This window comes from Vigna umbellata, chromosome 7 (genome assembly GCF_029865625.1).
Source record: "Vigna umbellata cultivar VRB3 chromosome 7, Vumbellata_1.0, whole genome shotgun sequence".
Classification (NCBI taxonomy): Eukaryota; Viridiplantae; Streptophyta; class Magnoliopsida; order Fabales; family Fabaceae; genus Vigna; species Vigna umbellata.
In genome coordinates, this window is record NC_142171.1 from 4,557,908 (window position 1) to 4,629,996 (window position 72,089).

The 72,089-nt window shown below is 42.1% G+C and overlaps 1 protein-coding gene across 1 annotated transcript; it reads left to right on the top strand.

Annotated features, from left to right (window-relative positions):
• Positions 1 to 15,671: 15,671 nt before the first annotated feature.
• On the top strand, positions 15,672 to 33,635 carry LOC148194979 (uncharacterized). Its single transcript, XM_088095045.1, has 7 exons — positions 15,672 to 15,809; positions 32,282 to 32,541; positions 32,624 to 32,791; positions 32,870 to 32,974; positions 33,076 to 33,124; positions 33,205 to 33,300; positions 33,389 to 33,635. The coding sequence occupies exons 1-7, from the start codon at positions 15,672 to 15,674 to the stop codon at positions 33,476 to 33,478; spliced, it is 906 nt and encodes a 301-aa protein (XP_087951171.1). The 3' UTR covers positions 33,479 to 33,635.
• The last annotated feature ends 38,454 nt before the right edge of the window (positions 33,636 to 72,089 follow it).

The window sequence follows — 72,089 nt, forward strand, 5'->3', positions numbered from 1 at the left end:
AGGAAAACTGACAACCTGACCACAATCCAGAATTCACGAAAAGCATGCAAAACTGTACACAAGACACAACAAAAACTACCTAGAAAAGAAAAAAATTTAACACGGAAAACAAAAATTAACAAAGAAAAATCAGAATCTCCCCTAGTAGACCACACTTAAACTACACAATGTCCTCAATGTGTCATAAGCATAAGATCAGGAATCAAAACAGTCAACAGATCATGGACAAGTGCAATAAAAGTAGGGAAAGGGGGAGAAGAGAAAAGGAAAACTCCCCTGATCATGGTGGCAGTTGCCAATTTTGGACTTGCAGGGAGATGTCCTCCACCATTGGATCCAGCCAGGAAGTTTTGAGGAAAAATTGCTTCATCCTCCATATTTGATCAAGCAGGGAAATGTCTTCCACAGCTGGATCTAAGAAGAAGTGATTGTTGATGAGAGGGTTCAGCTGGTGCCTATTGATGTTGAAACTAGTGTGTATGTAAGCACCTTTTCCTTCCACTGTGGGTGCATGTTGGTCAAATTCATGTGTACCTCCTGCAACATGGTTAGTGCAATGTGGCTCCAAAGAAATGACATGCAGGGTTATAACACCCAATCCCAATTTATCAGACTGAACCTCAGATACATCCTCAGAACATGAATCAATTTCAAAATCACAAGCAATATCAACTACAGACTCAGATTCATGTTCAATGCATGAAGAATAAACATTCGGATGCGACAGCAAAAATTGGTTCTCATCATGCATAGAGGGAAAATTAAAATTAGACTCAACAACAATATAATCATCAGCATACCTCTCATCAACATAATCATCAATATAATCAAATTGAGGTATGCTTACCTCCTCTTCCTTGAAGATTGCTAAAGTGTGGGAAGATGAAGGTGGTCTACCTGGTTCAGGATTACTGCTTATTTCTGCCTGCTCCTCAAAATATTCATCACTCTCCTCAGGTGCAAGGGTAGGGACATAGGACGATGGGAAAGTAGGTGGCGCAACAGTAAGCTCATGACTCTTCTCCCCATCTTCTATGTTGATGCCACTATCATCATCATCTAGAATCTGAACAGTCTGAAATGGTAACTCTGAATCTTGAGACTGTTCCTGATTTAATTGAGTAGCCATCTGCCCTATCTGGTCATTCAAGCTCTGAATGGACGCTCTGGTCTCTTGCTGAAACTGCAGGTTCTGCATGGTCAACTGCTCCAACAACTCCTGCAATGTAGGCTCAGAAATAGAAGGCTGAGGAGCTGTTTCGGCAGAAGCATCATATTGTTGACTCTGATATTGCTGGACTGGTGGAGGCATGAAAGTACTCTGGAATGGTGGTTCTTGATATTGATGTTGTGGAGCATTGTACCATCCCAAGGTAGGGTCATTCCATCCAAGACCATTGTCGTATCCATCTTGCACATGGGAGAATTTGCTTAGAAATTTATGCTCAAGGTCTTCCCATCTGGTAATGGATCCTGGAGGAAGAGAGTCTTTCCAATCTTTTGCTGCTCTTTCTAATGAGTGCAGGAATGCCCTTAAGAAAACTAGATCGTCCGGGACATTTGGAAGTTTCATTAAAGAGCAGATTCGATAAAACCTATCCAAATGTTCATGTGGGCATTCATCTGCAAGACCATAAAACTTGGGCAACAAATTCATCAGTCCAATGGTGAGAACTAAATGATCACCATCCTCATTAGGTGGAACCGGCTCCCAAAGAGAGCTCTCAGAAGTTGGACGATGGGTCATATTGTTCTCAGCATAAAAATCAGCAGAATTAAAATCAGAGTAACATGCAGAAGGAGAATCATAATCAGAGGCACTAGCAAAATAAGCAGTATTCACAAAATCAAAATAGGTAGACATGGAAAAAGAAGAATACTAAAAATCACGAAACAAACAAAACACAACACATTTATACATGCACCACGCACACAGAAAACAGAACATCACATCACATCACAACACAAGACAAAACACAACACACACAAACACAACAAAAACCTAAGACTCAACCGTTGGTCCCCGGCAGCGGCGCCATTTTGTTGAGAGGGTCGCACCTCTCACAAAAGTTGTGCATAAAATTAATGCAGTATAAGCTAGGAAGTGACTCCTAGGTCGTCTCTCAAGGACCAAATTTGGTTCAAGTCTCAGGTCAAACACGCAGTGGGGGGGGGGGTTTGAAAATGTTTTTGTGGATGCAATTGAACTATTAAAATGCAACGAGTAAGCTAAACATTGAAAATAATTCATCACGGAAATTACACAAAAAGAACAAAAGTTAAATAGTAAACTAATTTGCTTAATAAGTAGAATTGATTTCAAAACATTTAAATGTATTAAATGATGCAATTGTTGTAACACGTAGACTATAAAATTCATCCTTGATCCACGCGTGAAAAAAAAAAGAAAATAAAACAAACCGTGTGGGCCTCTCCAATTTTATCATCACCGTGCACACTGATGGAGCTACTTCAAATAAAATCAACTCTTCATTAATCAACGCTTCTGCAGTTGCTCATTAATTGACAGACTAAAGCTTCAATAAAACAAATGCATGAATCGAACAAAATGAAAATGGCAATCGGTATTCAACAACATCAAATTAAAGTGAAGCTTCTTCATTCCACCGTAACAACATTCACACTTTTAATTTCTTTCTTTCAAAATGAAAATGTTCCCAACCAAAAAGAGAACTAAGCAAGTGTGGCTGGAGCTCTTTCTCTATCACTGTGTTTCATTCCAGCACCTATTATCTAAGAAAAGAGAACGAATCCAAACTGAGAGTTGCTTGTTGGAAGCTATAACCGAGAGAGACCCTAGAATATCCAGCCCTAGGCCGAGACCCCACTCTTCTAGCACACTCTCCCTCTAGCCGTAGCCCTCCATAGCTAAAAAAAATGTTCGTACTAGGTTGCGGCTGGAGCTTCAAATTAAAAGATGAATGACCCCTCCTGGACGCGCAAATGTTGGATGTGGAGGTTGCTGGGCTTTGCTTCCAAGCTGGACCGTGAAGGCCACCTCCTGCTAGATGTGTTGATTGCTGGATGCCACCCGTTTGCAAGAAATCTCTGGGCCACTTCTCTCCTGCCACCACGTGCTGCTCTCTCTTCATCCACTTACATTTTCCGTGCAGCTCTCTCCTTTTTCTAGACCGCGTGACCTCTTTCCTGTGGGCCGTGTGGCGTGGATTTCTCTCTGCTGGGAAATGAAGAAATGTGGCTGCTTCTCATGTGCTGTTGCCTTCTAGCTAGACACCCCCTTCTTGCTGTCCGCCACGCCTTTCTCCAATGTTGGATGGGCTACTCCTCACGTGCTGGACCTGCAACGTGACACCTCCCAAGCTGGATGCCTTGCTGCCATGGGCCGTGGTAGCTTCTTTCTCCAGCTCTTTCTTGAACTCTCTTCTTTGCTGGACATCATCCGTGTGCCTCCAATGCTTGCTTCCATGGGCCCATGTTGTTGCCGTGTGCTCACCAAAATGTGCTGGGAATGTGAAGCCATCATGTGTATGTGTTGCACATTCCAGCCAAGAAAAAATATGGTGGCTCCCACGGTAGCTCTCTCTCTTTTTTTTCTCCAAAGCTGGACTTCTTTTCACTCTGGACCGTGGGCGTTGCTGCTCACCGTGTGCACCTCTCCAAATGAATCCAGCTTCTCGATGTGCACCCCTAAAATTAAATCCATACCTCCTTTCTCTTTTTAGCTTAAAATAAAATGGATGTGGCATTTCTCTAAATCCCAAAATATTGTCCAAAAATTTCCCTACAATCAATAATGCAAATAATTAGTCTCAAACAACTCAAATTAATTAAAATAAGGATTTCTGATCAATTTGAGCACAATTAGGAAAAATGGGAAAATAGTGGACATTTAAGCAAAATTCCTTGATTAAATCCAGTACAATAAACTAAGTGAAATCAATAAAATATTGATTCATCAGTCCACTTCCTCCACTTCCTCCACTTCCTCCACTTCCTCAACATCATCCACTTCTTGCACTTCCTCCACTTCATTCACTTCCTGAACTTCATCCACTTCATCAACATCGTCCACTTCCTCCACTTCCTCCACTTCCTCCACTTCATCCACTTCGTCCATTTCGTCCACTTCGTGAAGTTCGTCCACTTCCTCCACTTTGTCCACTTTGTCCACTTCGTCCACTTCGTCCACTTCGTCAACTTCCTCCACTTCCTCCACTTCGCCCACTTTGTCCACCTCCTCCACTTCCTCCACTTCCTCCACTTCCTCCACTTCCTCCACTTCGTCAACGTCGTCAACTTCGTCCACTTCGTCAACTTCATCCACTTCCTCCACTTCGTCCAGTTCTTCCACTTCCTCCACTTCGTCCACATTCTCCACTTCCTCCACTTCGTCAACTTCGTCTACTTCATCCACTTCGTCCATTTCGTCCACTTCGTCAAGTTCGTCCACTTCCTCCAGTTCCTCCACTTCGTCAAGTTCGTCCACTTCCTCCATTTCGTCCACTTCCTCCTTTTCGTCCACTTTCTTCACTTCCTCAACATCGTCCATTTCGTCCACTTCCTCCACTTCGTCAACTTCTTGCACTTCGTCAACTTCATCCGCTTCCTCCACTTCTTCCACTTCCTCTACTTCGTCCACATTCTCCACTTACTCCACTTCGTCCACTTCCTCCACTTGCTCCACTTTGTCATGTTCGTCCACTTCCTCCACTTCGTCCACTTCCTGCGTTTCATCCACATCCTCCACTTTCTCAACATCGTCAATTTCCTCCACTTTCTCCACTTCATTAACTTCCTCCACTTCGTCCGCTTCGTCCACTTCGCCAACTTCGTCAACTTCGTCCATTTCGTCCAATTCGTCCACTTCGTCAAGTTCGTCCACTTCCTCCACTTCCTCCACTTCTTCCACTTTGTCCACTTAGTCCACTTCCTCCACTTCCTCCACTTCGTCCACCTTGTCCACTTCGTCCACTTAGTCCACGTCCTCAACTTCGTCCACTTCGGCCACTTCGTCCACTTCCACTATTTCCTCTACTTCGTCAACTTCCTCCACTTTGTCCACTTCCTCCACTTCCTCCACTTTGTCCACTTCCTCCACTTCCTCCACTACGTCAACTTCGTCAACTTTCTACACTTCATCCACTTCGTCCACTTCGTCAAGTTCGTCCACTTCGTCCACTTCCTTTATTTCCTCTACTTCGTCCACTTCGTCCATTTCCTCCACTTCGTCCACTTCGTCCGCTTCCTCCACTTCCTCGACTTCCTCCACTTCTTCCACTTCCTCCACTTCCTCCACTTCCTCCACTTCGTCCATTTCGTCCACTTCCTCAAGTTCGTCCATGATAACAGTTGAAAAACTGTTATTTTCATGCTTAAAGTTGATACTAAAAGCAACCTTTAGACTTAGAAACTAGCTTGAAATCATGCCTTTTGTTTATATTTTCAGAAATAAGAGAGCTGGACAGGTTTATGCTTGATTTAAGTGTTTTTGTGCAGGTTTTGAGGTGAATTTGGTGAAAGAAGTGAAGAATAAGAGAGAGGACATTAGAAAAGACAAGAAAGAGTGCAAAAAGGAGAAGTCGAAGGCACCGCTCAGCGGCAAACTACCGCTGAGCGGCACTCAAGAGGTGACGTTGGAACCGCTGAGGGGCAAAATGGCCGCTGAGGGGAAGAAAGAAGACGCGCAATCACCGCTGAGCGGTAAATACCGCTGAGCGGCACTTTTTGGGCTTGGACTTTTGTAATCTTTTGTAACTCTAGATTAGTATATAAGGGCTTGCACGTCCTATAGTTAGCATCTTTGGCAGAAACGAGGCAAACACTCTCTCTTTCACCCCTTTGAAGGAGGATCTTGGATGCTCAGGCTACCTCTTCACCTTTATTGGGTTTATTCTTTCATACTTTCATTGTAATTCATCTAGGTTCACCATGAATATGGTGAACTAAACCTTGTATGTTTGTTGGGGAGTCAAAGTAATCTCTTGAAGCTCTCATATATGGATTTGTTGAGTACATCTTTGAATTAAGACATATGCTTTCTTTCATCATTAGTTAGGGTTTTTCCTCTTTGCTCAATGCTTGCATTGTTTAACTCATTCTAATGCATGATTATTGGTTTTGTTGATACGGACACGTACGGGGAAATCTAGATCCGGGGAATTTCTCCCAATATTATACTGACAATATTATATTGGTTGCCTTAAGCTCCTGCGCAAAATAAACTAATCATTAGGAATGCTAGGAATTGTATGAACTATTTGATTAGGGAGAAGCCATCTAGAATGGTACTTTAGAGAGTGGCATTAACAATGATGATTTGAATGTTGAATTCCTAAAATGTATGAGAGTGGATGAGATGAAATTGACCCCCAACAACATATTCATTCATATATTCCATTGAAAGTGTTTATCTTTTGTCTTTGCCATTGATCAAAATTCATGCATACATGTTTATTTTCTGTCTTGCATTTTAAACCCAAATATTTCGTTTGTAAGTCTTAGTTAATCAAGAAACCACATAACTAAACTAGGCCGTGAGTCCTTTGGGAAGAACGATACTTGGTCTTACCAAGTTTTATTACTTGAACGATTCGGTCATACTTGCCGATTGTGAAACAAGTTTGTGACATCATATTTTGGTGCTTACAAATTTGTCCATCAAGTTTTTGGCGCCGCTGCCGGGGACTCGTGGTTTAACTGGTTAATTTGTGTGATTATTGATTATCTTTGACTTATTTTTTTTTTATTTTTAATTTAAATTTCGAATTTTTATTTTATCTTATTTTATTTTTCTGTTTATATTTTTCAGTTTGTATTTTATTTGATTTTATTTTTATTTTTTTTGTTTTTTGTTTTTCTGTTTTCTGTTTTTATTTTCTGTTTTTTATTTTTCGGTTTTTATTTGATTTTATTTTATCTTTTTAGATTAGATTTTATTTTATTTTATTAGATTTTATTTTTTTATCTTTTTAGGTTAGATTTTATTTTATTCTTATTCTATCTTTTAGGTTAGGTTAGATTTTATTTTATTTTATCTTTTAGATTAGATTTTATTTTTTAGATTAGGTTTTATTTTATTTTATTTGATTCTATCTTCTAAATCTTTTATCTTCTTATATCTTTTCAATCTTTATTTTCTTCTATATCTTTTTGTGCTAACAAATCTTTTCTAGGGTTTTGTTTTCTTGTGCATGCAGGAGGCAATTCGAACTAGAAGTAAGAAAACAACAGAACCACTACTTGAAGGGCTAGACGAGAGTAGAAGGAGGAGAAGAATCAGAACGTCCAGAGAACTTTTCCCTTCTCCTGAAACTCTCCTACAATCATCACCACAAGGTTCTGTTCATAGCACAGGGAGTATGGAGAACAATAATAATGCTAGAAGAACTCTTGCAGATTACACTAATCTTGCTGGACCTCAGCACTTCAATAGCATAGCTCGACCTAGAGTCAATGCAGCCAACATGGAGGTCAAACCAGCATTAATTCAACTGGTAAAGAGTAATCAATTTAATGGGTTATCACATGAAAGCCCATATGAGCACCTTACAACATTTAATGAGATCTGTAACACGGTCAAGATTAATGGGGTGCCAGACGAAGCTATCAAACTTAGCTTGTTTCCTTTCTCATTGGGAGGCAATGCTAAGCTTTGGTTGAACTCTTTTCCAGAAGAAAGTTTCACGGAGTGGGAAGCAGTGGTTGCAAAGTTTTTGAATAAATACTTCCCACAATCTAAAGTGACTAAGGGAAAGCAAGAGATATCTTCATTCAAGCAGGGCATGGAAGAATCACTTGGACATGCATGGGATAGGTATAAAAGCTTGTTACGTAAAACTCCCACGCATGGCTTTGAAGATCAAGAAGTAGTCCTAACTTTCCTTGGAGGGCTTGGTTCACAAACCAAGATGATGCTAGATGCCTCAGCTGGAGGAAATATCAAATGGAAGACTCCAGAGGAAGCAACTGAAATCATTGAAAATATGGCTACAAGTGATAATGAGCTGCACAATGAAAGAGGAGCTCCTATGCCACAGAAAGGGGTTCTACAATTACAAACGCATGATGCTCTGCTAGCACAGAATAAAATTCTAACTCAACAGCTAGAGACTCTGACAAAAACTTTGGCTCAATTACCTAAAGAGTTGAAGTCTGCTGCCCAGATACAAACCCAGTTGTGCGCACTATGTGGAGGTGATCACATAAATGGCCAGTGTGCTTTTCCAGTGGAGGCCGTGGAGGATGTTAACTTCATGGCTAATCAGTTTCCATACCGTCAAGGGAATTATAATCAGGGTTGGAAACCACATCCAAGCATTGGCCAAGGACAAACTGGGCAGGCTAATCAGTATAATAAGCAGCAGCAGCAGCAACCAACCTTGTGGCAACAATTATCTATGCTTAATGACAGATCAACAAGGTTGGAAGAAACTCTTCAGCAATTCATCCAGAAAACTGAATCTTCTCAAAAGAGCACTGAAGCTGCTATAAAGAATTTGGAGATTCAGATGGGTCAGATCACCAAGCAATTGGAAGAAAGACCCAACAGAAACTTTGGGGCTAATACTGAGGTTAACCCCAGAGAAGAGTGCAAAGTGGTCAAGAGTGTAAATGAAGAGATCATTGAGTTGGAAGAAGAAGAAACAGAAGAAAGAAGAGAAATAGAGAGTGAAAATAATTTTCCTTTTCCAATAAATCAAGAGAAACAAATGGATTTCACAGAATTATTTAATATGTTGGATAATGAAGCACCTTGGGAGCAGATTCTACAGAAAATCACAGTTTACACAAAATCTGATGAGAACATCTTTACAAAGAAAAGACGTAGAGATGAGGAAGCAAAGAAGTGTATAGCTGTTAAAAAAGAGCCATTCCCTCCTAAAGCATCTGATCCAGGCAGCTTTTCTATCCCTTGTACTATAGGGAAGAAAAAGGTAAAGAAAGCTCTCCTTGATTTAGGTTCAAGTGTTAACTTGATGCCTTATTCTTTACTGGAGCAAATTGGCAATGTTAAAATGAAACCTGCAAAGGTTAGAATAGTAATGGCCGATGGATCTTCAAAGGAGTCAAGTGGAATTGTAGAGGACATTATAGTTTGTGTTGGCAAACTTCAGTTCTTGGCAGACTTTGTGGTGATGAAGATGGAGACCGAGAAGATACCTATCATACTTGGAAGACCGTTTATGAAAACGGCCAGGGCTATTATAGATGTAAATGAAGGTATAGTGGTGCTCCAGGACAGAGAGGAGAGAGTGGTGGTAGATGTCTTCAAAGATGAAACACAAGCAAAGGAGGAAGAAGCCAGTTATAAAGCTGCATTTCGAGATGCACCCATAACTAGCCGTAAAGAAGAAAATCTTGAGGTTTCAGGTAACCATTGTTTGTTGTTTCAGGTACCCAAGGAAGAAGATATTGGAAGAGGAGAAGCAAGTCCTAGAGACTGGAAGAAAAGAGGACCCCAACTTGGCACACATGTGAGACTAAAGAACAAGTTGTGGGTTGTGAAGGGCTTTAAAGAGAAGGAGATGATAGAGATAGAGTCTCCTTATTCTAGAAGAACCAAAACAGTCCAAAGGAAGCAGTTGAGAAGTTGGTGGAAAGACATCATTAACTATACAGAAGATGGAACTTGAACTTTACTGGGTCAAGCTAATGACGTTAAAAGAGCGCTTGCTGGGAGGCAACCCAGTGGATTTAAAAACTTTTGATTTGGTTTTGTAACTTTTAAATTGTGGATATTATTCTGTAATTATTTTTTGTTGGATTTAGCATCTACTGAAGGATGCTAGGTGGTTAAGTATCTACTAAAGGATACTAAGTTTGTAACACCTACTGATGGGTGTTGGTGAGAAGATTTTGCACCTACTGATGGGTGCTGGTAAGTTTGAAACACCTACTGATGGGTGTTGGTGGATTTTGGGTCAGGCTCGTGACATTAAACAAGCGCTACCTGGGAGGCAACCCAGTTGATTGATTGTTTTCTGTTTGTTTATTTTTAGGATTTGCATAAGCATTTTTAACATTGAATTGCAGGGAACCTATGAGGGGTATGCTAGGAAGGCACGTAGGTCAAGAAAAGAAGGAGAAGGGCACATCAAGAAAGTGCCGCTGAGCGGCAATTACCGCTGAGCGGTACTATCGCAGATGGGCTTAAGTTCCCCTTAGCGGAACCCGAGCCCATTGGGGTAATTTTAAACCCTAAGCTGCGCGTTTTTACATTCTTTCAAGCTCTTCTCTGCACTAAGACTCCCACATATCTCCTCTTAGGTTTCCCACATCTTTTTACTCTTCCCTCTTTAGAAAATTTCTCTTCCACTCACTTTTACACTAGTGTGCTATCAAAGTTTGGGGTTGGAAGAGAGCATTCTAGTTTGGAAGCATTCTCATATCACCTAGCATCTCCACCCAAGTAAGTAAAATGCATTTTGTTCATTCTAGGGTTCTTGAAATTGACTGTGATTGTCAAAGCATGAATATTTAGGGGTTTTGATTTCTATGCATGATTTGATGATATATTTGATGTTTGAACCGATTAAACTGCTTGATTATGAACTGGAAAACTGAAAATTCCATTTGGGTGGAGTTAGGACAGTTTAAAAACGAGATTTGCAAAAATCTGCAGATCACCGCTGAGCGGCATTTACCGCTGAGCGGCACTCTGCCAGATTTGCTTTTTCTGGTTTGTTGCGTGTTTGAATGTGGCACTGGTGGCGCTGAGGGGAAATTCTGGCCCTCAGCGGTGGTTTAGCTTCAAAAGGAGTTTTGTTTTGTGTTTACTAATGATTAACATCATGTTCTGTGGTTTTGGATTTATGTTTGAATGCAGGAATGGCATCCTCTTCAGGAAAGAGATTGAAAACCATGGCAACCAAGAGAAAGGAAAAGGAACCAGAGCAGCCCCATAATGGCAGGTTCCTCTCTAGGAAACATGAGAAGCACTTTAGGGTGGTTCAGGACAGGAGACTTCTAATGGAGAGAAAGGTTGGAATGATACCTAACTTTGCTCCTCAATTTGGAGAGCAAGTGTTAGGGAATGATTGGGGAAAGCTAGCCACTTATCCATCACCTGCCAACATAGCTGTGGTGAAAGAATTTTACACCAATGCAAAGAAGATTGGTGATTATCCAGCTGAGAATTATTTGGGCTATGTTAGAGGCCATGCTATCAGGTATGATCCTGACTCCATCAATAACTTTCTGGATACTGTGTGGGCTGGTGAGCAATGCCAGTTTGCTCTTAGCATGGAGGAAGGTGCTGACTTTGAGGATGTTGAGAGAGTATTGTGCATATCTGGAGGACACTTCCAAAGGAATAGATCTGGCTCAGTGGTTAATATTAGGAGGACAGATTTGACTCCTCTTGCAAAGTATTGGATGGCATTTTCTCATGCCAACATTCAGCCATGTTCACATGTGTCAGATATTACTCTCAGCAGGGCACTCTTCATCTACTGTGCTATCAGAAACTTGAATGTTAATATTGGGCAGGTGATAGCTGATGAGATTAGTGTGTGTGCTAACACCTCAAACAACAAAGCACCACTGGGACATCCTTCTTTGATCACTCACCTTTGCAAGCTAGCTGGGGTGGACACTTCTGTTCCACCATTTGAGAGGCCAAGAAAAGCTATAGATGAGGCCTATTACAGACAGTACTGTGGAGGTGAGGAGGCAGCCCAGCCAGTGCCACCACGCCAGGCTCGTAGAGAGAGAAGGCCAGCACAGAGCAGGACTTCTGCTGATACTCATGAGGCAGAACCATTCCAGATGAGGGACATGTATATGTCTCTTATAGGTGCTCAGTTGCAGTCCATCCACAGAGGGCAGGTGGCCACGGCTGAGATGATAGTGGGGATGTATGATACCCCTCCAGCACACAGGTGGACTATGGATGAATTCCATAATGTGGTAGCTTGGCCAGAAGAACCATGGCATGGAGGAGCTGAAGCAGCTGAAGCTTCAGCCCGAGACATGGATGAAGATGAAGCTGAGGAGGAGGATGCGTTTGATGAAGATGATGATGAAGAGGAAGAGGAAGATACAGAGAGCTCGGACTGATGAGGAGCTGAGATAGCATTTACTGATGAATGTTATCATATGATTATGCTTTTGTGGTTTAAGTTTTCTGAACTTATTTGTTTTTGTTTTTAGATTAGGGTTTGATGTACTCTATTGAAACCTGGTTCCTTGTGATGGTTTGCTATTAACTGTGATTGTGTGATAAGTAATGCTGAATGATGCTTATGATTAATTGATGTTGAGATGATGTGCACATTAAAATGCTTATATAGGTGATTCACAAGTTTTGTGAACAAATGTGTAATATCATGATTGTGATTGTGAAATTAAGCAGGATGTGCATGTCAAATGTGAATGAGCTTATATGTGAGGTTTTGAGCTCCAGAGTTGTTATTGTTGAATGCTATTACTTTGAAAGCATGAATGACTTTGCCCAGGTTTTCTATGATTGAATCAATTGCTTGTTTTGCATCATATGATCAAAGGCCGTGTTTTTGAAACCCTTTTTATTGGCCAAATTCATAAAGTTAGCCTTCTAAAAGAGAACACGTTGTGTTCTATCCTTTGAACCCTTAGCCTTAAATATACACTGAACACCCTTGATTGAAAATCTTTACCTTGAGTTAAGTAGAAGATCTTGTGTGGTATTTTAAATGTTCAAGTTTGGGGTTATTGGGGAAACATGAAAAAGGAAAAAGCATTGAGCTAAGAGCTAAAAAGTAAGAATATGCAAAGAAAAGAAAAGAAAAAGAAGCAAAGCTCAATGCAAATGCAAAAGCAAAGGCAAAAGAAAGTTGGGAATGAATAAGAAGATTGTGTTGTTATGATTCACTTAACTCAAGGATTTTGTGATCCAGAAAAACCAATTTTCTTGTTAGCCCAGCCACATTATAAGCCATTGAAAAGTCCTTGTGATGATGCATGCTTGTGAATGTATTTGATTGTGGTTAAATGAAAGGCAAGGTTGATTCATGTGACATTGTGATAGTGGAGTGAATGAGTGAAACACTTTACCTCTTATACACTTGTGTGTTGAGTGAAACACTTTACCTAGTGAGGAAATATTCCATAAGCACATGAACATCCATGCTTAATTGATTGATCATTCATGAAAAATAGCATTTGTTGGAATTTAAATGACTTTGTGAACACTAAAGCATGTGCACATCTTGATTGAACTCTTGGTCTTAAGTTTGAGTGAAGTTATTACTTATCTTGAAAAGAGGATTTTGAATGAGTAAACCATCATATGAATTGGTTGGAGATGGAGTTACATTTTATTTGCTTGAGGACAAGCAAAGTTCTAAGTTTGGGGTTGTGATAACAGTTGAAAAACTGTTATTTTCATGCTTAAAGTTGATACTAAAAGCAACCTTTAGACTTAGAAACTAGCTTGAAATCATGCCTTTTGTTTATATTTTCAGAAATAAGAGAGCTGGACAGGTTTATGCTTGATTTAAGTGTTTTTGTGCAGGTTTTGAGGTGAATTTGGTGAAAGAAGTGAAGAATAAGAGAGAGGACATTAGAAAAGACAAGAAAGAGTGCAAAAAGGAGAAGTCGAAGGCACCGCTCAGCGGCAAACTACCGCTGAGCGGCACTCAAGAGGTGACGTTGGAACCGCTGAGGGGCAAAATGGCCGCTGAGGGGAAGAAAGAAGACGCGCAATCACCGCTGAGCGGTAAATACCGCTGAGCGGCACTTTTTGGGCTTGGACTTTTGTAATCTTTTGTAACTCTAGATTAGTATATAAGGGCTTGCACGTCCTATAGTTAGCATCTTTGGCAGAAACGAGGCAAACACTCTCTCTTTCACCCCTTTGAAGGAGGATCTTGGATGCTCAGGCTACCTCTTCACCTTTATTGGGTTTATTCTTTCATACTTTCATTGTAATTCATCTAGGTTCACCATGAATATGGTGAACTAAACCTTGTATGTTTGTTGGGGAGTCAAAGTAATCTCTTGAAGCTCTCATATATGGATTTGTTGAGTACATCTTTGAATTAAGACATATGCTTTCTTTCATCATTAGTTAGGGTTTTTCCTCTTTGCTCAATGCTTGCATTGTTTAACTCATTCTAATGCATGATTATTGGTTTTGTTGATACGGACACGTACGGGGAAATCTAGATCCGGGGAATTTCTCCCAATATTATACTGACAATATTATATTGGTTGCCTTAAGCTCCTGCGCAAAATAAACTAATCATTAGGAATGCTAGGAATTGTATGAACTATTTGATTAGGGAGAAGCCATCTAGAATGGTACTTTAGAGAGTGGCATTAACAATGATGATTTGAATGTTGAATTCCTAAAATATATGAGAGTGGATGAGATGAAATTGACCCCCAACAACATATTCATTCATATATTCCATTGAAAGTGTTTATCTTTTGTCTTTGCCATTGATCAAAATTCATGCATACATGTTTATTTTCTGTCTTGCATTTTAAACCCAAATATTTCGTTTGTAAGTCTTAGTTAATCAAGAAACCACATAACTAAACTAGGCCGTGAGTCCTTTGGGAAGAACGATACTTGGTCTTACCAAGTTTTATTACTTGAACGATTCGGTCATACTTGCCGATTGTGAAACAAGTTTGTGACATCATATTTTGGTGCTTACAAATTTGTCCATCAGTCCACTGCCCCCACTTCCTCCACTTCGTCAAGTTCGTCCACTTCCTCCACTTCGTCCATTTCCTCCATGATGAGTCGTTATTTCTGGAATTATATTTAGTTTATTGCACTTAAATCAACCAGGGAATTGTATTTAATTGTCTGGCATTTTCCCCGTTTTCCGAATTCTGCTTAATTTGGTCAGAAATTCGTAATTGTGCTAATTTGGGTTTTCTGAGCTGATTAAGTGAATTTCTGGTTGCAGGGCAGTTGTGGAAACATCATCTGGAGCATTGGGATATTGAGTGACACACTCAAAGGCTCAACATTTAGTCATTTAGATTCTAATTAAAGTTGTAATTTCGTTTTCTAGAAGCCCTTAATTAGAATTAGGTGTTTTGGACCCTTTTAGGGGTAATTTTGTAAAAATATTTTTTTGTAGGACATATGCCTTTTAGGTTAGGGTTTTCAATTTTGTGTGTGGACCCTACCCTTATTAAAGAGGGACACACTGCCCTTGTGCCCGGCCGCCACTTGCATTTTTTGGCCACACTCTTTTGCTGAGTTTTTGCTGGAACGTTGTTTGATGACATGGGATGAATTGGAGACAAGCACGTTGTTCTCGGCCAACTTATTTTCTTGGCATTGGTTCTTTATTTTCATTTTTTTTATTCCAGTGTTGGTGTGCACATGTTTTATTCTGCTACTGTTACATTGATTTTAAGTTTTCAATTCAAGACGATGCTTCGATTTCATTATCTTTGATGTTTGGTTTCTTTGAGAATGCTGAGCACAGGGAGGAGTGTGTGTCTCGGCCTGGGCAGAAGAGAGTTGCCACCTTGCACACGGGAATCAGCTTTTAGGATTTTCATTGTTTTTAGAGATTAGGATGCGTTTTTAATAATAGGGAGAAGTGGGAAGTCCAGCACACAAGTGAGTCATCTTCATTTTCTTTACTTTGGAGAAATGGATGCAGCGAGGAACGTGGAGCTCGTAAGAATATTCTCGGTTTTGGCTTTTATCAAGAGGAGGATTGTGATTTAATCTTAGGAGTATGCACGGTCACGTCAAGTCTAGAAGGAAGAGCCCCCTTGGTGCAGCACGTTTTGCTGGAAGAAAACGCTCGCTGATTGAAAGGGTGTGGTGTCACGGAAGCATTCCAGGAGCACGTGGAGATGGGAAGAAGGGCATGGTGTGCACGGGAATATGAGGTGGAAGTAGATTAGGTTGGAGATGTCTTTTCTTTGATAAATGAAGAAGTAGATTAGGTTGGAATAAGGAGTGGTCACATCAATTGAAGCATTTGGAGGGCACAAGTAGCAGGTGTACGGTGGTAGGCTTTGAGAAAAGGAATTTTATTCAATTGCTTTGGAGCATAAGGGAGCAACTTCACGGTGATGAAGTTCATTTAATTTCTTGTACAAAGCAAGTTGATTGATTATTGGATGACGCGCACGTGCTAGGAAGGTTTCTTTAATCCTTTTCTTTATTCACACTTGCATCAAAAATGTTTTATATTATATACATTGAAATGCATTTAGAAGCAGCTTGCTCGTTTTATTTCAACTTACTGGTCACACAATTTCTTTTAGTACTTCTTTCGTATAAATGTGCATCCCATGTCATTCTGGCTGCGTTGGGCTTCGAAGGGTAACTCTTTGCAGTTCAATAGTGTTAGATGAGTTTTCATATTTCTCTAGTGCATTTAAATTAGTTCCCACACCTTATTTTAGGACCGTTCAGTTTACTGCTTGATTCACTTTAATGTTGTTTATTATGTTTAGTTGTGATAATTTAGTTGTAATGTTACTTTTAATGACCAACCATTTTAATTTTGTGTTTACCTCCGTGTTTATATTCGTGTTTTAATTTAGTCCATCTGCATTCACAAAACTCTTCACAAACCCCCTCACTACGTGTTGATCTGAGATTGAACCACATTTGGTCCTTGAGAGACGACCTAGGAGTCACTTCCTAGTACTATACTGCATTCTTTTATGCACAACTTTTGTGGGAGGTGCGACCCTCTCATCACTCCACTTCTTCCACTTCCTCCATTTCGTCCACTTCCTCAACATCTTCCATTTCTTCCACTTCCTCCACTTCTTCCACTTCGTCAACTTTGTCGACTTCCTCCACTTCCTCCACTTCGTCCACTTCGTCCACTTCGTCTATTTCGTCCACTTCGTCAAGCTCGTCCACTTCGTCCACGTCCTCCACTTCTTCAACTTCCTCCACTTCCTCCACTTCGTCCACTTCCGCCATTTCGTCCACTTCCTCCATTTCGTCCACTTCCTCCCCTTCATCAACATCGTCCATTTCCTCTACTTCCTCCACTTCATTCACTTCCTCCACTTCTTCCCCTTCGTCAACTTGGTCCACTTCCTCCACTTCCTCCACTTCGCCCACTTCGTCAACTTTGTCAACTTCGTCCACTTCGTCAACTTCGTCCACTTCGTCCAGTTCGTCCACTTCCTCCACTTCATCCACTTTGTCCACTTCCTCCACTTCCTTCACTTCCTCCATTTCGTCCACTTCCTCCACTTCCTCAACATCGTCCATTTCCTCTACTTCCTCCACTTCATTCACTTTATCCACTTCTTCCACTTCGTCAACTTTGTCCACTTCCTCTACTTCCTCCACTTCCTCCACTTCCTCCATTTCGTCCAGTTCCTCCACTTCCTCAACATCGTCCATTTCATCCACTTCCTCCACTTCATTCACTTCCTCCACTTTGTCCACTTCGTCAACTTCGTCAACTTCGTCCATTTCGTCCACTACGTTAAGTTCGTCCACTTCCTGCACTTCCTCCACTTTGTCCACTTCGTACACTTCCTCCACTTCCTCCACTTCGTCCACTTCGTCCACGTCGTCAACTTCGTCCACTTCGTCCACTTCGTACACTTCGTCCACTTCGTCCTCTTCGTCCACTTCGTCCACTTCATCCACTTCGTCATGTTCGTCCACTTCGTCCACTTCCTCTATTTCCTCCGCTTCGTCCACTTCCTCCACTTCCTCCACTTCCTCCACTTCCTCCATTTCCTCCACTTCATCCACTTCCTTCACTTCGTAGTCTTCCTCCACTTCCTCCACTTCGTCAACCTCTTCTACTTCGTCCACTACCTCCACTTCGTCCACTTCCTGCACTTCCTCCACTCCATCCACTTCGTCCACTTCCTGCACTTCCTCCACTCCATCCACTTCGTCCACTTCGTCAAGTTCGTCCACTTCCTCCACTTCCTCCACTTCGTCCACTTCCTCCACTTCGTCCATTTCGTCCACTTCATCCTCTTTGTCCAATTCGTCGACTTCGTCCTCTTCGTGCACTTCCTCCACTTCCTCCACTTCATCCACTTCGTCCACTTCGTCAAGTTCGTCCAGTTCCTGTACTTCCTCCACTTCCTCCACTTCCTTCACTTCATCCACTTCATCCACTTCCTCCACTTCCTCCACTTCATTCACTTCATCCACTTCATCCACTTCTTCCACTTCTTCCACTTCGTCAACTTTGTCCACTTCCTCCACTTCCTCCACTTCGTCGACTTTGTCCTCTTCATCCACTTCGTCTACTTCCTCCACTTCCTCCACTTGCTCCACTTCGTCAATTGCTTCCCCTTCGTCTACTTCGTCGATTTCGTCCACTTCGTCAAGTTCGTCCACTTCCTCTGCTTCCTCCACTTCCTCCACTTTGTCCACTTTGTCCACTTCGTCCACTTCGACAACTTCGTCCAGTTCGTCAACTTCGTCCACTTCGTCAACTTCGTCGACTTCATCAACTTCCTCAACTTCCTCCCCTTCCCCTATTTCGTCCACTTCGTCCACTTCGTCAACTTCGTCCACTTCCACCACTTCGTCTAATTCTTCCACTTCCTCAACTTCGTCCACTTTCTCCACTTCCTCCACTTCCTCCACTTCGTCAAGTTCGTCCACTTCCCCCACTTCCTCCACTTCGTCAAGTTCCTCCCTTTCCTCCACTTCGTCAATTTCTTCCACTTCCTCTACTTCCTCCATTTCGTCCACTTCCTCAACATCTTCCATTTCTTCCACTTCATTCACTTCCTCCACTTCGTGCACTTCGTCTATTTCGTCCACTTCATCAAGCTCGTCCACTTCCTCCACATCCTCCACTTCTTCAACTTCCTCCACTTCGTCCACTTCCTCAACATCTTCCATTTCTTCCACTTCCTCCACTTCATTCACTTCCTCCACTTCTTCCACTTCGTCAACTTTGTCCACTTCGTCCACTTCATCAACTTCGTCCACTTTGTCTATTTCGTCCAATTCGTCAAGCTCGTCCACTTCCTCCACGTTCTCCACTTCTTCAACTGCCTCCGCTTCCTCCACTTCGTCCACTTCCTCCACTTCCTCAACATCGTCCATTTCCTCTACTTCCTCCACTTCATTCACTTCCTCCACTTCTTCCACCTCGTCAACTTTGTCCACTTACTCCACTTCCTCCACTTCGTTCACTTCGTCAACTTCGTCCACTTCGTCCATTTCGTCCACTTCCTCCACTTTGTCCACTTCCTCCACTTCCTCCACTTCGTCCACTTCGTACACTTCTTCCACTTCCTCCACTTCCTCCACTTCCTCCATTTCGTCCACTTCCTCCACTTCCTCAACATCGTCCATTTCCTCTACTTCCTCCACTTCATTGACTTCATCCACTTCGTCAACTTTGTCCACTTCCTCCACTTCGTCCACTTCCTCCACTTCCTCCACTTCGTCCACTTCGTCCACTTCCTCCATTTCGTCCACTTCCTCCACTTCCTCAACATCCTCCATTTCATCCACTTCCTCCACTTCCTTCACTTCCTCCACTTTGTCCACTTCGTCAACTTCGTCAACTTCATCCACTTCGTCCACTTCGTTAGGTTCGTCCACTTCATCCATTTCATCTACTTCTTCCACTTTGTCCACCTCGTACACTTCTTCCACTTCCTCCATGATAACAGTTGAAAAACTGTTATTTTCATGATTAAAATTGACACTAAAAGCAACCTTCACACTTAGAAATTAGCTTGAAATCATGTTTTTCTTTATATTTTTAGAAATAAGAGAGCTGGACAGGTTTATGCTTGATTTCAGTGTTTTTGTGCAGGTTTTAAGGTGAATTTGGTAAAAGAAGTGAAGAAGGAGAGAGATGAAATCAGAAAAGACAATAAAAAGTGCAAAAGGAGAAGCCAAAGTCACCGCTCAGCGGCAGTTTACCGCTGAGCGGCACTCAGGAGTTTGCGGGAGGTCCGCTGAGGGGCAAAATGGCCGCTGAGGGGAGAAAACAAGTCACGCACTCACCGCTGAGCGGTATTTTACCGCTGAGCGGTACTCTGGAAGTCACGGGAGATCCGCTGAGGGGCAAAATGGCCGCTGAGGGGAGAAAACAAGTCACGCAATCACCGCTGAGCGGTAGTTTACCGCTGAGCGGCACTTAAATGGGCTTGGACTTGACTTTTTGTAATTTACGAATGATACATAAGCTTTAGGGTTTCCTAGGGTTAGGCATCTCTGGCTGGAACGAGGCAAACACTCTCTCTACCACCCCTTTAAAGGAGGATCTTGGATGCTGAGGCTTCCGCTTCACCTTTTTAGGGTTTATTCTTTCATTCTTTCATTGTAATTCATCTAGGTTCACCATGAATATGGTGAACTAACCTCTTTATGTTTGTTGGGGAATCAATGTAGTCTTGTGAAACTCTCATATATGGAATCTGTTTTTACATCTTTTAATTAAGACTAATGCTTTCTTTCATCATTAGTTAGGGTTTTTCCTCTTTGTTTAATGCTTGCATGGTTTAACTCATTCGATGCATGATTATTGGTTTTGTCGATACGGGAACGTACGGGGAAGTCTAGATCCGGGGAATTTCTCCCAATTTTATATTGGTTGTCGTTAAGCTCCTGTACTTATGAACTGATCATTAGGAATGCTAGGAATTGTATGAACTCGTGATTAGGGAGAAGCCTTCTGGAAAGGTACATTAGAGAGTGGCATTAACAATGGTGATTTGATCGTTGAATTCCTAAAATATATGAGAGTGGATAAGATGAAATTGAACCCCAACAACATATCCATACATAAATTTCATTGAAAGTGTTTATCTTTTGCTTTTTGCCATTGATCACAATTCATGCATACATGTTTATTTTCTGTCTTGCATTTTAAACCCCAATTAATTCGTTTGTAAGTCTTAGTTAATTAAGAAATCACATAACTAAACTAGGCCGTGAGTCCTTTGGGAAGAACGATACTTGGTCTTACCAAGTTTTATTACTTGAACGATTCGGTCATACTTGCCGATTGAAAACAAGTTTGTGACATCATAATTTGGTGTTCATAAATTTGTTCATCAAGTTTTTGGCGCCGTTGCCGGGGACTCGTGGTTTAACTGGTTAATTTGTGTGATTATTAATTATCTTTGACTTATTTTTTTTTTTATTTTTTTTTTAAATTTCGAATTTTTATTTTATTTTATTTTTTTCTGTTTTCTGTCTTTATTTTCTGAATCTTATATTTTCTTTTATATCTTTTTGTGCTAACCAAATCTTCTAGGGTTTTTTGTGCTAGCATTAATCTAATGCCGCTATCCATGTGCAGAACAATTCAGGGGCTGGAAATTAAACCAACCAGAATGGCTCTTCAATTGGCAGACAGGTCTCTTAAGTATCCATATGGAGTTGTTGAAGATGTTCTAGTGAAGGTTGACAAATTTGTATTCCCAGTGGATTTTATTGTGATGGAGATGGAAGGAACTAGTGATGTTCCTCTTATTCTTGGGAGACCTTTTATGAAGACTGCTAGAGTTTTGATTGATGTAGAGAATGGTAAGCTTAAATTGAGAGTTGACGATGAAGAAGTCACTTTTGACGTATCCAAGGCCATGACATATCCAAATGATGACAAAGCATGTTTTCAATTTGATGAACTTGACGAAGTTTGTATGGTGCAAGAAAGGATGGTGCGAAATATTTCTCCATTGGAAAAAACTCTCATTGATGCATGTGAAGATTTAGATGAAGAAGAAGAGAAATTGATTGATGAATGTCTGATGGACTTGGAAACATTGAAAAAGAGTCCAGAGGAAGATCCAAGATTTGAAATAATTGATAAGGAAGAAACAGTCAAAACACAGACACCAGAATTAAAAAGATTGCCATCACATCTTAAATATGTGTTTTTAGAAGAAGATGGAACAAAGCCAGTCATCATCAATAACTCTTTATCTTCACAAGAAGAAGAGCAATTGATAGAAATTCTGAAAGCCAACAAAGAAGCAATTGGGTGGTCAATATCAGATCTCAAAGGTATTAGCCCAACTTACTGCATGCACAAAATTTTTATGGAAGAAGATTATAAACCAAGTGCTCAACCACAGAGAAGGTTAAATCCTGTTATGAAGGAGGTTGTCAGAAAAGAAGTGTTGAAACTGTTAGAAGCTGGTATCATCTATCCAATCTCTGACAGTGAATGGGTGAGTCCAGTACAGGTGGTTCCAAAGAAAGGTGGGATGACAGTAATTTATAATGATAAGAATGAACTTATTCCTACTCGGACAGTTACTGGTTGGCGTATGTGCATTGATTACAGGAAGCTGAATAAAGCTACTAGGAAAGATCATTTTCCTCTTCCTTTCATGGATCAGATGCTAGAAAGGTTATCAGGGCAGGCTTTTTATTGTTTTCTAGATGGATATTCTGGATATAATCAAATTGTGGTGGATCCAAAAGACCAGGAGAAGACGGCTTTTACTTGTCCTTTTGGTATCTTTGCGTATAGAAAGATGCCTTTTGGATTATGTAATGCTCCAGCTACATTTCAGAGGTGTATGCAGGCAATTTTTGCGGATCTTTTAGAAAAATGCATTGAAGTATTCATGGATGATTTCTCAGTTTTTGGAAATTCTTTCCAAAGATGTTTGGCTAATTTGAACACTGTCCTCAAAAGATGTGTTCAGACAAATCTTGTTTTGAATTGGGAAAAATGTCATTTCATGGTAACTGAAGGAATTGTATTGGGGCACAAAATCTCTGCTAAAGGAATTGAGGTAGACAAAGCTAAAGTAGAAGTCATTGAGAAACTACCTCCACCAACAAATGTAAAGGGGATTAGAAGTTTTCTTGGTCATGCTAGGTTCTATAGAAGATTCATCAAGGACTTCTCAAAAATTGCTAAACCATTGAGTAATCTTTTGATGAAGGATGCACCTTTTGTGATGAATGAAGATTGCTTGAAAGCTTTTGACACATTGAAGAAGAAGTTAGTGTCAGCTCCAGTAATTGTAGCACCAGATTGGAATCAAAACTTTGAGTTAATGTGTGATGCAAGTGATTATGCAATAGGAGTTGTCCTTGGCCAGCGGAAAGAACAAAAGTTTCATCCAATTTATTATGCTAGCAAGGTTCTGAATGATGCTCAATTGAATTATGCTACAACCGAGAAAGAATTTCTTGCTATTGTGTATGCTCTAGAGAAATTTAGACCTTATCTTATTGGGTCCAAGGTAACTGTCTATACAGATCATGCAGCTATCAAATATTTGTTGACAAAACCAGATTCTAAGCCACGTCTGATTAGATGGGTTTTACTATTGCAAGAATTTGATGTAGACATCCGTGATAAGAAAGGAAGTGAAAACTTAATTGCTGATCATTTGTCACGGTTAGTCAATAATGAAGTCACTACCAAGGAGTCTGAAATCTGGGAATCTTTTTCAGATGAATCACTCATGTATATTCAGCAGAGACCCTGGTTTGCTGATATGGCTAATTTCAAAGCTGCAAGGGTCATGCCGGAAGACTTAACTTGGCAACAAAGAAAGAAATTTTTGCATGATGCCAAACAGTTTGTTTGGGATGATCCTTATTTGTTCAAAATTGGAGCAGATAATCTTCTGAGGAGATGTGTTACAAATGAAGAAGCAGAAGGAATTCTCTGGCATTGTCATGATTCACCTTATGGAGGACATTTTAATGGAGAAAGAACAGCAGCAAAAGTCCTTCAATCAGGATTTTATTGGCCAACTTTGTTTAAAGATGCTCATAATCATGCTAAAAATTGTGACAAATGTCAAAGAGCAGGGACAATCACTAAACGTCATGAGATGCCTTTACAAGGTATTTTAGAGGTGGAGGTTTTTGATTGTTGGGGTATTGACTTTGTTGGACCCTTCCCTCCATCTTTCAACAATGAATATATTCTGGTAGCAGTGGATTATGTGAGTAAATGGATGGAAGCATTAGCTTGTCCTAAAAATGATGCTAGCACGGTAATTAAATTCCTGAAGAGGCAGATATTCTCACGTTTTGGCACTCCAAGAGTGTTGATCAGTGATGGAGGATCTCATTTTTGCAATTATCAGCTAGAGAAAGTACTCAAACACTATGGAGTAAAACATAAGGTAGCTGCACCTTATCATCCGCAAACCAATGGACAAGCTGAGGTATCTAACAGGGAGATAAAACGGATCCTGGAAAAAACAGTGACTTCATCAAGAAAGGATTGGTCTCTCAAATTGGATGATGCTCTTTGGGCTTAAAGGACAGCAATGAAGACGTCTATGGGATTATCACCATTCCAATTAGTCTATGGGAAAGCATGCCATTTGCCTGTAGAATTGGAGCATAAAGCATTATGGGCTTTGAAATTATTGAATTTCGATCCTTATGAAACTAAATGCACACGCAGACGGCAGATTTTGGAGCTTGAAGAAATGCGATTACATGCATATGATTCATCCAAGGCTTACAAAGACAAAATTAAATTTTATCATGACAGAAAGTTGGTGAATAGAGTTTTCAATCCAGGACAACATGTATTATTGTTCAATTCAAGATTGAAGATATTTCCTGGGAAGCTGAAGTCAAAATGGTCAGGACCATATGTGATAAAAGAAGTGCATCCGCATGGAGCAATTGAAATATTTAATCCAGTTGCTGCTGATCCACAAAAGAGTTGGGTGGTGAATGGTCAACGTCTCAAACCTTATCTAGGGGGAGAGGTGCAACAATTTTCCACAATGATGTTGTTGGTTGATCCTTGAAAGTTTGGGTCAGGCTCGTGACGTTAAACAAGCGCTCACTGGGAGGCAACCCAAAGTTTTGTAAGTATTTTCTGTTTTTAGATTAGGGCCGATGTACTTTATTTGAAACCTGGTTTGTTGTGATGGTTTGCTATTAACTGTGATGGTGTGATAAGTAATTCTGAATGATGCTTATGATTAACTGATGTTGAGATGATGTGCACATTAAAATGCTTATACAGGTGATTCACAAGTTTTGTGAACAAATGCATGATATTATGATTGTGATTGTGAAATTAAGCAGGATGTGTATGTCGAATGTGAATGAGCTTATATGTGAGATTTTGAGCTTCAGAGTTGTTATTGTTGAATGCTATTACTTTGAAAGCATGAATGGTTTTGCCCAGGTTTTCTATGATTGAATTAATTGCTTGTTTTGCATCACATGATCAAGGCCATTTCACTAGTGCAGAAAGGGGTTTTAACGTCTCCCAATAGACGTCCGTCCACAAAAGCCCCAACGTATATAATTGACCGGTGGCATATTAGTAAATAAGTGGAACTGTAGACGTCCGTCCTGGGGCTAGCCGGACGTCTATAATGTTATGAACGTCCGTCCTTGGAGACGGACGTTTATAGGCTGAACAAAGTGAACACGGGTCAGCCCTTTGGACGTCCGTCCTTGGTCGCGACGGACGTTTATAATGTTATGGACGTCCGTCCTGGGGGACGGACGTTTAATAGGCTGAACTAGTAAACACCTATCAGCTCTTTGAACGTCCGTCCTTGCCCGAGACGGACGTTTAAACTTGAGTGAACGTCCGTCCTAGGTGACGGACGTTTATTGGGCTGAACAGTGAAAATCCATGTGCAGGCTTTGAACGTCCGTCCCTGGCCGAGACGGACGTTTATACTTGAGTGAACGTCCGTCCTAAGTGACGGACGTTCATTAGGCTCAACAGTGAAAATCCATGTGCAGGCTTTGAACGTCCGTCCGTGGCCGAGACGGACGTTTATACTTGAGTGAACGTCCGTCCTAAGTGACGGACGTTCATTTGGCTGAACAGTGAAAACCATTTGCAGGCTTTCAACGTCCGTCCCTGGCCGAGACGGACGTTTATACTTGAGTGAACGTCCGTCCTAAGTGACGGACGTTCATTTGGCTGAACAGTGAAAACTATTTGGAGGCTTTGAACGTCCGTCCCTGGCCGAGACGGACGTTTATAGTTGAACGTTTATACCCATTGCAGCCCTTAGACGTCCGTCTCAGGGGGACGGACGTCTACGAGGCTGAACGTTTCAATTTCCCAAGTAGGGAACTTACACGTCCGTTTTGGGAGGGCTCGGACGTCTATAATAAACACAGACGTCCGTGCCCCTATAACGGACGTTTAAGGTACTGACAGGGTGGTTGGATATTTAATTCTCTTCAGGCCCTCAACGTCAGTCCTACGAGGGCACGGACGTCTATAATATTATAGACGTCCGAGCCCGTATAACGGACGTTTAATGTACTGACCGGGGTGGTTGGATATTTAATTCTCTTCAGGTCCAGAGACGTCCCATATGCGGGGCCCGACGTTTATACTATTATAGACGTCAGAGCCCTCGTAGGACGGACGTTGAGGATCTGCCATGGGGAGTTGAAACGTTCAGTTTGTTCAATATAATAGACGTCAGCTCCCCAAAACGGACGTTTATCATATTACAGACGTCGGCGCACCCAAGGACGGACGTTTAAACCCACCCACGAATATCATTTTTAAATCATCAAAGACGTCACATTAGTGACGAACCTGACGTCTATACTCTTATAGACGTCCGTCCACAAGCTCGCCGGACGTCTAAGAGTATAATATCGTGCTCCCGCGAACCAGTGACTAGTTAACGTTTGGAAACGCACTGTTCATCGTCTTCCTCCGCAAAACGCTGCTGCGCCATTGATTTCCAGGTGAGTTTTCTCGTTTTTGGACCGTTTAAATTCATTTTCAATCCGATTACATTGCTCTGTGATGAAATACCTTTGATTTGAACCGATTAAAAATCGTTTTCGGTCCGGTTTTTTGTAGACTCTTGCGTGTTCTTGGAGGCTTCTTTGACTGTTTTTGGACTGCGTTTTAGGCCGTTCACTCCTCCGTTTTCATCATTTTCATTTCGAATCTACTTTCCAGGTTAGCTTGTTGGTTGAAATTTTTTTGTATGCATGTAATTGAGTTTTGTGAATGCACGTTTTTTACTGTAAAATGTGACTGCGTAATTGGCTTTTGAATATATCTGTATTAGTTGTGTATTATATAAGTATCAAATCATTGAGTGACACTTAGTTCCCGTTTGAAATTTAAGACAAACGATTAATCTTTTAATCGTTTGTGTTAAATTTTGAATTGTCCGATTGGACAGTTTGAGAAAATTAATTTCCATAATTTGCAATTCCATGTCATTTGGAGTTTAAGGATAAGATTGATAAAATTTCGGTTCAGTACTTGTGTTGTTCTCCGGATGCATATTTGATTGTGGTCATCGTTGACTACTCTCATTTCGTGTATTTCGGAGACCAATGCGAAATGCTGCCGAAATCTTATCAATTTTATGATGTAGACTTCAATGCACGTGGCTGATATAATTATGAAAATTAGTTTTTTTGAATGGGTAGGGCCTAACCTTGTGAGAGTTAAAACACTTGAACTAATGATTTTACGAACATAGTATGGATCGAAGCTGGATGAAGGAACGTCGCATCAGTGAAGAGTATGAGAAGGGTGTTTCGAAGTTCTTGCAATACGTTGAACAAAATGCTAAGTCCGTCAACGGGAAATATTTTTGTCCTTGTGTGCGTTGTCTTAATCAAATACGGCAAGACTTAGGCAATGTGCGTGACCATCTATTCATGTATGGCATAATGAGGACTTATACCGTTTGGACTTGGCATGGAGAACTACTGGAGCAGCAAACCACGTCACGAGGAACGGATTATGTGGAAGAATGGATGAGTGACCATTTAGAGGACATGATACGTGATGTCGGTGAAGAAAATTTTGTAAGGGCTAATTTGTATGATTCTCTTATTAATGATTCAGAGCAACCGTTGTTCCCAGGATGCTCGAACTTTACACGTCTGTCTTCAACTTTAAAATTATTTAGTTTAAAAGCAAGGAATGGATGGACCGATAAAAGTTTCACCGAGTTGTTGGAGTTGTTGAAGGAGATGCTTCCAGAAAATAATACTCTACCTATTCGTAATTACGAGGCCAAAAAAATTTTATGTCCAATGGGTCTTGAATATCGAAAGATACATGCTTGTCCTAATGATTGTGTTTTGTACACAAAGGAGTTTGCTTCGTTAAAGTATTGTCCAACATGTGGTTTATCCCGTTTTAAAAAGAAATCTGACAGAGTCATTGGTGATGAAGGTAATGATGGTGCACCTGCTAAGGTGATGTGGTATTTGCCTATAATACCTAGGTTCAAACGTATGTTCTCTGTTAAAGAAGATGCAAAGAACCTTAAATGGCACTCTGACGAAAGAAAGTGCGATAATCTTCTTCGACACCCTGCTGATTCTCCACAATGGAAAAAGATTGATGACAAATTTCCTGAATTTGGTGCAGATCCAAGAAACTTAAGGCTTGCACTTGCAACTGATGGTATGAATCCTTATGGAAACTTAAGTAGCAAACACAGTTCGTGGCCAGTTATGTTGATGATTTACAATCTTTCTCCTTCGTTGTGCATGAAGAGAAAATATGTGATGTTGTCCATGATGATATCGGGTCCTAGACAACCTGGAAATGACATTGATGTTTACTTAGCACCTTTAATTGATGATTTGAAATTGTTGTGGGAAGAAGGCATCGACGTGTTTGACTCACATGTTCAGGAACAGTTTCGTTTGCGTGCAATGTTGTTTTGCACTATAAATGATTTCCCAGCATATGGAAACTTGAGCGGTTATAGTGTTAAAGGTCATTTTGCATGTCCCATATGTGAAGAAAACACTAGTTACCTTCAGTTGAAGCATGGTCAGAAGATAGTATATACAAGACATCGAAAATTTCTTCCTCGTAATCATCCTTATCGTAGATTGAAAAAAGCATTTAATGGAAGTGCTGAGGATGAGGTTGTGTGCAGACCCCGGAATGGTGAAGAGGTGTACAACGAAGTGAAAAACATTGACATTGTGTTTGGAAAACATCATAAAAGTACCTATGCAAAGAACATCTGGAAGAAACGATCGATATTTTTTAAGCTTCCATATTGGTGTGAACTTGATGTTAGACATTGTATTGATGTGATGCACGTTGAAAAAAATGTTTGTGACAGTGTTATCGGAACTTTATTAAACGTCAAAGGGAAGACCAAAGACGGAATAAAAGCAAGACAAGATTTGGCTGACATGGGAATCCGATCTGAGTTACATCCATAGATAATAGGAAGACGCACCTATCTGCCCCCAGCCTGTCACACACTTTCCAGAAAAGAAAAACAAAGTTTTTGTAACTGTTTAAGAAGTGTGAAGGTTCCGCAAGGTTATTCTTCAAACATTAGTAACCTTGTGTCTATGCAAGACTTAAAGCTAGTTGGTTTAAAGTCTCACGATTGTCATGTATTGATGCAACAGTTGTTACCAGTTGTTATTCGAGGTATATTACCTCCTTCTGTTAGGGGTATTCTGACACGTCTGAGTTTTTTCTTTAATGCCATTTGCAAGAAAGTTGTTGACCCTCGAAGTTTAGATGAATTGGAAAATGAGGGAATAAGACTACTATGTCAATTGGAGATGTATTTTCCACCTTCCTTTTTTGACATCATGGTACATTTGATTGTTCATCTAGTCAGAGAAATTCGAATATGTGGGCCGGTCTTCTTAAGGTGGATGTACCCAGTTGAAAGATACATGAAGATCTTAAAGGGATATGTCAAGAATCAGTATAGACCAGAAGCTTCAATCATAGAGCGATACGTTGTAGAAGAAGCCATTGAATTTTGTTCAAGTTATATGCCATCTTGTGAACCCGTCGGTCTTCCGAAGAGCAAAAATGAAGGAAAATGTGAAGGTAAGGGTGTTCGATGTGTGAGAATTCAAAGTGTTAGCAGAAAAGAAATTGACCAAGCTCATTTGTACGTCTTAAACAACACTGTTGATGTGATTCCTTACATTTCTGACCACGTTAATGAAATAAAGGCAGCAAACCCAAAAATGAGTGAAAAATGGCATCTTAATGAACATGTGAAAACCTTCTTGGGATGGTTTAAGAAAAAGATGTATGCGACTCCACATGTTTCTGAAACTTTATTGAGGTTATCTCGTGGGCCGAACACAGAGGTCATTACATATGGTGGGTACTATATAAACAATATTTCATTTCAGACAAAGGTAGAAGATGACAAAAGCAGAGTTCAAAATAGTGGCGTCACACTACAAGCTGAGGCTGTGCACTTTGCTAGTTCTAAAGACAAAAATCCAATCACAGCATCCATCAGTTATTTTGGAATAATACAAGAAATATGGGAAGTTGATTACGTTACTTTTAGAGTACCAGTTTTCAAGTGTAAATGGGTTGATATAAATTCTGGTGTCATGATGGATGACCTTGGTTTCACATTGGTAGACTTGAACAAGATGAATTACACTGATGAACCATTTATCATGGCTAGTCAAGCAAGACAAATATTCTACGTAAGTGATCCATCGAATAACAAATGGTCAGTGGTTTTAGAAGGTAGAAACATGCATGGACATGAGGATGACGATTCTCTTGATATACTTGAGACAACATCTGTTGCATGTAGACCCACTGAAGACCCAGTTGATGACGTTGCCGATGTAATGCAGGCAATTCGTAGTGATCACAACGAAGGCATTTGGGAAAAAACAATTAATTAATAGGTTAATATTTTCACTTTTATTGACTTTATATGTATGTTCATCATAATTGAATTATTACTAACGTTGTATAATTTTTTTAGGTATGTCGGCCTCAGACTCAGGATCGGGAAAGAGCAGACGTGGACGAGGCGTCACCCGAGTGGCAGATGTGACATCCGGACGCGTGGATGGTCAGAGGAGGCATGTTGACATTGACCCCAGATCAGGTCATCCATCAGGGCCAAATGCTGATAGGTTTAGGAGTTATCTGGGCAAGTTAGCAAAAAGTCATGTCTCTATCCTTCATGCATGTTGGGATGACGTCCCAGAGGTCGACAAGAACCTCTTATGGCAAGATGTTCAGGTATGTTTATACTTCATGCAATTTGTGATATACTTATCTGTTATGTTTTCTTTTGGTAACAAGTTTTTGGTTTTAAACAGCAACATTTTGATATTCCAAACACAATGCAAATCAGAAAGAAAGTGTTATCGCATATAGCGATAAGATGGAGGGATTTCAAGACAAGGCTGACACGACTATATGTCTTTGGAGATAGACAACATGAAAATCCATCTCAGCATTATACCTTCACAGAGGAGGATTGGATGCAGTTTCGTGCATCTAGAGAGTCTGAGGAATGGAAGGTATGTTTCTTAAGATCGCCTTTCATTGAGTTTTTATGATTATACACTTACTTATATACATGGTTTCACAGGATAAAAGGTTAGCCGCCCAAGAAAGACAAAAGTTAAACGACGCACCCCACTTGTTATCACGAGGTGGATATGCAAAATTGGAGAAGAAACTGAGAAAGTCTAGAGCCGATGCCTTGGGACTTGAGTCGCCCGACCTAGCACCTGCACCTGCTAGGTACGAGCTGTGGAAGGCTGCTCGGACTAAATCTGATGGGAACATGACATCTTCCTCAGCTGCCTTGATCTCACAGAGAATTGTAAGTTCAAATTATAAGCAGTTATTTGATTGTGTATCTATCACAGCATGTCTTCTAAGTAACTTGGTTTTTTTATGTGCAGGATGAGTTGGTTGAGCAGCAGACTCAAGGCACATTTGCTGGCCAAGGTAGGGACGACATTCTGACAACGGCCATTGGAAGGCCCGAGCACCCAGGACGTGTACGTGGAGTTCCTGGGGCGATTGGTCTTCGTGAGTATTTTGGCCCTACACAGAAAACCCCCCAATCAATGAGTCAGGAGACACTGAGGCAGATGGATCTTCAATGGGAGGAAAGACTCAACCAAAGCATGAGATCAATGGAGCAACGATTCATGGAGCAGCTACAAGAACAAAAACAAATACAAAGAGCGCTTGAAGAAAAGCTGCATTCCATGACGCAAGGCGACATGGGGGTCGATGAAACTCCCACACCACCTCGTGTCAGCACTAAAGGATCATGCTCTGCTGTAGACCCCACTCAGTATAGCGGTCAATATGAGCTGTTGGTTGATGGGGATCCCCCACGCATTGTGGCTGTCGGACGAGTGCTTGAGGGAGGGGAGACCATTCATGGTGTTGCCATATTACCCCAGCACGTGCGTGTGACCATTGACGAGGTTCAGGATCCCCAGGCTCAGGTGCCTGTACCCACTCCAGAAATTAACTTTGTGGGGGAGGCCATAGGATCATTTATTGCATGGCCTAGAGCATTGATCATGTCCCACATCGCTACTCCACAGGTATAATGTCTTTTAAAATAGTATTTATATGTTTATTCTTCATATAATTGTTGACAAAGCTTTGACGTAAATTCTTATCTTCAGTTCACACGTCCTCAGAAGCAGCCAATTCATGATACAGTCATACATGAAGATGATGAGATGGCTGAAGCGGAGGATGATCCTCTATCAAAGTTAGTGACAAAATTACCCAAATTAAAGAAAGCATCATTAGAAGTCTATTGGGATTTGAGGGTATTTGGTCTTCCCCCACATGTGCCAGTTTATATCACATTTTCTGATGCATTGGAGGTGATTGGGGGAGACAGGATGTTGAATATTTCCATCATTCAGCTGTGGTGCATGTAAGTTACTCAATTTGGTCTTTCATATTACTTTTATTTACATTGTTATATAGTTTCTAACAACTTCACTTTGTTGTTTTAGGTACATGGACACAATCGTTGTAGACCAAGGTCGGTCTTCCATGTACGGATTTGTTGAACCTCAGACCATTCAACCGTCTGGTAACACACTTCAAAACAGACAAGATTATTTGCAAACATGGATGGATGAGTCAAAAAGAGACGTATACCTTGTGCCATACATTGACGGGTAGGTGTTGTTATATGTGGTCAGTTTATTATTATAGTTTCGTTAATTAGTTGAATAACTATTTGTCCTTCGTGATAGGTCGCACTGGCAGCTGATGGTAATCCTTCCCAAACAATGTAAAATTATATTTTTTTGTTCGTTGCACAGGAGGATGAAAACTGAGTTGAGAACCATGCTTCAAGGGTAAGTGTTTCTCCAAAAATGACTTTGAATTTGATGTTCACCTTCAACTTTTATGATAAAATAGTCATATTAATTATACTTTGTGTTTTCAATCTGTACAGAGTTATTGGTAAATCTCGTGGTCAACTGGTTCAAGTTTTGTATCCAAAGGTTGTAAGTCATTTAACGTTTCCTTTTCATTTATGTTATTGAATGATCTAAATTCTTAACTATTTAGTTTGTTATTTTAGTGTAACCACCAGGTAGATTCATGGGAATGTGGCTTCTATGTGATGTGTTGGATTAAGACCATCATTCGAGCAGTCATTACAGATGACTGGAATGAGGTAATGATGTATACCTTCAATACATTACAAATCATATTCATCTACAACTATATATGAAACAATAATGAATCTTTGTTGAATTTTGCAGCGCTTCAAGACTACATCGCCTATTACAGAAGACACAATTAAACAGATAAGGCAGGAGTGGACCGCTTATCTTCTGCAAAGATGGAGTTAGGAATAGTTATATTTCTTGTTGAACATTGTTTAGTTTTTTAGTTTAAGTTTTATGTTGATAGTTTGGTAGTGGATTGAACTCCACATTAAGTAGAACTTTGTTTATATAAAACGCATTTTTATATTATTGCAAAATTGTTCTGGGACATTTTTCTGCTTTTCAGGTGTGGTTTTATTGAAAAAATAAACTAATTTTTAAAAAAAAAACGCCCAGTAGACGTCCGTTAGTGCACAGTCGGACGTCTACAGACGTCTGTCAGTGCACACACGGACGTCCACCCCCCAGCTCCTACCTAAAACATTTCAGCAAGGTAGACGTCAGGGGGGAGGAGGCGGACGTATATATAGACGTCCGTCCAGACACAACGGACGTTTATATAGGCGTCCGTCCAGACACAACGGACGTTCATGTAAACGTCCCTCCTGACACAACGGACGTTCATGTCGACGTCCGTCATGACACAACGGACGTTCATGTAGACGTCCGTGCTGACACAACGGACGTTTTACAGAGACGTCCGTCCTGCCACAACGGACGTTCATGTAGACGTCCGTGCTGACACAACGGACGTTTACAGAGACGTCCGTCCTGCCACAACGGACGTCTGAGCGACGTCACCCACATAAACGTCGGGCGTACGCCGGACGTCAAAAGGCCAAAATATCGGACGTTAAAACCCCTTTCTGCACTAGTGTTTGTTGAAAACCTTTTTATTGGCCAAATTCATACAATTAGCCCACTAAAAGAGAACACTTTGTGTTCTATCCTTTGAACCCTTAGCCTTGAACATACACTGAAACCTTTGATTGAAAAATCTTTACCTTGAGTTAAGTAGAAGATCTTGTGTGGTATTGTTAAATGTTCAAGTTTGGGGTTGTTGGGAAAAACATGAAAAGCATTGAGCTAAGAGTTAAAAAAATAAGAATATGCAAAGAAAAAGAAAAGAAAAGAAAAAGAAGCAAAGCTCAATGCAAAGGCAAAAGAAAGTTGGGAAAGAATAAGATGATTGTGTTGTATAATTCTCTTAACTCAAGGATTTTGTGATCTAGAAAAACCAATTTTCTTGTTAGCCCAGCCACATTATAAGCCATAGAAAAGTCCTTGTGATGATGCATGCTTGTGAATGTTTTTTATTGTGGTAAAATGAAAGGCAAAGCTAATTCATGTAACATTGTGATAGTAGAGTGAATGAGTGATCATCTCTTATACACTTGAGTGTGAGTGAAACACTTGACTTAGTGAGGAAATATCACATGCACACATGAACATCCATGCTTAATTGATTGATCATTCATGAAAATAGCATTTGTTGGAATTTAAATGACTTTGTGAACACTAAAGCATGTGCACATCTTGATTGAACTCTTGGTCATAAGTTTGAGTGAAGTTTTTGCTTATCTTGAAAAGAAGATTTTTGAATAAAGTGAATCATCATATGAATTGGTTTAAAGATAGAGTTACATCTTATTTGCTTGAGGACAAGCAAAGTTCTAAGTTTGGGGTTGTGATAACAGTTGAAAAACTGTTATTTTCATGATTAAAATTGACACTAAAAGCAACCTTCACACTTAGAAATTAGCTTGAAATCATGTTTTTCTTTATATTTTTAGAAATAAGAGAGCTGGACAAGTTTATGCTTGATTTCAGTGTTTTTGTGCAGGTTTTAAGGTGAATTTGGTAAAAGAAGTGAAGAAGGAGAGAGATGAAATCAGAAAAGACAATAAAAAGTGCAAAAGGAGAAGCCGAAGTCACCGCTCAGCGGCAGTTTACCGCTGAGCAGCACTCAGGAGTTTGCGGGAGGTCCGTTGAGGGGCAAAATGGCCGCTGAGGGGAGAAAACAAGTCACGCACTCACCGCTGAGCGGTATTTTACCGCTGAGCGGTACTCTGGAAGTCACGGGAGATCCGCTGAGGGGCAAAATGGCCGCTGAGGGGAGAAAACAAGTCACGCAATCACCGCTGAGCGGTAGTTTACCGCTGAGCGGCACTTAAATGGGCTTGGACTTGACTTTTTGTAATTTACGAATGATACATAAGATTTAGGGTTTCCTAGGGTTAGGCATCTCTGGCTGGAACGAGGCAAACACTCTCTCTACCACCCCTTTAAAGGAGGATCTTGGATGCTGAGGCTTCCGCTTCACCTTTTTAGGGTTTATTCTTTCATTCTTTCATTGTAATTCATCTAGGTTCACCATGAATATGGTGAACTAACCTCTTTATGTTTGTTGGGGAATCAATGTAGTCTTGTGAAACTCTCATATATGGAATCTGTTTTTACATCTTTTAATTAAGACTTATGCTTTCTTTCATCATTAGTTAGGGTTTTTCCTCTTTGTTTAATGCTTGCATGGTTTAACTCATTCGATGCATGATTATTGGTTTTGTCGATACGGGAACGTACGGGGAAGTCTAGATCCGGGGAATTTCTCCCAATTTTATATTGGTTGTCGTTAAGCTCCTGTACTTATGAACTGATCATTAGGAATGCTAGGAATTGTATGAACTCGTGATTAGGGAGAAGCCTTCTGGAAAGGTACATTAGAGAGTGGCATTAACAATGGTGATTTGATCGTTGAATTCCTAAAATATATGAGAGTGGATAAGATGAAATTGAACCCCAACAACATATCCATACATAAATTTCATTGAAAGTGTTTATCTTTTGCTTTTTGCCATTGATCACAATTCATGCATACATGTTTATTTTCTGTCTTGCATTTTAAACCCCAATTAATTCGTTTGTAAGTCTTAGTTAATTAAGAAATCACATAACTAAACTAGGCCGCGAGTCCTTTGGGAAGAACGATACTTGGTCTTACCAAGTTTTATTACTTGAACGATTCGGTCATACTTGCCAATTGAAAACCAGTTTGTGACATCATAATTTGGTGTTCATAAATTTGTTCATCACTCCACTTCGTCCACTTGTTCCACGTCGTCAACTTCGTCCACTTTGTCCACTTCGTCCTCTTCGTCGACTTCGTCGACTTCGTCCAGTTCCTCCACTTCGTCCACTTCCTCCACTTCGTCCACTTCCTCTACTTCGTCCACTTCGTCCATTTCGTCCACTTCGTCAAGTTCGTCCACTTCCTCCACTTCCTCCACCTCCTCCACTTTGTCCACTTCGTCCACTTCGTCAACTTCCTCCACTTCGTCCACCTCCCCCACGTCCACCACTTCGTCCACTTTCTCCACTTCGTCAAATTCGTCCACTTCCTCCAGTTCGTTCACTTCCTCCACTTCCTCCCTTTCGTCCACTTCCTCCACTTCCTCAACCTCGTCCATTTCCTCCACTTCCTCCACTTCATTCACTTCCTCCACTTCGTCCACTTCGTCAACTTCGTCCACTTCCTCCATTTCGTATACTTCCTCCACTTCCTCCACTTCGTCCACTTCCTCCACTTCGTCCATTTCGTCCACTTCCTCCATTTCGTCCCCTTCCTCCACTTCCTCAACATCCTCCATTTCATCCACTTCCTCCACTTCATTCACTTCCTCCACTTTGTCCACTTCGTCAACTTCATCAACTTCATCCACTTCGTCCACTTCGTTAGGTTCGTCCACTTCATCCATTTCCTCTGCTTCTTCCACTTTGTCCACTTCGTGCACTTCTTCCACTTCCTCCACTTCGTCCACTTGTTCCACGTCGTCAACTTCGTCCACTTTGTCCACTTCGTCCTCTTCGTCCACTTCCTCCACTTCGTCCACTTCCTCCACTTCGTCAACTTCGTCCACTTCCTCCACTATGTCAACTTCGTCCACTTCGTCCATTTCGTCCACTTTGTCAAGTTCGTCCACTTCCTCCACTTCCTCCACTTCCTCCACTTCCTCCACCTCCTCCACCTTGTCCACTTCGTCCACTTCGTCAACTTCCTCCACTTCATCCACTTGCTCCACTTCTTCCACTTCCTCCACTTCCCCCACGTCCACCACTTCGTCCACTTCGTCCACTTCCTCCACTTCCTCAAATTCGTCCACTTCCTCCACTTCGTTCACTTCCTCCACTTCCTCCACTTCCTCCCTTTCGTCCACTTCCTCCACTTCCTCTACATCGTCCATTTCCTCCACTTCCTCCACTTCATTCACTTCCTCCACTTCGTCAACTTCGTCCACTTCGTCAACTTCGTGCACTTCGTCCACTTCCTCCATTTCGTCAACTTCGTCCACTTCCTTCACTTCCTCCACTTCGGCAACTTCGTCAATTTCCTCCACTTCCTCCACCTTTTCTACTTCCTCCACTTTGTCCACTTCGTCAACTTTTTCAAAATCGGCCAATTCGTCAACTTCATCCAGTTCTTACACTTCCTCTAGTTTGTCCACGTTCTCGACTTCCTCCACTTCGTCAACTTCGTCCATTTCGTCCACTTCGTCAAGTTCGTCCACTTCCTCCACTTCGTCAAGTTCGTCTAAATCGTCCACTTCCTCCACTTCCTCCACTTCCTTCACTTCCTCCACTTCGTCCTCTTCGTCCACTTCCTCCACTTCGTCAACTTTGTGATGCATCAAGGAGGATGCATAGGAGCAGATCCGTGAGACTAGAGGAAGCAACCAGCTCTGCTGCAACTGAATAATCCATGAAACAGTCAAGAAAGCTTGGTGTAGTGCTGGAGAAGTTGTAGCAGAGAAGGCTCTTTGTTTTGGCTGGACTAAGTGAACTGTATGCAGCGGATTGAAGTGATTATGGGAAGGTGGAATGGAAGTTTGCTTGAGGGAATGGTAGACTATCTCAGGCGGCTTCCACAATGGAAGAAGATAGCAATGGAAGAGCAAGCAAGGAGATATGACTTTCGGATGAGAGAAATTTGCAAAGTGCAGAATTCATCTTCTATATATTTCCAAAAGTGAAATACATGCTTATCTCAGGAGATTATATAGCTAAATCTCAAGTCCATGCAATGCCATACATGTGAGGTAAGTAGATCCACAAAATACGGATCAAGTGCCACCTTACCCACATGTGCAAAATGTGATAGCTTTCTAGAAGCCATGTTATTCACGTGGCTTATTACATAAGCGTATAAGTGGAATTAAAATAAGCTAATACTACCCCTTAGGCTACTAGGCACACCCCCCCATGTGTCAAAGTCCACTTTTACCCTTGTCCATGCTTTGGCATCTTAAAAGCATCTTCTAGGTCTCCAATCTTCCATCCAAAGATAGCAAAGAGGGTTTGGTCTTTGGGAGAGTACTCATCTTGTAGCTTCTTGATCATCCCTCTTGTGATAGGTCCAATGGTGCTAGGCCTTCTTGTATCACTTTGTCTACTTCGTCCACTTCGTCCACTACGTCCACTTCCTCCACTTCGTCCACTACTTCCACTTCCTCAGCTTCGTCCACTTCCTCCACTTCCTCCACTTCCTCCTCTTCGTCAACTTTGTCGACTTCGTCCTCTTCATCCACTTCCTCCACTTCCTCCATTTCATTCACTTCGTCCACTTCGTCAAGTTCGTCCACTTCCTCTACTTCCTCCACTTCCTCCACTACGTCCACTTCCTCCACTTCGTCCACATCCTCCACTTTGTCCACTTCCTTCACTTCGTCCACGTCCTCCACTTCGACCACTTCGTCCACTTCCTCCTCTTTGTCCACTTCGTCGTCTTAGTCCACTTCCTTCACTTCCTCCACTTCCTCCATCTCGTCAACTTCTTCCACTTCGTCCACTTCGTCAACTTCGTCCACTTCCTCCACTTCCTCAACATCGTCCACTTTTTGCACTTCCTCCGCTTCATTCACTTCCTGAACTTCTTCCACTTCGTCAACATCGTTCACTTCCTCCACTTCGTCCACTTCATCCACTTCGTCCATTTCGTCCACTTCGTCAAGTTCGTCCACTTCCACCACTTCCTCTACTTCCTCCCCTTCCTCCACTTTCTCCACTTCTTCCACTTCGTCCACTTCGTCAACTTCGTCAACTTCGTCAACTTCCTCCACTTCCTCCACTTCGCCCACTTCCTCCACTTCCTCCACTTCCTGCACTTCGTCAACGTCGTCAACTTCGTCCACTTCCTCCACTTCGTCCAGTTCTTCCATTTCCTCCACTTCCTCCACATTCTCCACTTCCTCCACTTCGTCCATTTCATCCACTTCGTCAAGTTCTTCTACTTCCTCCACTTTCTCCATTTTGTCCACTTGCTCCACTTCCTCAACATCGTCCGTTTCCTCTAATTCCTCCACTTCATTCACTTCATCAACTTCTTCCACTTCGTCAACTTCGTCCACTTCCTCCACTTCGTCTAGTTCGTCCACTTCCTCTACTTCCTCCACATTCTCCACTTCCCCCACTTCGTCAACTTCGTCCACTGCATCCATTTCATCCTCTTCGTCAAGTTCTTCTACTTCCTCCACTTCCTCCATTTCGTCCACTTGCTCCACCTCCTCAACATCGTCCATTTCCTCTAATTCCTCCACTTCATCCACTTCTTCCACTTCGTCAACTTTGTCCACTTCCTCCACTTCCTCCACTTCGTCCACTTCGTCAATTTCGTCCACTTCGTCCACTTTGTCCATTTCGTCCACTTCGTCACGTTCGTCCACTTCCTCCAATTCCTCCACTTACTCCACATCGTCCACTTCTTCCACTTCGTCCACTTCGTCAACTTTGTCCACTTCGTCCAGTTCGTCAACTTCGTCGACGTCGTCCACTTCCTCCACTTCGTCCATTTTGTCCAGTTCATGAAGTTCGTCCACTTCGTCCACTTTGTCCACTTCGTCCACTTCGGCAACTTCGTCCACTTCGTCCACTTCATTCATTTCCTCCACTTCGTGCACTTCGTCCACTTCGTCCACCTCGTCAACTTCGTGCACTTCGTCCATTTCGTCCACTTCGTCAAGTTCGTCCACTTCGTCCACTTTGTGAACTTCGTCAAATTCGGCCACTTCGTCAACTTCATCGTTTTCCTCCACTTCGTCCAGTTCTTTCACTTCCTCCACTTTGTCCACGTTCTCGACTTCGTCCACTTCGTCAACTTCGTCCACATCGTCCACGTCGCCAACTTCGTCCACTTCCTCTATTTCGTCCACTACCTCTACTTCGTCACCTTTGTCCACTTCGTCCACTTCGTCCACTTCGTCAACTTCGTTTACTTCGTCCACTTCCTCGACTTTCTCGACTTCCTCCACTTCCTCCACTTCGTCTTCTTCGTCCACTTCTTCCTCTTCTTCGTCCACTTCGTCCAATTTGTCAAGTTCGTCAAGTTCGTCCCCTTCGTCCACTTCGTTAACTTCGTCAAGCTCGTACCCTTCGTCCACTTCCTCCACTTTCTCCACTTCGTCAACTTCTTCCACTTCCTCCACTTCCTCCACTTCCTCAACATCGTCCACTTCATTCACTTCCTTCACTTCTTCCAATTCGTCAACTTCGTCCACTTCCTCTACTTCGTCCACTTCGTCAACTTCATCCACTTCATCCATTTCGTCCACTTAGTCAAGTTCGTCCACTTCCTCCACTTCGCCATGTTCGTCCACTTCCTCCACATCCTCCATTTCCTCCACTTCGTCCATTTCCTCAACTTCCTCTATTTCGCGCACTTCCTCCACTTCTTCTACATCGTCCATTTCCTTCACTTCATTCACTTCCTCCACTTCGTCAACTTTGTCCCCTTCCTCCACTTCCTCCACTTCGTCCACTTCTTCGTGCACTTCGTCCATTTCGTCCACTTCGTCAAGTTCGTCCATTTCGTCCACTTCCTCCAATTTGTACACTTCATCCACTTCTTCCACTTCCTCCACTTCGTCCACTTCCTCCACTTCCTCCACTTCGTCAACGTCGTCAACTTCGTCCACTTCCTCCACTTCCTCCACCTCCTCCACTTTTTCCACTTCGTCCACTTCGTCAACTTCCTCCACTTCGTCCACTTCGTCCACTTCGTTCACTTCGTCCACTTCTTCCACTTCCTCCACTTCGTCCACTTCCCCTACATCTTCTACTTCGTCCACTTCGTCGTCAACTTCGTCTACTTCCTCCACTTCGTCCAGCTCTTCTACTTCCACAACATTCTCCACTTCCTCCACTTCCTCCACTTCGTCAACTTTGTCCACTTCGTCCATTTCGTCCACTTCATCAAGTTCGTCCACTTCCTCCACCTCGTCAAGTTCCTCCACTTCGCCCATTTCCTCCATTTCTTCCACTTCCATAACATTGTCCATTTCCTCCACTTCCTCCACTTCGTCAACTTTGTCCACTTCCTCCACTTCGTCCAGTTCTTCCACTTCCTTCACTTTGTCCACATTCTCCACTTCGTCCACTTCGTCCACTTCCTCAACTTCGTCCACTTTGTCCACATCCTCCACTTTGTCCACAGCGTCCAGTTCGTCCACTTCGTCCACTTCGTCATCTTCAACTTCGTCCACTTCGTCAACTTTGTCCATTTCCTCCACTTCCTCAACATCGTCCACTTCCTCAACTTCCTCCATTTCATTCACTTCCTGCACTTCTTCCACTTCGTCCACTTCGTCAACTTCGTCCGCTTCCTCTACTTGCTCCACTTCCTCCACTTCGTCCACTTCGTAAATGATGGACAAATTTGTAAGCACCAAAATATGATGTCACAAACTTGTTTCACAATCGGCAAGTATGACCGAATCGTTCAAGTAATAAAACTTGGTAAGACCAAGTATCGTTCTTCCCAAAGGACTCACGGCCTAGTTTAGTTATGTGGTTTCTTGATTAACTAAGACTTACAAACGAAATATTCAAAGTTTAATATGCAAAGACAGAAAATAAACATGTATGCATGAATTGATCAATGGCAAAGACATAAGATAAACACTTTCAATGGATTAAATGAATGAATATGTTGTTGGGGGTCAATTTCATCTCATCCACTCTCATATATTTTAGGAATTCCTCTTTCAAATCATCATTGTTAATGCCACTCTCTAATGTACCATTCTAGATGGCTTCTCCCTAATCAAATAGTTCATACAATTCCTAGCATTCCTAATGATTAGTTCATGAGTGCAGGAGCTTAAGGCAACCAATATAATGTTGTCAGTAAAATATTGGGAGAAATTCCCCGGATCTAGATTTCCCCGTACGTGTCCGTATCAACAAAACCAATAATCATGCATTAGAATGAGTTAAACAATGCAAGCATTGAGCAAAGAGGAAAAACCCTAACTAATGATGAAAAGAAAGCATATGTCTTAATTCAAAGATGTATTCAACAAATCCATATATGAGAGCTTCAAGAGATTACATTGATTCCCCAACAAACATACAAGGTTTAGTTCACCATATTCATCTTGAACCTAGATGAATAACAATGAAAGTATGAAAGAATAAACCCAATAAAGGTGAAGAGGTAGCCTGAGCATCCAAGATCCTCCTTCAAAGGGGTGAAAGAGAGAGTGTTTGCCTCGTTTCTGCCAAAGATACTAACTAAAGGACGTGCAAGCCCTTAAATACTAATCTAGAGTTACAAAAGATTATAAAAGTCCAAGCCCAAAAAGTGCCGCTCAGCGCCATTTACCGCTCAGCGGTGGTTACGCGTCTTCTTTCTTCCCCTCAGCGGCCATTTGCCCCTCAGCGGTTCCAACGCCACCTCTTGAGTGCCGCTCAGCGGTAGTTTGCCGCTGAGCGGTGCCTTCGACTTCTCCTTTTTGCACTCTTTCTTGTCTTTTCTAATGTTCTCTCTCTCATTCTTCACTTCTTTCACCAAATTCACCTCAAAACCTGCACAAAAACACTCAAATCAAGCATAAACCTGTCCAGCTCTCTTATTTCTGAAAATATAAACAAAATGCATGATTTCAAGCTAGTTTCTAAGTCTAAAGGTTGCTTTTAGTATCACTTTTAAGCATGAAAATAACAGTTTTTCAACTGTTATCACAACCCCAAACTTAGAACTTTGCTTGTCCTCAAGCAAACAAAATGTAACTCCATCTCCAACCAATTCATATGATGGTTTACTCATTCAAAATCCTCTTTTCAAGATAAGTAACAACTTCACTCAAACTTAAGACCAAGAGTTCAATCAAGATGTGCATATGCTTTAGTGTTCACAAAGTCATTTAAATTCCAACAAATGCTATTTTTCATGAATGATCAATCAATTAAGCATGGATGTTCATGTGCTTATGGAATATTTCCTCACTAGGTAAAGTGTTTCACTCAACACACAAGTGTATAAGAGGTAAAGTGTTTCACTCATTCACTCCACTATCACAATGTCACATGAATCAACTTTGCCTTTCATTTAACCACAATCAAATACATTCACAAGCATGCATCATCACAAGGACTTTTCAATGGCTTATAATGTGGCTGGGCTAACAAGAAAATTGGTTTTTCTGGATCACAAAATCCTTGAGTTAAGAGAATCATAACACACAATCTTCTTATTCATTCCCAACTCTCTTTTGCCTTTGCTTTTGCATTTGCATTGAGCTTTGCTTCTTTTTCTTTTCTTTTCTTTGCATATTCTTACTTTTTAGCTCTTAGCTCAATGCTTTTTCCTTTTTTCATGTGTCCCCAATAACCCCAAACTTGAACATTTAACAATACCACACAAGATCTTCTACTTAACTCAAGGTAAAGATTTTCAATCAAGGGTGTTCAGTGTATATTTAAGGCTAAGGGTTCAAAGGATAGAACACAACGTGTTCTCTTTTAGAAGGCTAACTTTATGAATTTGGCCAATAAAAAGGGTTTCAACAACACGGCCTTTGATCATATGATGCAAAACAAGCAAATAATTCAATCATAGAAAACCTGGGCAAAGTCATTCATGCTTTCAAAGTAACAGCATTCAACAATAACAACTCTGGAGCTCAAAACCTCACATATAAGCTCATTCACATTTGACATGCACATCCTGCTTAATTTCACAATCACAATCATGATATTATGCATTTGTTCACAAAGCTTGTGAATCACCTGTATAAGCATTTAATATGCACATCATCTCAACATCAATCAATCAATAAGCATCATCAAGCATTACTTATCACACAATCACAGTTAATAGCAAACCATCATAACAAACCAGGTGTTCAATAGAGTACATCAAACCCTAATCTAAAAACAAAAACAAATAAGTTCAGAAAACTTAAACCATAAAAGCATAATCATATGATAGCATTCATCAGTAAATGCTATCTCAGCTCCTCATCAGTCCGAGCTCTCTGTATCTTCCTCTTCCTCTTCATCATCATCTTCATCAAATTCTTCCTCCTCCTCAGCTTCATCTTCATCCATGTCACGGGCTGAAGCTTCAGCTGCTTCAGCTCCTCCATATACTGGTTCTTCTGGCCAAGCTACCACATTATGGAATTCATCCATAGTCCACCTGTGTGCTGGAGGGGTATCATACATCCCCACTATCATCTCAGCCGTGGCCACCTGCCCTCTGTGGATGGACTGCAACTGAGCACCTATAAGAGACATATACATGTCCCTCATCTGGAATGGTTCTGCCTCATGAGTATCAGCAGAAGTCCTGCCCTGTGCTGGCCTTCTCTCTCTACGAGCCTGGCGTGGTGGAACTGGCTGGGCTGCCTCCTCACCTCCACAGTACTGTCTGTAATAGGCCTCATCTATAGCTTTTCTTGGCCTCTCAAATGGTGGAACAGAAGTGTCCACCCCAGCTAGCTTGCAAAGGTGAGTGATCAAAGAAGGATGTCCCAGTGGTGCTTTGTTGTTTGAGGTGTTAGCACACACACTAATCTCATCAGCTATCACCTGCCCAATATTAACATTCAAGTTTCTGATAACACAGTAGATGAATAGTGCCCTGCTGAGAGTAATATCTGACACATGTGAACATGGCTGAATGTTGGCATGAGAAAACGCCATCCAATACTTTGCAAGAGGAGTCAAATCTGTCCTCCTAATGTTAACCACTGAGCCAGATCTATTCCTTTGGAAGTGTCCTCCAGGTATACACAATACTCTCTCCACATCCTCATAATCAGCACCTTCCTCCATGCTAAGAGCAAACTGGCATTGCTCACCAGCCCACACAGTATCCAGAAAGTTATTTATGGAGTCAGGATCATACCTGATAGCATGGCCTCTAACATAGCCCAAATAATTCTCAGCTGGATAATCACCAATCTTCTTTGCATTGGTGTAGAATTCTTTCACCACAGCTATGTTGGCAGGTGATGGATAAGTGGCTAGCTTCCCCCAATCATTCCCTAACACTTGCTCTCCAAATTGAGGAGCAAAGTTAGGTATCATTCCAACCTTTCTCTCCATTAGAAGTCTCCTGTCCTGAACCACCCTAAAGTGCTTCTCATGTTTCCTAGAGAGGAACCTGCCATTATGGGGCTGCTCTGGTTCCTTTTCCTTTCTCTTGGTTGCCATGGTTTTCAATCTCTTTCCTGAAGAGGATGCCATTCCTGCATTCAAACACAAATCCAAAACCACAGAACATGATGTTAATCATTAGTAAACTCAGAACACAACTCCTTTCGAAGCTAAACCACCGCTGAGGGCCAGAATTTCCCCTCAGCGCCACCAGTGCCACATCCAAACATGCACAAACCAGAAAAAACAAATCTGACAGAGTGCCGCTCAGCGGTAAATGCCGCTCAGCGGTGATCTGCAGATTTTTGCAAATCTCTTTTTAAAACAGTCCTAACTCCACCCAAATGCAATTTTCAGTTTTCCAGTTCATAATCAAGCAGTTTAATCGGTTCCAACATCAAATATATCATCAAATCATGCATAGAAACTAAAACCCCTAAGTATTCATGCTTTGACAATCACATTCAAATTCAAGAACCCTAGAATGAACAAAATGCATTTTACTTACTTGGGTGGAGATGCTAGATGATATGAGAATGCTTCCAAACTAGAATGCTCTCTTCCAACTCCAAACTTTGATGACACACTAGTATAAAAGTGAGTGGAAGAGAAATCTTCTAACGAGGGAAGAGTAAAAAGATGTGGAAAACCTATGAGAAGAGGTGTGGAAGTGTTTATGCAGAGAAGAACTTGAAAGAGTGTAAAAACGTGCAGCTTAGGGTTTAAAAATACCCCAATGGGCTCGGGTTCCGCTAAGGGGAACTTAAGCCCATCTGCGTTAGTACCGCTCAGCGGTAACTGCCGCTCAGCGGCACTTTCGTGATGTGCCCTTCTCCTTCTTTTCTTGACCTACGTGCCTTCCTAGCATACCCCTCATAGGTTCCCTGCAATTCAATGTTAAAAATGCTTATGCAAACCCTAACTAAAATAGACAAACAGAAAACAATCAATCAACTGGGTTGCCTCCCAGGTAGCGCTTGTTTAACGTCACGAGCCTGACCCAAAATCCACCAACACCCATCAGTAGGTGTTTCAAACTTACCAGCACCCATCAGTAGGTGCAAAATCTTCTCACCAACACCCATCAGTAGGTGTTACAAACCTAGCATCCTTCAGTAGATGCTTAACCACCTAGCATCCTTCAGTAGATGCTATATCCAACAAAATAAATACAAAAATAATGTTCACAAATTAAAAATTACAAAACCAAATCAAAAGTTTTTAAATCCACTGGGTTGCCTCCCAGCAAGCGCTCTTTTAACGTCATTAGCTTGACCCAGTAAAGCTCATGTTCCTTCTTCTTTTTCTTCTTTCTACTGAACTTCTTCAGAAATTTGATCAAACCAGGAACCTGTTGCAATGTCTCAATCATAGGAACTTTAATCTCCAATTTCTTGAAGATTTCCATAAAGCACTTAAATTTCTTTTCCTTCCTATGATTCTTCTTTAGATGAGGATGTGATTTTTCATGTGATTTCTTCTTCTTTCCTCTCTTCTTCTTTTTCTTCCTTTTTCTCTCCCTAAATTTTCTCTTTTTCTCTTCTTTTATTTTTTTCTTCCTTTCTCTTTTTCTCCTCAACTTCTTTATCTTCACACAAATTTTCTTTCTCTCTTTTCTCTCAACCAATTCTTTTTCTTTTTCTTCATCTTTATCTTTCTCACTCAACTCTTCTTTCTCTTTTCTCTCTACCCTTTCCTCATCTCCCTCTAATTTTTCCTCATCAAGAATCTTGTCACTTTCAGTGATACTGACTTGCCCTTCCTCCTTAAGGTTAACATCAGTATTAACATCATCATTTAATATCTGACTAATGTGACGAAGTTGCATCTCCATTCTTTTACATGATTCTTCAATGCTTTTCTGAGTAGAGTCGGAATTTTTCAAAAATCGTTGAAGGGTGTCCTCCAACCTATCCAAACTTCCTGATAGAAAGGGTTGTTGCTGCCATTGTTGTTGTGGTTGGTTCTCAAATTGTCCAGCAGCTTGCCAAAATTGGCTTCGATCCATGCTTGAGTGAGGTTCCCACCATTGGTTGAGATTACTTTGGTAGAATTGAGTGCCCCTATAGTTAAACTCTTGACCAAATTGCATTCTGCAGACATTAGGCACAAAACCCTAAAACAATTGTTAGCACAAAAAGATATAGAAGAAAATAAAGATTGAAAAGATATAAGAAGATAAAAGATTTAGAAGATAGAATGAAGATAGAATCAAATAAAATAGAATAAAACCTAATCTAAAAAATAAAATCTAATCTAAAAGATAAAATAAAATAAAATAAAATCTAACCTAACCTAAAAGATAGAATAAGAATAAAATAAAATCTAACCTAAAAAGATAAAAAGATAAAATCTAATAAAATAAAATCTAATCTAAAAAAATAAAATAGAATCAAATAAAAACCGAAAAATAAAAAACAGAAAATAAAAACAGAAAACAGAAAAACAGAAAACAGAAAAAAAAATAAAATAAAAATTCGAAAATAAAATAAAATCTAATCTAAAAAGATAAAAATCAAATCTAAAAAAATAAAATCTAATAAAAACAGAAAAAATAAAAACAGAAATTCAAAATCAAAGTCAAAGGTAATCAATAATCACACAAATTAACCAGTTAAACCACGAGTCCCCGGCAACGGCGCCAAAAACTTGATGGACAATTTTGTAAGCACCAAAATATGATGTCACAAACTTGTTTCACAATCGGCAAGTATGACCGAATCGTTCAAGTAATAAAACTTGGTAAGACCAAGTATCGTTCTTCCCAAAGGACTCACGGCCTAGTTTAGTTATGTGGTTTCTTGATTAACTAAGACTTACAAACGAAATATTCAAAGTTTAATATGCAAAGACAAAAAATAAACATGTATGCATGAATTGATCAATGGCAAAGACAAAAGATAAACACTTTCAATGGAATATATGAATGAATATGTTGTTGGGGGTCAATTTCATCTCATCCACTCTCATATATTTTAGGAATTCATCATTCAAATCATCATTGTTAATGCCACTCACTAATGTACCATTCTAGATGGCTTCTCCCTAATCAAATAGTTCATACAATTCCTAGCATTCCTAATGATTAGTTCATTACCGCAGGAGCTTAAGGCAACCAATATAATATTGTCAGTAAAATATTGGGAGAAATTCCCCGGATCTAGATTTCCCCGTACGTGTCCGTATCAACAAAACCAATAATCATGCATTAGAATGAGTTAAACAATGCAAGCATTGAGCAAAGAGGAAAAACCCTAACTAATGATGAAAAGAAAGCATATGTCTTAATTCAAAGATGTATTCAACAAATCCATATATGAGAGCTTCAAGAGATTACATTGATTCCCCAACAAACATACAAGGTTTAGTTCACCATATTCATGGTGAACCTAGATGAATTACAATGAAAGTATGAAAGAATAAACCCAATAAAGGTGAAGAGGTAGCCTGAGCATCCAAGATCCTCCTTCAAAGGGGTGAAAGAGAGAGTGTTTGCCTCGTTTCTGCCAAAGATCCCTAACTAAAGGACGTGCAAGCCCTTATATACTAATCTAGAGTTACAAAAGATTACAAAAGCCCAAGCCCAAAAAGTGCCGCTCAGCGCCATTTACCGCTCAGCGGTGGTTACGCGTCTTCTTTCTTCCCCTCAGCGGCCATTTGCCCCTCAGCGGTTCCAACGCCACCTCTTGAGTGCCGCTCAGCGGTAGTTTGCCGCTGAGCGGTGCCTTCGACTTCTCCTTTTTGCACTCTTTCTTGTCTTTTCTAATGCCCTCTCTCTCATTCTTCACTTCTTTCACCAAATTCACCTCAAAACCTGCACAAAAACACTCAAATCAAGCATAAACCTGTCCAACTCTCTTATTTCTGAAAATATAAACAAAATGCATGATTTCAAGCTAGTTTCTAAGTCTAAAGGTTGCTTTTAGTATCACTTTTAAGCATGAAAATAACAGTTTTTCAACTGTTATCAGTAAACTTCCTCAACTTCGTCCACTTCTTCCACTTCCTCCACTTCGTCCAATTCGTCAACTTCGCCCACTTCGTCAACTTCGTCCACTTCGTCCACTTCTTCCACTTCCTCCACTTCCTCCACTTCCTCCACTTCCTCCACTTCTTCCATTTCGTGCACTTCCTCCACTTCCTCAACATCGTCCATTTCCTCCACTTCCTCCACTTCATTCACTTCATCCACTTCATCCACTTCATCAACTTTGTCCACTTCCTCCACTTCCTCCACTTCCTCCACTTCGTCTACTTCCTCCACTTCCTCCTCTTCCTCCGCTCCATCCACTTCCTCCACTTCGTCAACTTCGTCCACTTCGTCCTCTTGGTCCACTTCTTCTACTTCCTCTACTTCCTCCACGTCGTCAACTTCGTCCACTACGTCCACTTCGTCCCTTTCGTCCACTTCGTCCTCTTTGCTTAATAAGTAGAATTGATTTCAAAACATTTAAATGCATTAAATGATGCAATTGTTGTAACACGTAGACTATAAAATTCATCCTTGATCCACGCGTGAAAAAAAAAAGAAAATAAAACAAACCGTGTAGGCCTCTCCAATTTTATCATCACCGTGCACACTGATGGAGCTACTTCAAATAAAATCAACTCTTCATTAATCAACGCTTCTGCAGTTGCTCATTAATTGACAGACTAAAGCTTCAATAAAACAAATGCATGAATCGAACAAAATGAAAATGGCAATCGGTATTCAACAACATCAAATTAAAGTGAAGCTTCTTCATTCCACCGTAACAACATTCACACTTTTAATTTCTTTCTTTCAAAATGAAAATGTTCCCAACCAAAAAGAGAACTAAGCAAGTGTGGCTGGAGCTCTTTCTCTATCACTGTGTTTCATTCCAGCACCTATTATCTAAGAAAAGAGAAGGAATCCAAACTGAGAGTTGCTTGTTGGAAGCTATAACCGAGAGAGACCCTAGACTATCCAGCCCTAGGCCGAGACCCCACTCTTCTAGCACACTCTACCTCTAGCCGTAGCCCTCCATAGCTAAAAAAAATGTTCGTACTAGGTTGCGGCTGGAGCTTCAAATTAAAAGATGAATGACCCCTCCTGGACGCGCAAATGTTGGATGTGGAGGTTGCTGGGCTTTGCTTCCAAGCTGGACCGTGAAGGCCACCTCCTGCTAGATGTGTTGATTGCTGGATGCCACCCGTTTGCAAGAAATCTCTGGGCCGCTTCTCTCCTGCCACCACGTGCTGCTCTCTCTTCATCCACTTACATTTTCCGTGCAGCTCTCTCCTTTTTCTGGACCGCGTGACCTCTTTCCTGTGGGCCGTGTGGCGTGGATTTCTCTCTACTGGGAAATGAAGAAATGTGGCTGCTTCTCATGTGTTGTTGCCTTCTAGCTAGACACCCCCTTCTTGCTGTCCGCCACGCCTTTCTCCAATGTTGGATGGGCTACTCCTCACGTGCTGGACCTGCAACGTGACACCTCCCAAGCTGGATGCCTTGCTGCCATGGGCCGTGGTAGCTTCTTTCTCCAGCTCTTTCTTGAACTCTCTTCTTTGCTGGACATCATCTGTGTGCCTCCAATGCTTGCTTCCATGGGCCCATGTTGTTGCCGTGTGCTCACCAAAATGTGCTGGGAATGTGAAGCCATCATGTGTATGTGTTGCACATTCCAGCCAAGAAAAAATGTGGTGGCTCCCACGGTAGCTCTCTCTCTTTTTTTTCTCCAAAGCTGGACTTCTTTTCACTCTGGACCGTGGGCGTTGCTGCTCACCGTGTGCACCTCTCCAAATGAATCCAGCTTCTCGATGTGCACCCCTAAAATTAAATCCATACCTCCTTTCTCTTTTTAGCTTAAAATAAAATGGATGTGGCATTTCTCTAAATCCCAAAATATTGTCCAAAAATTTCCCTACAATCAATAATGCAAATAATTAGTCTCAAACAACTCAAATTAATTAAAATAAGGATTTCTGATCAATTTGAGCACAATTAGGAAAAATGGGAAAATAGTGGACATTTAAGCAAAATTCCTTGATTAAATCCAGTACAATAAACTAAGTGAAATCAATAAAATATTGATTCATCAGTCCACTTCCTCCACTTCCTCCACTTCCTCCACTTCCTCAACATCATCCACTTCTTGCACTTCCTCCACTTCATTCACTTCCTGAACTTCATCCACTTCATCAACATCGTCCACTTCCTCCACTTCGTCCACTTCGTCCACTTCATCCACTTCGTCCATTTCGTCCACTTCGTGAAGTTCGTCCACTTCCTCCACTTTGTCCACTTTGTCCACTTCGTCCACTTCGTCAACTTCGTCCACTTCGTCCACTTCGTCAACTTCCTCCACTTCCTCCACTTCGCCCACTTTGTCCACCTCCTCCACTTCCTCCACTTCCTCCACTTCCTCCACTTCGTCAACGTCGTCAACTTCGTCCACTTCGTCAACTTCATCCACTTCCTCCACTTCGTCCAGTTCTTCCACTTCCTCCACTTCGTCCACATTCTCCACTTCCTCCACTTCGTCAACTTCGTCTACTTCATCCACTTCGTCCATTTCGTCCACTTCGTCAAGTTCGTCCACTTCCTCCAGTTCCTCCACTTCGTCAAGTTCGTCCACTTCCTCCATTTCGTCCACTTCCTCCTTTTCGTCCACTTTCTTCACTTCCTCAACATCGTCCATTTCGTCCACTTCCTCCACTTCGTCAACTTCTTGCACTTCGTCAACTTCATCCGCTTCCTCCACTTCTTCCACTTCCTCTACTTCGTCCACATTCTCCACTTACTCCACTTCGTCCACTTCCTCCACTTGCTCCACTTCGTCATGTTCGTCCACTTCCTCCACTTCGTCCACTTCCTGCGTTTCATCCACATCCTCCACTTTCTCAACATCGTCAATTTCCTCCACTTTCTCCACTTCATTAACTTCCTCCACTTCGTCCGCTTCGTCCACTTCGCCAACTTCGTCAACTTCGTCCATTTCGTCCAATTCGTCCACTTCGTCAAATTCGTCCACTTCCTCCACTTCCTCCACTTCTTCCACTTTGTCCACTTAGTCCACTTCCTCCACTTCCTCCACTTCGTCCACCTTGTCCACTTCGTCCACTTAGTCCACGTCCTCAACTTCGTCCAGTTCGTCCACTTCGGCCACTTCGTCCACTTCCACTATTTCCTCTACTTCGTCAACTTCCTCCACTTTGTCCACTTCCTCCACTTCCTCCACTTTGTCCACTTCCTCCACTTCCTCCACTACGTCAACTTCGTCAACTTCCTACACTTCATTCACTTCGTCCACTTCGTCAAGTTCGTCCACTTCGTCCACTTCCTTTATTTCCTCTACTTCGTCCACTTCGTCCATTTCCTCCACTTCGTCCACTTCGTCCGCTTCCTCCACTTCCTCGACTTCCTCCACTTCTTCCACTTCCTCCACTTCCTCCACTTCGTCCATTTCGTCCACTTCGTCAAGTTCGTCCACTGCCCCCACTTCCTCTACTTCGTCAAGTTCGTCGACTTCCTCCACTTCGTCCATTTCCTCCATGATGAGTCGTTATTTCTGGAATTATATTTAGTTTATTGCACTTAAATCAACCAGGGAATTGTATTTAATGGTCTGTCATTTTCCCCGTTTTCCGAATTCTGCTTAATTTGGTCAGAAATTCGTAATTGTGCTAATTTGGGTTTTCTGAGCTGATTAAGTGAATTTCTGGTTGCAGGGCAGTTGTGGAAACATCATCTGGAGCATTGGGATATTGAGTGACACACTCAAAGGCTCAACATTTAGTCATTTAGATTCTAATTAAAGTTGTAATTTCGTTTTCTAGAAGCCCTTAATTAGAATTAGGTGTTTTGGACCCTTTTAGGGGTAATTTTTTAAAAATATTTTTTTGTAGGACATATGCCTTTTAGGTTAGGGTTTTCAATTTTGTGTGTGGACCCTACCCTTATTAAAGAGGGACACACGACCCTTGTGCCCGGCCGCCACTTGCATTTTTTGGCCACACTCTTTTGCTGAGTTTTTGCTGGAACGTTGTTTGATGACATGGGATGAATTGGAGACAAGCACGTTGTTCTCGGCCAACTTATTTTCTTGGCATTGGTTCTTTATTTTCATTTTTTTTTATTCCAGTGTTGGTGTGCACATGTTTTATTCTGCTACTGTTACATTGATTTTAAGTTTTCAATTCAAGACGATGCTTCGATTTCATTATCTTTGATGTTTGGTTTCTTTGAGAATGCTGAGCACAGGGAGGAGTGTGTGTCTCGGCCTGGGCAGATGAGAGTTGCCACCTTGCACACGGGAATCAGCTTTTAGGATTTTCATTGTTTTTAGAGATTAGGATGCGTTTTTAATAATGGGGAGAAGTGGGAAGTCCAGCACACAAGTGAGTCATCTTCATTTTCTTTACTTTGGAGAAATGGATGCAGCGAGGAACGTGGAGCTCGTAAGAATATTCTCGGTTTTGGCTTTTATCAAGAGGAGGATTGTGATTTAATCTTAGGAGTATGCACGGTCACGTCAAGTCTAGAAGGAAGAGCCCCCTTGGTGCAGCACATTTTGCTGGAAGAAAACGCTCGCTGATTGAAAGGGTGTGGTGTCACGGAAGCATTCCAGGAGCACGTGGAGATGGGAAGAAGGGCATGGTGTGCACGGGAATATGAGGTGGAAGTAGATTAGGTTGGAGATGTCTTTTCTTTGATAAATGAAGAAGTAGATTAGGTTGGAATAAGGAGTGGTCACATCAATTGAAGCATTTGGAGGGCACAAGTAGCAGGTGTACGGTGGTAGGCTTTGAGAAAAGGAATTTTATTCAATTGCTTTGGAGCATAAGGGAGCAACTTCACGGTGATGAAGTTCATTTTTAATTTCTTGTACAAAGCAAGTTGATTGATTATTGGATGACGCGCACGTGCTAGGAAGGTTTCTTTAATCCTTTTCTTTATTCACACTTGCATAAAAAATGTTTTATATTATATACATTGAAATGCATTTAGAAGCAGCTTGCTCGTTTTATTTCAACTTACTGGTCACACAATTTCTTTTAGTACTTCTTTCGTATAAATGTGCATCCCATGTCATTCTGGCTGCGTTGGGCTTCGAAGGGTAACTCTTTGCAGTTCAATAGTGTTAGATGAGTTTTCATATTTCTCTAGTGCATTTAAATTAGTTCCCACACCTTATTTTAGGACCGTTCAGTTTACTGCTTGATTCACTTTAATGTTGTTTATTATGTTTAGTTGTGATAATTTAGTTGTAATGTTACTTTTAATGACCAACCATTTTAATTTTGTGTTTACCTCCGTGTTTATATTCGTGTTTTAATTTAGTCCATCTGCATTCACAAAACTCTTCACAAACCCCCTCACTACGTGTTGATCTGAGATTGAACCACATTTGGTCCTTGAGAGACGACCTAGGAGTCACTTCCTAGTACTATACTGCATTCTTTTATGCACAACTTTTGTGGGAGGTGCGACCCTCTCATCACTCCACTTCCTCCACTTCCTCCATTTCGTCCACTTCCTCAACATCTTCCATTTCTTCCACTTCCTCCACTTCTTCCACTTCGTCAACTTTGTCGACTTCCTCCACTTCCTCCACTTCGTCCACTTCGTCCACTTCGTCTATTTCGTCCACTTCGTCAAGCTCGTCCACTTCGTCCACGTCCTCCACTTCTTCAACTTCCTCCACTTCCTCCACTTCGTCCACTTCCGCCATTTCGTCCACTTCCTCCATTTCGTCCACTTCCTCCACTTCATCAACATCGTCCATTTCCTCTACTTCCTCCACTTCATTCACTTCCTCCACTTCTTCCCCTTCGTCAACTTGGTCCACTTCCTCCACTTCCTCCACTTCCTCCACTTCGCCCACTTCGTCAACTTTGTCAACTTCGTCCACTTCGTCAACTTCGTCCACTTCGTCCAGTTCGTCCACTTCCTCCACTTCATCCACTTTGTCCACTTCCTCCACTTCCTTCACTTCCTCCATTTCGTCCACTTCCTCCACTTCCTCAACATCGTCCATTTCCTCTACTTCTCCACTTCATTCACTTTATCCACTTCTTCCACTTCGTCAACTTTGTCCACTTCCTCTACTTCCTCCACTTCCTCCACTTCCTCCATTTCGTCCAGTTCCTCCACTTCCTCAACATCGTCCATTTCATCCACTTCCTCCACTTCATTCACTTCCTCCACTTTGTCCACTTCGTCAACTTCGTCAACTTCGTCCATTTCGTCCACTACGTTAAGTTCGTCCACTTCCTGCACTTCCTCCACTTTGTCCACTTCGTACACTTCCTCCACTTCCTCCGCTTCGTCCCACTTCGTCCACGTCGTCAACTTCGTCCACTTCGTACACTTCGTCCACTTCGTCCTCTTCGTCCACTTCGTCCACTTCATCCACTTCGTCATGTTCGTCCACTTCATCCACTTCCTCTATTTCCTCCGCTTCGTCCACTTCCTCCACTTCCTCCACTTCCTCCACTTCCTCCATTTCCTCCCCTTCATCCACTTCCTTCACTTCGTACTCTTCCTCCACTTCCTCTACTTCGTCAACCTCTTCTACTTCGTCCACTACCTCTACTTCGTCCACTTCCTGCACTTCCTCCACTCCATCCACTTCGTCCACTTCGTCAAGTTCGTCCACTTCCTCCACTTCCTCCACTTCGTCCACTTCCTCCACTTCGTCCATTTCGTCCACTTCGTCCACTTCATCCTCTTTGTCCAATTCGTCGACTTCGTCCTCTTCGTGCACTTCCTCCACTTCCTCCACTTCCTCCACTTCATCCACTTCGTCCACTTCGTCAAGTTCGTCCAGTTCCTGTACTTCCTCCACTTCCTCCACTTCCTTCACTTCATCCACTTCATCCACTTCCTCCACTTCCTCCACTTCATTCACTTCATCCACTTCATCCACTTCTTCCACTTCTTCCACTTCGTCAACTTTGTCCACTTCCTCCACTTCCTCCACTTCGTCGACTTGGTCCTCTTCGTCCACTTCGTCTACTTCCTCCACTTCCTCCACTTCCTCCACTTCGTCGACTTGGTCCTCTTCGTCCACTTCGTCTACTTCCTCCACTTCCTCCACTTGCTCCACTTCGTCAATTGCTTCCCCTTCCTCTACTTCGTCGATTTCGTCCACTTCGTCAAGTTCGTCCACTTCCTCTGCTTCCTCCACTTCCTCCACTTTGTCCACTTCGTCCACTTCGACAACTTCGTCCAGTTCGTCAACTTCGTCCACTTCGTCAACTTCGTCCACTTCGTCAACTTCGTCGACTTCATCAACTTCCTCAACTTCCTCAACTTCCCCTATTTCGTCCACTTCGTCCACTTCGTCCACTTCGTCCACTTCCACCACTTCGTCTAGTTCTTCCACTTCCTCAACTTCGTCCACTTTCTCCACTTCCTCCACTTCCTCCACTTCGTCAAGTTCGTCCACTTCCCCCACTTCCTCCACTTCGTCAAGTTCCTCCCTTTCCTCCACTTCGTCAATTTCTTCCACTTCCTCTACTTCCTCCATTTCGTCCACTTCCTCAACATCTTCCATTTCTTCCACTTCATTCACTTCCTCCACTTCGTGCACTTCGTCTATTTCGTCCACTTCATCAAGCTCGTCCACTTCCTCCACATCCTCCACTTCTTCAACTTCCTCCACTTCGTCCACTTCCTCAACATCTTCCATTTCTTCCACTTCCTCCACTTCATTCATTTCCTCCACTTCATCCACTTCGTCAACTTTGTCCACTTCGTCCACTTCATCAACTTCGTCCACTTCGTATATTTCGTCCAATTCGTCAAGCTCGTCCACTTCCTCCACGTTCTCCACTTCTTCAACTACCTCCGCTTCCTCCACTTCGTCCACTTCCTCCACTTCCTCAACATCGTCCATTTCCTCTACTTCCTCCACTTCATTCACTTCCTCCACTTCTTCCACCTCGTCAACTTTGTCCACTTACTCCACTTCCTCCACTTCGTTCACTTCGTCAACTTCGTCCACTTCGTCCATTTCGTCCACTTCCTCCACTTTGTCCACTTCCTCCACTTCCTCCACTTCGTCCACTTCGTACACTTCTTCCACTTCCTCCACTTCCTCCACTTCCTCCATTTCGTCCACTTCCTCCACTTCCTCAACATCGTCCATTTCCTCTACTTCCTCCACTTCATTGACTTCATCCACTTCGTCAACTTTGTCCACTTCCTCCACTTCGTCCACTTCCTCCACTTCATCCACTTCCTCCACTTCCTCCATTTCGTCCACTTCCTCCACTTCCTCAACATCCTCCATTTCATCCACTTCCTCCACTTCCTTCACTTCCTCCACTTTGTCCACTTCGTCAACTTCGTCAACTTCATCCACTTCGTCCACTTCGTTAGGTTCGTCCACTTCATCCATTTCATCTGCTTCTTCCACTTTGTCCACCTCGTACACTTCTTCCACTTCCTCCACTTCGTCCACTTGTTCCACGTCGTCAACTTCGTCCACTTTGTCCACTTCGTCCTCTTCGTCGACTTCGTCGACTTCGTCCAGTTCCTCCACTTCGTCCACTTCGTCCACTTCGTCCACTTCCTCCACTTCGTCCACTTCGTCCATTTCGTCCACTTCGTCAAGTTCGTCCACTTCCTCCACTTCCTCCACCTCCTCCACTTTGTCCACTTCGTCCACTTCGTCAACTTCCTCCACTTCGTCCACTTCCCCCACGTCCACCACTTCGTCCACTTTCTCCACTTCGTCAAATTCGTCCACTTCCTCCAGTTCGTTCACTTCCTCCACTTCCTCCCTTTCGTCCACTTCCTCCACTTCCTCAACCTCGTCCATTTCCTCCACTTCCTCCACTTCATTCACTTCCTCCACTTCGTCCACTTCGTCAACTTCGTCCACTTCGTCCACTTCCTCCACTTCGTCCACTTCCTCCACTTCGTCCATTTCGTCCACTTCCTCCATTTCGTCCCCTTCCTCCACTTCCTCAACATCCTCCATTTCATCCACTTCCTCCACTTCATTCACTTCCTCCACTTTGTCCACTTCGTCAACTTCATCAACTTCATCCACTTCGTCCACTTCGTTAGGTTCGTCCACTTCATCCATTTCCTCTGCTTCTTCCACTTTGTCCACTTCGTGCACTTCTTCCACTTCCTCCACTTCGTCCACTTGTTCCACGTCGTCAACTTCGTCCACTTTGTCCACTTCGTCCTCTTCGTCCACTTCCTCCACTTCGTCCACTTCCTCCACTTCGTCAACTTCGTCCACTTCCTCCACTATGTCAACTTCGTCCACTTCGTCCATTTCGTCCACTTCGTCAAGTTCGTCCACTTCCTCCACTTCCTCCACTTCCTCCACTTCCTCCACCTCCTCCACCTTGTCCACTTCGTCCACTTCGTCAACTTCCTCCACTTCATCCACTTCCTCCACTTCTTCCACTTCCTCCACTTCCTCCACTTCCCCCACGTCCACCACTTCGTCCACTTCGTCCACTTCCTCCACTTCGTCAAATTCGTCCACTTCCTCCACTTCGTTCACTTCCTCCACTTCCTCCACTTCCTCCCTTTCGTCCACTTCCACCACTTCCTCAACATCGTCCATTTCCTCCACTTCCTCCACTTCATTCACTTCCTCCACTTCGTCCACTTCGTCAACTTCGTCCACTTCGTCAACTTCGTGCACTTCGTCCACTTCCTCCATTTCGTCAACTTCGTCCACTTCCTTCACTTCCTCCACATTGTCCACTTCCTCCACTTCGGCAACTTCGTCAATTTCCTCCACTTCCTCCACTTCCTCCACCTTTTCTACTTCCTCCACTTTGTCCACTTCGTCAACTTTTTCAAAATCGGCCAATTCGTCAACTTCATCCAGTTCTTACACTTCCTCTAGTTTGTCCACGTTCTCGACTTCCTCCACTTCGTCAACTTCGTCCATTTCGTCCACTTCGTCAAGTTCGTCCACTTCCTCCACTTCGTCAAGTTCGTCTAAATCGTCCACTTCCTCCACTTCCTCCACTTCCTTCACTTCCTCCACTTCGTCCTCTTCGTCCACTTCCTCCACTTCGTCAACTTTGTGATGCATCAAGGAGGATGCATAGGAGCAGATCCGTGAGACTAGAGGAAGCAACCAGCTCTACTGCAACTGAATAATCCATGAAACAGTCAAGAAAGCTTGGTGCAGTGCTGGAGAAGTTGTAGCAGAGAAGGCTCTCTGTTTTGGCTGGACTAAGTGAACTGTATGCAGCGGATTGAAGTGATTATGGGAAGGTGGAATGGAAGTTTGCTTGAGGGAATGGTAGACTATCTCAGGCGGCTTCCACAATGGAAGAAGATAGCAATGGAAGAGCAAGCAAGGAGATATGACTTTCGGATGAGAGAAATTTGCAAAGTGCAGAATTCATCTTCTATATATTTCCAAAAGTGAAATACATGCTTATCTCAGGAGATTATATAGCTAAATCTCAAGTCCATGCAATGCCATACATGTGAGGTAAGTAGATCCACAAAATACGGATCAAGTTCTATATACTTCCTCCATTTCATTCACTTCGTCCACTTCGTCAAGTTCGTCCACTTCCTCTACTTCCTCCACTTCCTCCACTACGTCCACTTCCTCCACTTCGTCCCCTTCCTCCACTTTGTCCACTTCCTTCACTTCGTTCACGTCCTCCACTTCGACCACTTCGTCCACTTCCTCCTCTTTGTCCACTTCGTCGTCTTAGTCCACTTCCTCCACTTCCTCCATCTCGTCAACTTCTTCCACTTCGTCCACTTCGTCAACTTCGTCCACTTCCTCCACTTCCTCAACATCGTCCACTTTTTGCACTTCCTCCGCTTCATTCACTTCCTGAACTTCTTCCACTTCGTCAACATCGTTCACTTCCTCCACTTCGTCCACTTCATCCACTTCGTCCATTTCGTCCACTTCGTCAAGTTCGTCCACTTCCACCACTTCCTCTACTTCCTCCCCTTCCTCCACTTTCTCCACTTCTTCCACTTCGTCCACTTCGTCAACTTCGTCAACTTCCTCCACTTCTTCCACTTCGCCCACTTCGTCCACTTCCTCCACTTCCTGCACTTCGTCAACGTCGTCAACTTCGTCCACTTCCTCCACTTCGTCCAGTTCTTCCATTTCCTCCACTTCCTCCACATTCTCCACTTCCTCCACTTCGTCAAATTCATCCACTTCGTCCATTTCATCCACTTCGTCAAGTTCTTCTACTTCCTCCACTTCCTCCATTTTGTCCACTTGCTCCACTTCCTCAACATCGTCCGTTTCCTCTAATTCCTCCACTTCATTCACTTCATCAACTTCTTCCACTTCGTCAACTTCGTCCACTTCCTCCACTTCGTCTAGTTCGTCCACTTCCTCTACTTCCTCCACATTCTCCACTTCCCCCACTTTGTCAACTTCGTCCACTTCGTCCATTTCATCCTCTTCGTCAAGTTCTTCTACTTCCTCCACTTCCTCCACTTCCTCCATTTCGTCCACTTGCTCCACCTCCTCAACATCGTCCATTTCCTCTAATTCCTCCACTTCATCCACTTCTTCCACTTTGTCAACTTTGTCCACTTCCTCCACTTCCTCCACTTCGTCCACTTCGTCAATTTCGTCCACTTCGTCCACTTTGTCCATTTCGTCCACTTCGTCACGTTCGTCCACTTCCTCCAATTCCTCCACTTACTCCACATCGTCCACTTCTTCCACTTCGTCCACTTCGTCAACTTTGTCCACTTTGTCCAGTTCGTCAACTTCGTCGACGTCGTCCACTTCGTCCACTTCGTCCATTTTGTCCAGTTCATGAAGTTCGTCCACTTCGTCCACTTTGTCCACTTCGTCCACTTCGGCAACTTCGTCCACTTCCTCCACTTCATTCATTTCCTCCACTTCGTCCACTTCGTCCACTTCGTCCACCTTGTCAACTTCGTGCACTTCGTCCATTTCGTCCACTTCGTCAAGTTCGTCCACTTCGTCCACTTTGTCAACTTCGTCAAATTCGGCCACTTCGTCAACTTCATCGTTTTCCTCCACTTCGTCCAGTTCTTTCACTTCCTCCACTTTGTCCACGTTCTCGACTTCGTCCACTTCGTCAACTTCGTCCACATCGTCCACGTCGCCAACTTCGTCCACTTCCTCTATTTCGTCCACTACCTCCACTTCGTCACCTTTGTCCACTTCGTCCACTTCGTCCACTTCGTCAACTTCGTTTACTTCGTCCACTTCCTCGACTTTCTCGACTTCCTCCACTTCCTCCACTTCGTCTTCTTCGTCCACTTCTTCCTCTTCTTCGTCCACTTCGTCCAATTTGTCAAGTTCCTCAAGTTCGTCCCCTTCGTCCACTTCGTTAACTTCGTCAAGCTCGTACCCTTCGTCCACTTCCTCCACTTCCTCCACTTCGTCAACTTCTTCCACTTCGTCCACTTCCTCCACTTCCTCAACATCGTCCACTTCATTCACTTCCTTCACTTCTTCCAATTCGTCAACTTCGTCCACTTCCTCTACTTCGTCCACTTCGTCAACTTCATCCACTTCATCCATTTCGTCCACTTAGTCAAGTTCGTCCACTTCCTCCACTTCGCCATGTTCGTCCACTTCCTCCACATCCTCCATTTCCTCTACTTCGTCCATTTCCTCAACTTCCTCTATTTCGCGCACTTCCTCCACTTCTTCTACATCGTCCATTTCCTTCACTTCATTCACTTCCTCCACTTCGTCAACTTTGTCCCCTTCCTCCACTTCCTCCACTTCGTCCACTTCTTCGTGCACTTCGTCCATTTCGTCCACTTCGTCAAGTTCGTCCATTTCGTCCACTTCCTCCAATTTGTACACTTCGTCCACTTCTTCCACTTCCTCCACTTCGTCCACTTCCTCCACTTCGTCAACGTCGTCAACTTCGTCCACTTCCTCCACTTCCTCCACCTCCTCCACTTTTTCCACTTCGTCCACTTCGTCAACTTCCTCCACTTCGTCCACTTCGTCCACTTCGTTCACTTCGTCCACTTCTTCCACTTCCTCCACTTCGTCCACTTCCCCCACATCTTCTACTTCGTCCACTTCGTCGTCAACTTCGTCTACTTCCTCCACTTCGTCCAGCTCTTCTACTTCCACAACATTCTCCACTTCCTCCACTTCCTCCACTTCCTCCACTTCGTCAACTTTGTCCACTTCGTCCATTTCGTCCACTTCATCAAGTTCGTCCACTTCCTCCACCTCGTCAAGTTCCTCCACTTCGCCCATTTCCTCCATTTCTTCCACTTCCATAACATTGTCCATTTCCTCCACTTCCTCCACTTCGTCAACTTTTTCCACTTCCTCCACTTCGTCCAGTTCTTCCACTTCCTTCACTTTGTCCACATTCTCCACTTCGTCCACTTCGTCCACTTCGTCAACTTCGTCCATTTCGTCCACTTCGTCAACATCGTCCACTTCCTCAACTTCGTCCACTTTGTCCACATCCTCCACTTTGTCCACAGCGTCCAGTTCGTCCACTTCGTCCACTTCGTCATCTTCTTCAACTTCGTCCACTTCGTCAACTTCGTCCATTTCCTCCACTTCCTCAACATCGTCCGCTTCCTCAACTTCCTCCATTTCATTCACTTCCTGCACTTCTTCCACTTCGTCCACTTCGTCAACTTCGTCCGCTTCCTCTACTTGCTCCACTTCCTCCACTTCGTCCACTTCGTAAACTTCCTCAACTTCGTCCACTTCTTCCACTTCCTCCACTTCGTCCAATTCGTCAACTTCGTCCACTTCGTCAACTTCGTCCACTTCGTCCACTTCTTCCACTTCCTCCACTTCCTCCACTTCCTCCACTTCTTCCATTTCGTGCACTTCCTCCACTTCCTCAACATCGTCCATTTCCTCCACTTCCTCCACTTCATTCACTTCATCCACTTCATCCACTTCATCCACTTCATCAACTTTGTCCACTTCCTCCACTTCCTCCACTTCCTCCACTTCCTCCACTTCGTCCACTTCCTCCACTTCGTCTACTTCCTCCACTTCCTCCTCTTCCTCCGCTCCATCCTGATACAAGAAGGTCTAACACCATAGGATCCAAATTTACCAAAACATGGAGAAGGGTAAAAAGGACATTTCTATACAAGAAGGGGTGTACTTATCCTTCCATGGGGCTGCATTAGTAATTGTTTTTCTTCACATAAAACTTGATTTTCACGTGTTTTAGACGCTATACATGTAGCACATGGGTTCAGATCTGCCACGTGAAAGTTGAGTGCTTAGAGCCTTGAGATTAATCTATAAAATCTCATAGGAAAAGCTTGTAAAACACTTTTGGATTGTAGTAAAGAATTTCTGCTGCAATGCATAGTAAATTCCTTCTCCAAGAGTCACTTCTTAGCTTGATTCCCATTGCAACTTTCTTCCACTCTAGGAAGCCTTCTGAGTTGTGAATCACCTCTCCAAGCTAGCCTCCATATCCAACCACCATAAACACCAATCATCCGCTGCATCACATCCAAAGCTCCTCACCAATCTGCTCTTGAAATTCCAAATCTGCACACCTCTGCATCAGATACAGCTCCTGTTACATTGGTTGCAGCCACTGTCCAAGTCTCCTTGCACCTCCAATCTCACGGCTCATCTTCTCCACATCTCCTAGGATGTATCAAGTGGTATTCAGAGCAAGGTTCTAACTAGAACCGTGAGATAAGTCCAGATTTTCTTCCATTTATCTGCTGTCAAAAAATTTCCTGGTTGTCTTGCTGTTTTCTGAAAAATTCTGCAATGTTTCATCAATCATTGCTTTGTTTAGGATCTACTCTTAATTTCATTGGCTACTAGCTGTCGTTGTTTGAGTTTTCCTTCATTTTATTCGGCTGTTATTAATTGTTTGAGTCTATTTTACCATTTAAACATCATTTCTGTTTTTGTCTTAAGTCTTGTTAGTTACTTTGCTGTTTTGTTATCAAATCTGGTTTTTCTACCAAGTTTTACCAAAAATCTGAGTTGTTTGAATGTGGCTACACCAAGTAAGAGCAATGAATACTTCAGAAATGAGCTCAGGTGTTTAGATCTATCATTCAAACTCAAAATCTGTGCAGTTTTTTTTTTAAAATCCTGACAGCATTTCAGTTCTGTTTTTGTGCTGCATTGCCACTGTTTTTATGGTCATTTACTGTTCTATTGAACAGCAATTGGTTGATCCATTGTCTGAACCATTTGGAAGATGAAATGAGTTGATTCCAAATAGTTTGTCATGTGGCAAGAGTGTCCAAGCATTTGGCCGAGATGCATGAGTTTCCTTGAGTCAATTTTGCTTAATTGTGTGTGGTTAGTATTAGATCATTGCTAATCATCATCAACACTGAATTTCTGCATTTGTGCAAATTTCAAATACCATTTCTAACTCCTCCTTGCTGTTTTCAAGTCAGAATTACTTTTGAATCAAAATTTGACCATGCTAGTTGGTAAATTTAGCTGAAATATGGTACTGCAGTAGTGATTTTCTGTTTTATATAGTTTTGATGTATCCAATTAGTTCCAACAAGTCATAAATCATCATCAAAACATGTTTGAATCATTGGAAAATAACTAGGTGCAGTACTGTTCATTTGGTCTATTTTTATGCATTGAAAAAAATTGACTCTGCTGCAATACTGTGCTGGTTTTTCTGTCAAATTCTGCACTGCATTACTTTGTTTGATTCATCATTTTTAGATGCAGTAAAAGCCATGGTCCATTTAAAATATTAAGATAACAATTCAAAAGAGATATTACAAATGTTAAAAGGCACTTAGGACCATTGCATCATCAGTTTCGAAGTTTGAATTGTATAAAAATCTAGTGCAGAAATCTGGTGCAAAAATCTGGTGCAACTCATTCAGGCATTTCATCAAACAGTTTTGTCAATTTTCAATGCATAGCCAATTCGTGTGTGATTCTGATTTAAAGTCTTTTATTGCGTTTTAATTCTGTTCTAGAGCCATTCCTAAGATCATTTTGATGTGCCACCGTGATTGATAGCCACTTAATTGCTTGCTTTCTGAATTTTGAACACTCTGCACACCATCTGTTTGACAAAAGTCCTGGTGTTGCTGTCACTTGGATGTGATTTTGCTGGCAATTGTGGTGGTAGTTTCTGTGACTAATTGGTTTATTGGATAGGTGAACTATAACTTAAATAGCTCACTGCAAGTGGAAGCATCAAAGGAAGTTCAATTGGTGAAGAAAAGTGAATGAAGTTGAACCTTGAAGAAGGAAAAACCGTGACTGCAGCAGCATTCTATACTGCAGAAAATTAATTTCTTGGTTTAGGCACCTTGCAGCTGAGAGAATTGTTTGGAATCCAGTAGATTCAAGTTCTTTGAGAGCAACCAAAGCTGCATACATTGTCCCTTAGCCTATTTTTAACTTTTCCTTTCCAATTTACCAAATTTCTTTGTAACTTCCATTGTTTTTCTTTGGTTGTAAGTTCCAAATCCAAGCAAGTGAGGTGCTAGAGTTCACAAGTGCTCTTCCCTCATTTGTAACTAGACTCAAAGAAGTCTCACAACCTAAAAATTGAGTAGTCGGTGAGTGTGTCTTAGATTCAAAGTCTAAGCCTCACCTAGGAGACCTCACTTTAATGGTTTTTCCAATTTTCGACTAGATAGCATATATCTTGTGCGAATAGGAAGCTCTCTTAGGGGTCCGAATTTAGAGTTTAGGTTGTGTCCTTTGATTTTAAAAGTGATTTTAGTTTAAAGGGTAACTAGTAGTAACCTAAGACATTTCTGGCAAGGCAAGACTTGGTACTTAAGCAGTCTTCATGACTCACCTCTCTTACCTGGGACTTGTCTAAGTGTGAATCTTGTATATCTTTTACACTAGAAAACTTTTAGAAACAAAGATGTCTTGTTATCCATATAGGTCTTCTAGGAATTTTAATTTTGATAAGCAACTTAGTTACAAAGACATCAAAAGAGAACATGATAAAGCTAGAAGGAAGTCTTGTTTATCTTATGAATTTGATAGGATTGAAGATGATTTGTATAAAAAAGCTAGTGAAAATATTCCATTCTTTGGTGATGATATTGGTGCATTAACATACCTAGCTTGGGAAAAGGAAATTAATGACATGCATTCATTCATGGTGAGAAAAAGTAAATATGAATCCTTCTATTCTAAAGATGATGAATCTTATATTCTTAATCTTTACATTTCTAGTTTTAAAAAGCATGCAAGAGAGTGGTGGGATGATAGGCAATATCATGTTAAGATAGGTAGAAAATATCCCATTCATGATTGGAATGAATTGAAAGCTTGTATGAGAAGAAAGTTTGTGCCTCGAGAAATTGAAAGGAACTTAGAACTTATGAGAGAGCTTATTAGAAAAGGTGAGTCATTCATTCAAAATTTAAGTGGGTTCTCCCGTAGGGAAAGTGAGTTTCTAGAAAAACTTAGGAGGCTATGGGAAGAGACAAGCAAACATAGAATTGAGAGATTAAAAAGAGAAAAACAAAAGCAAGAAGTAAGAGAACAAAGAGAGATAGAAAAAAGAGAAATAGCGAGAAGAGAAAAAGAGAGAAAGAGAAGAGAAGAAGAGAAAAGAAGAGAGCAAGAGAGAAGAGAAGAGGAAGAAAACAAGAGAAGAGACGAGGAAGAAAGAGAAAGAAGAGAAGAAGAGAAAAGAAGAAAGAAAGAGAGAAAAGAAGCACAAAGAAGAGAAAAAGAAGAAGTTGAAAGAACAGAAATGAAAGAAAAGAAAAAGCAACTAAGGGCAACATCTCCTCCTACCCTAGAAGCTAGATTCTTAAGGGGAGGTTTTCTATCCTTTCATTTTTCTCCATTTATATTTGAAATTTCCAAATTTCACTTTTCTTTAAAAGACTTTGCCACTCCATCCTTAAAAATGTTATCACTTTCAACACATGCAAAGTCACAACTTGGGTTATGGATACCTTTATGGTTACCAATAACTCAAGATACAAATAAAATTTCAAATGAAGAAAGGTTTCTTTGTTATATTAACATTAAAAATTTCAAAATTAGAAAACCTTCTTCTACACATAGTCTTTTATATATATTATTGGGTCAAAGAAAACTAATTAGAGATATGTTTGATGCTTATTGCAGATGGATATTTGACCCAGGAGGAACCCTTGTGAAACACCAAAAATAAGTCTTCAGAAGCACCATCAGATTTGAGGACAAATCCTTCTCAAGAGGGAGGGGATGATACAAGAAGGTCTAACACCATAGGATCCAAATTTACCAAAACATGGAGAAGGGTAAAAAGGACATTTCTATACAAGAAGGGGTGTACTTATCCTTCCATGGGGCTGCATTAGTAATTGTTTTTCTTCACATAAAACTTGATTTTCACGTGTTTTAGACGCTATACATGTAGCACATGGGTTCAGATCTGCCACGTGAAAGTTGAGTGCTTAGAGCCTTGAGATTAATCTATAAAATCTCATAGGAAAAGCTTGTAAAACACTTTTGGATTGTAGTAAAGAATTTCTGCTGCAATGCATAGTAAATTCCTTCTCCAAGAGTCACTTCTTAGCTTGATTCCCATTGCAACTTTCTTCCACTCTAGGAAGCCTTCTGAGTTGTGAATCACCTCTCCAAGCTAGCCTCCATATCCAACCACCATAAACACCAATCATCCGCTGCATCACATCCAAAGCTCCTCACCAATCTGCTCTTGAAATTCCAAATCTGCACACCTCTGCATCAGATACAGCTCCTGTTACATTGGTTGCAGCCACTGTCCAAGTCTCCTTGCACCTCCAATCTCACGGCTCATCTTCTCCACATCTCCTAGGATGTATCACATCCACTTCCTCCACTTCGTCAACTTCGTCCACTTCGTCCTCTTGGTCCACTTCTTCTACTTCCTCTACTTCCTCCACGTCGTCAACTTCGTCCACTACGTCCACTTCGTCCCTTTCGTCCACTTCGTCCTCTTTGCTTAATAAGTAGAATTGATTTCAAAACATTTAAATGCATTAAATGATGCAATTGTTGTAACACGTAGACTATAAAATTCATCCTTGATCCACGCGTGAAAAAAAAAAGAAAATAAAACAAACTGTGTGGGCCTCTCCAATTTTATCATCACCGTGCACACTGATGGAGCTACTTCAAATAAAATCAACTCTTCATTAATCAACGCTTCTGCAGTTGCTCATTAATTGACAGACTAAAGCTTCAATAAAACAAATGCATGAATCGAACAAAATGAAAATGGCAATCGGTATTCAACAACAGCAAATTAAAGTGAAGCTTCTTCATTCCACCGTAACAACATTCACACTTTTAATTTCTTTCTTTCAAAATGAAAATGTTCCCAACCAAAAAGAGAACTAAGCAAGTGTGGCTGGAGCTCTTTCTCTATCACTGTGTTTCATTCCAGCACCTATTATCTAAGAAAAGAGAAGGAATCCAAACTGAGAGTTGCTTGTTGGAAGCTATAACCGAGAGAGACCTTAGACTATCTAGCCCTAGGCCGAGACCCCACTCTTCTAGCACACTCTACCTCTAGCCGTAGCCCTCCATAGCTAAAAAAAATGTTCGTACTAGGTTGCGGCTGGAGCTTCAAATTAAAAGATGAATGACCCCTCCTGGACGCGCAAATGTTGGATGTGGAGGTTGCTAGGCTTTGCTTCCAAGCTGGACCGTGAAGGCCACCTCCTACTAGATGTGTTGATTGCTGGATGCCACCCGTTTGCAAGAAATCTCTGGGCCGCTTCTCTCCTGCCACCACGTGCTGCTCTCTCTTCATCCACTTACATTTTCCGTGCAGCTCTCTCCTTTTTCTGGACCGCGTGACCTCTTTCCTGTGGGCCGTGTGGCGTGGATTTCTCTCTGCTGGGAAATGAAGAAATGTGGCTGCTTCTCATGTGTTGTTGCCTTCTAGCTAGACACCCCCTTCTTGCTGTCCGCCACGCCTTTCTCCAATGCTGGATGGGCTACTCCTCACGTGCTGGACCTGCAACGTGACACCTCCCAAGCTGGATGCCTTGCTGCCATGGGCTGTGGTAGCTTCTTTCTCCAGCTCTTTCTTGAACTCTCTTCTTTGCTAGACATCATCCGTGTGCCTCCAATGCTTGCTTCCATGGGCCCATGTTGTTGCCGTGTGCTCACCAAAATGTGATGGGAATGTGAAGCCATCATGTGTATGTGTTGCACATTCCAGCCAAGAAAAAATGTGGTGGCTCCCACGGTAGCTCTCTCTCTTTTTTTTCTCCAAAGCTGGACTTCTTTTCACTCTGGACCATGGGCGTTGCTGCTCACCGTGTGCACCTCTCCAAATGAATCCAGCTTCTCGATGTGCACCCCTAAAATTAAATCCATACCTCCTTTCTCTTTTTAGCTTAAAATAAAATGGATGTGGCATTTCTCTAAATCCCAAAATATTGTCCAAAAATTTCCCTACAATCAATAATGCAAATAATTAGTCTCAAACAACTCAAATTAATTAAAATAAGGATTTCTGATCAAATTGAGCACAATTAGGAAAAATGGGAAAATAGTGGACATTTAAGCAAAATTCCTTGATTAAATCCGGTACAATAAACTAAGTGAAATCAATTAAATATTGATTCATCAGTCCACTTTCTCCACTTCCTCCATTTCCTCAACATCATCCACTTCTTGCACTTCCTCCACTTCATTCACTTCCTGAACTTCATCCACTTCATCAACATCGTCCACTTCCTCCACTTCGTCCACTTCGTCCACTTCATCCACTTCGTCCACTTCGTGAAGTTCGTCCACTTCCTCCACTTTGTCCACTTTGTCCACTTTGTCCACTTCGTCCACTTCGTCAACTTCGTCCACTTCGTCCACTTCGTCAACTTCCTCCACTTCCTCCACTTCGCCCACTTTGTCCACCTCCTCCACTTCCTCCACTTCCTCCACTTCCTCCACTTCGTCAACGTCGTCAACTTCGTCCACTTCGTCAACTTCATCCACTTCCTCCACTTCGTCCAGTTCTTCCACTTCCTCCACTTCCTCCACATTCTCCACTTCCTCCACTTCGTCAACTTCGTCTACTTCATCCGCTTCGTCCATTTCGTCCACTTCGTCAAGTTCGTCCACTTCCTCCAGTTCCTCCACTTCGTCAAGTTCGTCCACTTCCTCCATTTCGTCCACTTCCTCCTTTTCGTCCACTTTCTTCACTTCCTCAACATCGTCCATTTCATCCACTTCCTCCACTTCGTCAACTTCTTGCACTTCGTCAACTTCATCCGCTTCCTCCACTTCTTCCACTTCCTCTACTTCGTCCACATTCTCCACTTACTCCACTTTGTCCACTTCCTCCACTTGCTCCACTTCGTCATGTTCGTCCACTTCCTCCACTTCGTCCACTTCTTGCGTTTCATCCACATCCTTCACTTTCTCAACATCGTCCATTTCCTCCACTTTCTCCACTTCATTAACTTCCTCCACTTCTCCCGCTTCGTCCACTTCGCCAACTTCGTCAACTTCGTCCATTTCGTCCAATTCGTCCACCTCGTCTAGTTCGTCCACTTCCTCCACTTCCTCCACTTCTTCCACTTTGTCCACTTAGTCCACTTCCTCCACTTCCTCCACTTCGTCCACCTTGTCCACTTCTTCCACTTAGTCCACGTCCTCAACTTCGTCCACTTCGTCCACTTCCACTATTTCCTCTACTTCGTCAACTTCCTCCACTTTGTCCACTTCCTCCACTTCCTCCACTTTGTCCACTTCCTCCACTTACTCCACTACGTCAACTTCGTCAACTTCCTACACTTCATCCACTTCGTCCACTTCGTCAAGTTCGTCCACTTCGTCCACTTCCTTTATTTCCTCTACTTCGTCCACTTCGTCCATTTCCTCCACTTCGTCCACTTCGTCCGCTTCCTCCACTTCCTCGACTTCCTCCACTTCTTCCACTTCCTCCACTTCCTCCACTTCGTCCATTTCGTCCACTTCGTCAAGTTCGTCCACTTCCCCCACTTCCTCCACTTCGTCAAGTTCGTCCACTTCCTCCACTTCGTCCATTTCCTCCATGATGAGTCGTTATTTTTGGAATTATATTTAGTTTATTGCACTTAAATAAACCAGGGAATTGTATTTAATTGTCTGTCATTTTCCCCGTTTTCCGAATTCTGCTTAATTTGGTCGGAAATTCGTAATTGTGCTAATTTGGGTTTTCTGAGCTGATTAAGTGCATTTCTGGTTGCAGGGCAGTTGTGGAAACATCATCTGGAGCATTGGGATATTGAGTGACACGCTCAAAGGCTCAACATTTAGTCATTTAGATTCTAATTAAAGTTGTAATTTCGTTTTCTAGAAGCCCTTAATTAGAATTAGGTGTTTTGGACCCTTTTAGGGGTAATTTTGTAAAAATATTTTTTTGTAGGACATATGCCTTTTAGGTTAGGGTTTTCAATTTTGTGTGTGGACCCTACCCTTATTAAAGAGGGACACAC

What these genes read in the sequence shown, in the direction of transcription:
- LOC148194979 (XM_088095045.1), top strand. Translation starts at nt 15,672, where the DNA reads ATGCACGGTCACGTCAAGTCTAGAAGGAAGAGCCCCCTTGGTGCAGCA. An exon ending in CTTGTGCCATACATTGACGG is followed by an intron (nt 32,792 to 32,869) that starts GTAGGTGTTGTT and finishes CCTTCGTGATAG; the next exon opens with GTCGCACTGGCAGCTGATGG. An exon ending in TTCAAGTTTTGTATCCAAAG is followed by an intron (nt 33,125 to 33,204) that starts GTTGTAAGTCAT and finishes TTGTTATTTTAG; the next exon opens with TGTAACCACCAGGTAGATTC.